Genomic DNA, 67834 nt, shown 5'->3' with positions numbered 1-67834 from the left:
AGGTCCACGTCAGTTATTTTAGGCAGGAAGCCCTGGGTTGCTGTTGCTACAATGTTGACAGCCGGCTACCTATAAAAGCAGGCCGGCTGAGCTGCTTGCTGTTCAGTTCTGTCCAGCTTACAAATAAAGAGCTGCTCTGGAGAAATCGCTGTGTCGTCTGCTATGTTCGCCCATAACTTAACAGGAACGATGCTTGTGATCTCTGTGGCTGTGATCTCTTGGGTGACACAGACACCGTTAGGCAGTTGAATGCACATGTATACTCTGTCCATTTCCCTGCCACCCACCCACCCCTCCATGTTGCCTCGGGCACTGACAACCCATGCTACACCACTGCCCATCCTGTTTTGGTGGTGGAGTGGGAAAGTTCATTAACACCTTACAGAAACCATTCAGCAGAGATCAGCAGAACAGTGTGAGCTCTGATCACCAACACATGATGGTATAAAAGATCATGTACACACTATACCTTTAAAACACATTTAAAGCATATTCTTTCCCTCAAAGAATTCTGGGCACTGTAGGTTACCCCTCACAGAGTTACAATTCCCAGCAAGCCTTAACAAACTACAGCATCCAGAATTCTTTGAGGGGGGAAATGTGCTTTAAAGTTATGATACATATAAAGCCCAAGATAGAAGTGAAAAGGAAAGAACTTTAGACTGGGAAAAGAGCAAACCTAGCAATCTCACTCTAAGTTTACTAAATTCATAGGTCAGGAAATGTTTCCAGCATCTTTTGCACCTGGCTGATTCAGGAACTTCGTAACATGTATTTTAACTTTTTAGGAGGTGTTTATTCTAATGATGTTGCCTACAGGAACATCAACCAATCGTATCTGAAAATACATTTTTGAGGCTTGTTGTTTTTGGGAAGAGCCTGGCTTCTTTGTGGGTGGGTGATTCTCTGAACCACCCCCTCAGAACGAGTCTCAGCATCTGTGGAAATACCCAAGAGCAGGTTCCTTTTCCTCCCAGACAAGGTGGGGCCACAAAAGCAGTCGCTGCATATTGCTCAATGGACACCGAGCATTCAAAATATTCCAACCATTTTCCAGAGGTTAAGCAAACAAGGATTAAACCTGAGCCCAGCCTATGCCAGCACCAGCCTTTATTTAATAGAGGCAAAATAGCAGAGTATCCAGAGAATGTTCTCTTAACTGTGAGCAGAGCACAGAGCAGGCAAAAGATGGAGAGGAGATGAGGAGGGACAGCAAAAATATTGGTGAAGGACAGCTTCCCAGACCTGAGGGCGGTTGACAAATATATAGGAAAAGCAACCAGCCTCATCCTGTGCATTCCCATGAACATCTGGAAACATAAATTGTTGTTAACAAAAGGTACAGTTAGTCACCTGTCTGCTAGTGGATGGGAACTGGAGTCCAACAGCTTCTGGAATAGTTGTATTATCAGCAGTCTCACAGCTGATTTAAACTAGTTGAGTCAAAGGTAACTGAGATGATTCAGAGACACTACTGAGGTGTCTCTCTCGCTGCTTGTTTTGCATATGTGCCACACCATATATTCACTAGATTATCATAGCAAGCTAATAATAACCTTCCATTAAGAAAAACCCATTGGCATCTTTGCCTTTTCGTGGAATAGATGTTGCCACATACATTATAAAGATAAGCTCTGTTTCATTAATGAAATATGTGCAGAAGGCGAGAGGCTTTTAATTATGGATGTCTTCCCCCCACCCCACCCCACCAAGTCTCCTACATGTGGGCGGCAAAGGAAAGAGGGTTATTTCCAGCACATCTCTTGCAATGACTCTACCAAACTTTTCCATCCAGATGGAGACTTATGCACCAACATAGGCTTTTTAGACAAGCACAAATAATTCGAAATTTCTAACCTGACCTCAATGAGGTCCCAAAAGCATATACCTTCAACTCAAACATCTGAAAATCCAGTTTATAAAAAACACTGGATGCTGATAGCTGATCTCCCAGAACTGATATCAAGTGTGTTTTCTTGGCAATTTGCTACAAAGCCATAGTCAAGACCAGGATATTCCTTGCAGACACAGCAACCCCAGACTCTTGTAAGCTACGTATATAAGGGAGGGACCTTTCTCATAGCCCTAAAAATAGGGTAAGAGACTCTCCACCTCAGCAAAGACCGACTAACAGCTTCCATCTGTGGGAAAGGCATGGTTAGGCCTGGAATGACTTGTATAGCAACTTGGCTCTGGGCAAAGAGGGGCTGACTAATTTTCTTTGTGTAACAAGTAGAGTTGGCACCTTCCCCCCATCCCGACAGAGATTTAACAGTTGCATCACAGACAGAAATCTAAAAAGTATTACTTTCCCATCACTGCAGCTCCAAGCCTGGAAAGGTTGTGCAAGTTGTATTTCTGACTTCTATACAGACAATAAAGGCACACTTTCTGTGGTGGAAAACAAAGGTGCAAAACCAACGACACCCATACTGTTCTATATTGTTGCATGCCACCCCAATCTCCGAGCGGTGAGAGACTCCAAGGGCTCCCCCAGGGTTTGTGTTTCCTTCGGAACGGCATGTAGCTGAGCCTGTGGTGTCTTCATATCAAATACATTTTATTTATACATATATACAACCTGAGCCTAAATAAATCTGCCTGACATATATACACCAGCTTTAACCAGTCCCTCTGTGGAAGTGGACTTTTAAAGAAAGATAGATGAGCACAAACTGGGAGGAATCTAGTATTCCCTGCTGCCCTGCACAGATCTTTCCTGGCAAATCTTTCCTGGAATTTCAGTTCTGACATAACTTTTCCACACGTACTTCTCTACTTGAGTATTTCCAAAACTGCTGGCTGTAGGGTGATCATAGATGCAGCAGAGGCCCAAGGCGCTCTCTATCTTAGTAAAGGTAAAGGGACCCCTGACCATTAGGTCCAGTTGTGACCGACCGACTCTGGGGTTGTGGCGCTCATCTCGCTTTATTGGCTGAGGGAGCTGGCGTACAGCTTCTGGGTCATGTGGCCAGCATGACTAAGCTGCTTCTGGTGAACCAGAGCAGCGCACGGAAACGCTGTTTACCTTCCCGCTGGAGCGGTACCTATTTATCTACTTGCACTTTGACGTGCTTTTGAACCGCTAGGTTGGCAGGAGCAGGGACCGAGCAACAGGAGCTCACCCCATCGCGGGGATTCGAAGCGCCAACCTTCTGATCGGCAAGTCCTAGGCTCTGTGGTTTAACCCACAGTGCCACCCGCGTCCCTTCCTGTAACTTAGTACATAGTAGCAATTGTTTAAAAGAGGGCATTTTGGGGCACAGGAGGTTGATCCTGTTTCTCTTTTGTGTCTGGTTGCTCCCCAAAAGCCAATACCTATCTTCAGGATATGCATACTTGACCTGGGTAAAATTACCCAGAGGAGCCGCCTGTATCTTTGAGAGATGCATAGGAGAGAAGATTCCTTTCCTCCAGATATGCGTCTCTTGTCACTCAAGCACTTTGCTGAGAAAAGCGGCACTACGTGAAATTCTCCCTGGCGCACAGCTCACACAGGCGCTCTGGGAGCTTGCCCCTGGCAATGAACCACCAGTGTGCGCAAGCAGCAGGGTGGATCATGGGAGCACATGCTCTGGGAAGAGTATTCGCCAGTTCTGACTCATCACAGCTTGCATGCCGCATCTTGAATATACCTGCCCTTCATGCAGAGCTGGGAAGCAGTGTAAGCCTACACACAAAATGCACCAGGCTACATCACTTAAGTCTACATATCTCTGCTTGGGTGGGAAGCGGGTGCGTTCTAAATTCCATTCATACTAGGGTTGCTGGTTTTCCCACCAGCCAGCATAGCTGCACCTTGGTCCACAGACATTAGCAGGTGCTGTTGTTTTTCTTTAGAGAATCATAGAATTGTACAGTTGGAAGGGATCCCGAGGATCATCTACTCCAACCCTCTGCAATGCGTGAATCTCAGCTAAAGCACCTGGGACAGATGGCCTTACAACCTCTGCTTAAAAAACTCCAAGTAGCCTTTGAGTAAACTCTGTAAATAATATATATGAAGGAAAAAGACAGAAATCGTAAATATTGTGTTATTAAATAACTAGACAAATTTATGCAATATGCTTATCAAAATGAAAGTGGGGGGCGGGAAGTCAGGTGTTTGTGAAAAAAGTTTATTGTTGGAAAATGTATGTATTTTTGGTGACTTTTGATGTTTTTGATTGATAACAATGATTATGTTTACATTGTACAAATGTGATTACGAACAATAAAGCATTAAAAAAACCTCCAAGGAAGGAGAGTCCACATTCTCCCAAGAAAAACCCACTCTCTGGGTTGGACACATAAAGCTGTTGTTAAAGGCACATTAGCCATAGCTCATTTTCTTGCTCACTTGATAACTTTTACTTTTTTTTAAAAAAAGAACACATAGCCTGGCTTATATGCCAGTCATACTATTGGGAGTTAGCACAGTTTTGCGGCTAAGAGACTGAACCTCTTTTCCATTTTTGCCTCTGCTACAAAAGCACTGGGAGGTTTTAGCCAAACATGCTGCATTCTCTGCTCTCCCATCTGTGGTGTGCCACTTCTGCAGGTTGGGGTGTTGGGAGCAGGGTCGGAAGAAAAGGTAGCAACTCAGCTTCAATGTGCCACAGCACAAGCTAATCCATTTCTGTATGCATGAACAGTCAGACAGCAGTTTGCGATGCTCAGTACATCTTGCCATGCTAAAATGATGATATGAATTGACCCCTGGTCGCCTGCAGAAGGAGCCTACAGCTGAACAACTCACAATAAATCATGAGTAGAGTCTGGGGGTTTCCCCCCAGCCCACTCCCCTTCTCAGGAATGCCTGCAAATAGCTTTCAAAAGTAGCCCACCATTATTTTTATTACATGTTAAGCTTATCTCATCAGCGGCTAGCATCTGCAAATATTTGCTGCACCAGCTAGTTCTAACTAGCTGCTGGATTAAACGGCATGGAATTGTTTCTTTTTTGTGTGTATTTATTTAGCACAAGCACTTTTTGGTGTGAATACTTGCATACACATACCGCTAGAGGTGGAATTTGAATTCTAGAGACAATTGAACTCAAAGAGATACGGGAAACTGCTGCTCATTGTATTTCAGTACTATTTGCCCTGCCCTGTTAAGAAGGCATGTCTGCCTGGAGCCTGCAAACATGGCTTGGAGGTGGTTCATATACTCACTCGCTTTGCACATTGTCCAACCAGTTAGACCAGACGTGGCATCTCAGAAATGCTCGTCAGTGTCTGCTGCTGGCATACCAAGGTTAAACTGGGTGGACCGAGTCTCCCAAAAAAAGAGCAGGTTCCCCAGCAAAATTTAATCCAGCCACACTGACTCCAACACACATCGTCAAAAGCTTTTCTCATCTGGGGAATAGGATGACACCACAGCAAGCATTTGGTTTTAATAGCATATGAATAAGAACCATTTTATGTAGGCTGATTCCATGCACACTCACTTAAGAGCAAGTCCCATTGAACCTAATGGGGCTTACATTTGAAAAAAAAAAACTACGTGTATATGATTTCACTGCAATGTGTCATTATGGGCATCTGGTGCACATAAATATGGGTGTTTGTTTAAGGGGTTGGAGAATGTTGGTTAAGTTATTACTGTTCACTGTATTGATCTCATCAGAAACTAGAGCTGGTACTGGGGAAACCGGCAAGGTCCCCCCCCCCCCCCAGTATTGGGTGCCTCCAGATTGTCCCTATTATTTTGTGAGAAGGATTCAAGCTCATACTCGAACTTTAGGCTTTTCAAGCACTCTGTGGCCCTAGCACAATAATATTACACTTTTTAAAAAGATAGTTTTTTGTGTGGATAGGAAAGTGACCGGGAAATGCACTGGGAAGTGTGAGATGAAGGAGCGGTCAACTGAAAGATGTGTAAACACCCAGCCCTTAGTAGGTCCTCTCAAGGAGTTTGGTGGAATTTATTTCTAAGTAGGTATGATTGTAGGAGGGCGGCCAACATTGCATATTGCAGCTCTTCTGTACGGGACTCACCTGCTACCTGCATGCAGACTGTTGTACAATTATCCTTAATGTATATACATTTCTGCATGCACACATACTTAGTGGTTATTGCATAAGCTGGTCTACACATCTTTGCAGGGAGACATTCATTTCCACACAGAAAGAACTCTGGAATGTATAGCAAGCCCTTTAAGCAGTGGGATACAGTGGTACCTCAGCTTACATAAGCTTCAGGTTACAGACTCACTAACCCAGAAATATTACCTTGGGTTAAGAACTTTGCTTCAGGATGAGAACAGAAATCATGCAGCGGCGGTGCAGCAGCAGCAGCAGGAGGCCCCAATAGCTAAAGTGGTGCTTCAGGTTAAGAACAGACCTCCAGAACGAATTAAGTTCTTAACCCGAGGAACCACTGTATCTTAAAGCAGCAGCAATGCTACGAATCTAACAGGCGAAATGGAGGAAGAAGGTTTCTGCCTTGCCTTGCCCCAAGGTTGCGGAGTTGGTGGGAAAGAAAGATTGAAGGAGCCGACTCAAAAACAGCTCGCTCTCATTCTCTCTGATTTCTTTTTTCTTTTTTGGCCTTTTTAGAATTCTGGGAAGAGAGAAAATAGCCACAGTTATTCCAAGCATGTCAGGATAATAACAGGCTGTTTACTGTTTATACGCGAGGAATGTCAGGCAGGCAGTACAGTGCAGGCAAGGAGGAGGGGAGATTTGGCAGGCTTGTTCAGACATACAAGATCTTCTGCTTATTCAAGCAAATGGAGAGAGACGCGTAGATCCTGGCTTTGTTCTATCTGGGACGCACAGAGCACCAAACGCTCTTGATATTTAGGTCATATACATTCCTATATGCTGTGATTCAGCCCCATCGGATTTGGAAGCGACGTGATGACACGTCAGGCAAAGCGTTGCCAAACCCTCAGAGAAAAGGAGCCCGTTCATAAGTCTTTGTGAGGTGACGAACCTGTGGCTTGCAGCTGATCCTCTGTGCTTTTGTCCTCACGGCCCACCCTGACCTGGTGGCAGCTTACACACCTCTGCCATCTTGCTCCTTTCCCCGAGGTCAGATACCGTTTCTTCTTCACCATTTCCTGGTGAGCCATCACATCATGACGGGTCCAAGGAATTTGTTTCCTTGCACGTCCTCATATTTCAAACACTAGCCTAAAGAAGCCTGCTATCACTATTGTGTCAACTTTTAACCTCAACAGCAAGTCCGCCTGGTGGTTGTGAAGAAGGATGGATATATATCTAGATACTACTGTGTCTATATCTAGATACAACACTTTGTGTCTACGCACATGCCCTGATATTTATTCTATCGTGTTCTTACTATGGCTGCCTTTTAAAATAAATAAATAAATAAATAAATAAATAAATAAATAAATAAATAAATAAATAAAATAAAATAAAATAAAATAAAATAAAATAAAATAATAAAATAAAATAAAATAAAATAAAATAAAATAAAATAAAATAATCTGCTACTCTGGTCTGAATACTTTTGAATATGCGCAGGAATCCCCTTACCTTTGTAAAATAATCTAGCTTCTATTTTTTTTTAAAATGGGTCTAAGCAGTGGGCAAAAGGCCTCTGAATGGTTTGGATTCATACTTGGACATGTTTAGAGTAGACCCGCTGAAATGAATGGGATTTAAGTTAGTCATAACTGAGTTAACTTGCACTTGTTGTAACCGATCTACTCTAAGCATGGCTGAGTCTGGCTCAGTGGCGTAATGTGGGGGGTGCAGGGGGGGCCGGCCGCACCGGGCGCAACATCTGGGGGGGCGCGCTCGCAGCCCTCTGCCCCTACTAAAATCCACGGGTTAGGGGGCGCAAATTACTTGCCTTGCCCCGGGTGCTGACCACCCACGCTATGCCACTGGTCTGGCTCCAATCCTATATGTGCAAAATGCCTCTTTCCTCTGATAGGAAGCCTTCCCCCTTTATATCAAACTAAGGACATAATCCATCTGAGCCTATGCAATGGCGGAGTCTCTTCTGTAGCTTGCAAAAAAAAAGTCCCCTGCTTGTGTTAGCCAACATGTCCGGTGGTGGAGCTTTATGCTCCAGCACCGGGGTGTGTATGGTGAAGAGCAGGCGGGGGCGGGGCTGGCACTGGTCCTGGGGGCGTGGCGCACTGCCTGTGGGGGCGTGGTGCCCAGTACGGGTGGGGGGGCAGCCACGATGGCACCCTGCCGGGATCGTGCTGCTGGGGGCGGTGCGCTCCCCCCCCCACTCTTCTTCCTCCGCCAGCGCATATGTCCAAGGACAAGAGTGAGGAACCTGTGGTCCTCCAGGCCTTGTTGAACTCCCATCAGCCCCTGTCAGCATGGCCATTGGTTGAGATAATGGGAATTGTAGTCCAACAGCACGTGGACTGGAGAGCTATATAGTCCCCAGTGCTGTCTAAATAAGAAGAATTTCCATATTTCTAATAAAATAAAAGTAGAATAAAACAGGTAATGAAGTGCTATTAAAGTACAATAACACAGGTAATAAATATAGAATTATAAAGGTAATGTTAAAAAAAAGCTTCTGTACTTCTAATAAATATGTAAAAGAGGGAATTTTGGCAGGTGCAGCTTGTGGTGCATGAATGGGAAAAGTTGCAACTGCTAAGATTCCCTCTTGTGTATTTCTATTAAAGACACAATTCACTTGCCCTGCCCTGCTCTTCTTTGCATCTGGGTTCCCAGATGTTGTTGGACTACATTCCCATCATCCCTGACCACTGGCCATGCTGATCAGGAATGATGGGAATTGTAGTCCAACAGCATCTGGGAACCCAAGGTTGAGAAAGGCTGGGTGGGCATTTAGTGGTACAACTGCAATTGTGGGGAGCTGTCATCCACAAAGAGCCTTCAAAGACATTCAGGGGTGGATTCTGAGATAGAACTCCCTTGCGGCTGGACTATCTTGGAGTCACATTCAGATGGTAGCTTCCTATGTTCCCAGGTGGGAATTCAGTCAGAAAGTGTCCCCCCAAAAGGCAGGCACCTTTTCCTTTAAGATAATGAGAAACTGTGGAAAATACTTTATTTGTTTTTCTAACGTTATCTTCTGAGGTCAGGAGAGTACATGATGAACCTACGTGCTGCTCAAACAGTGTAGCCTTGACCTGTAGTTGCATGTGGTCTACCCACTAAAATGCAAACTATGAAGCAGCACAATGGAGTGAGGACACTCGGTGTTTTCGCCCTGGTAAAACTAAGCAAGACTCACCCTAAGGCAAAGTGAGGTATCTGTTGTTAAAGGCAGCAGAGGGGGAGACAGGTTTGACCCTAGTGGATCTATCAGAAGTCCCATCGAAAGTACTGTCCTTTTGGACAGTTTCCATTTCTTTCCATTATGCTTGTGTGAAAAGTGCACACCCTCTGGTGTAATGTGGCCATGGAGGGTAACGATTTGGGTACCAAAATATATTTGGTTGGCTCTGCAGACAAACAACAAAATGTGTGTGATTTATGACCTTTCCAACTGTTCTCCAAGAAGCTCAAGGTGGAATACGTGGCTCTTCTCCCATTTCATTCTCACAACAATCCTGTGAGGTAGATTGAGGTGAGAGATATTGACTAGCCCCAAGTCACCCTGTTGCCAACAAAGATCTGTATAGTAAAAGCTATGGTTTTCCCAGTAGTGATGTATGGAAGTGAGAGCTGGACCATAAAGAAGGCTGATCGCCGAAGAATTGATGCTTTTGAATTATGGTGCTGGAGGAGACTCTTGAGAGTCCCATGGATTGCAAGAAGATCAAACGTATCCATTCTTAAGGAAATCAGCCCTGAGTCCTCACTGAAGGGACAGATTGTGAAGCTGAGGCTCCAATACTTTGGCCACCTCATGAGAAGAGAAGGCTCCCTGGAAAAGACCCTGATGTTGGGAAAGATGGAGGGCACAAGGAGAAGAGGACGACAGAGGACGAGATGGTTGGATACTGTTCTCGAAGCTACCAGCATGAGTTTGACCAAACTGCGGGAGGCAGTGGAAGACAGAAGTGCCTGGCGTGCTCTGGTCCATGGGGTCACAAAGAGTCGGACACGACTAAACGACTAAACAAGAACAAGTCACACTGTTAGCATCGTGGCTGAGTAAAGACTTGAACCTGGGACTCTCCAGTCCTAGTCCAACACTCTAAACCTTAAAGCTCACAGTGTCTGTATAGCATAAGCATACCTATTTTAAAGCATAAGGCAATATGATTTTGATTTCATTTCATTTATTGCATCAGTATCCTGCCTTTCCTCCTTCTGTCAAGGAACACAAGGCAGCATCCCAGGTCTTCTCAACCCAGCACTGACCTTTGACCTTCATTTCTCAAGAGTAGGATGAGTTCCTTGACTTAGGATAAGGTAATAGAAAGGATGGATGTACAAATGTCCCATCTCTGTATTCATTTGTCATAACCTACCAATCATTCCATTCTCTTGCAATTCTGCTTCTGCCCTATTGTGTGCTATCCATTTCATCACCACTGATGCAGAATTGCACTTTAAAACAACAACAACAACACCGTGAAGAATGCTGATTTCATTCGCTTCGAAGAATTATGTTTCTGGTCACTGAGCGAACAGGCAGACAGAGGGGATTTCTGCATCGGCAGCCACTTACAGCACAATCCTCCGCCATCACTAAAAGAGAATAAGATTCTGAATTTGGTCACCCTTCCTCCAGCTTGTAGCAAGTGATACATGGAGGATTACATAAGTCAGTCAAATTCACCATGTCTTTTAATCTTTTAATCTTGAAAGGTGCAATCTTTTTTTTTAAAGTGGACCTTAGGGGTCGCTCACAACTGGCAAATTACAAATGAATTAATAAAAACTAAGCAACACTGGGATGCAGGTGGCGCTATGGGTTAAACCACAGAGCCTAGGGCTTGCCAATCAGAAGATCAGCGGTTTGAATCCCCGCGACGGGGTGAGCTCCCGTTGCTCGGTCCCTGCTCCTGCCAACCTAGCAGTTCGAAAGCACATCAATGTGCAAGTAGATAAATAGGTAGCACTCTGGTGGGAAGGTAAAGGGCGTTTCTGTACGCTGCTCTGGTTTGCCAGAAGCAGCTTAGTCATGCTGGGCACATGACCCAGAAGCTGTACGCCAGCTCCCTTGGCCAATAAAGTGAGATGAGCGCCGCAACCCCAGAGTCGGTCACGACTGGACCTGATGGTCAGAGGTCCCTTTACCTTTAAGAAACACTGTCATGATAGAAAATTACATCCCAAAAGTGGGCAGTCATGGTTTGGGAGAGCTGCGGGGGACCATGAAGGAAGACCTCATGGCAAGAATAAAATGCCCTCTCTCCACCCTTCATTTCACATACAGAAAGCAGCTGGACAGGCAGCTGAATCTCATGTCATCATTTCTGATGGGGCATCGTATCCCACCACATCTGAGAGCAACAGACTTACATAAGGGACACAGAGCAGCCCATTTGACATTCGCAGTTCTGTCCTCCAACATCTCACCATCGGGAACAGTAGAAGGTAGGCAGAGGGACTGAGGGGGAAAGAGATACCTCTCCCCCTCCCCCGGGTTTCTACTGACAGAGCTGTAAAATAATCACCAGGTGAATTATTTTTTATTTTATTTTGTAAATACCACACTGTTGTGTCACAACTAACGAAGCCAGCCAGTTTTCTACAGCACATCGAGAGAGAAACGTGCCTCAGAAGCTCGGTGGAATTGTTTTTGCATTTCACAAATAACTAAACAGTGACTACGGAGGCCACAGATTTCATTGTCCCCGTGGGGATCCTGGCTCAGATAAGGGGGGTGGGGGGAAAGAGGACAAGATTAAAAGTGATTCCAGTCTACCCGCCCCCGCTCCCTGCCTCAACTTTGTCTCCATACACACACCCTAAACGTATGGAGAAATTTAATGGGTTGCTGTGTAAATCTTTTCTGCATTCTCTTCATACCGCTCTGTCTCCCAGTTCTTTGGGAGTTGAAACAATCAATCTGTGTAGCAGGCTGAACATTCCAAACCTTATATAACAGAGATAATGAACACTCATCTGTAGCACAGCAAGACTCTCATTCCAACAGGGATTTTGGAGTCATTGTATTACTGCGTCTTCCCTGGTCCTGCATGTCCTCTGATATACATCAATGGATGATAGAATCAGAGGGCTGAAAGAAACAGAAATCTTCAAGGCCAGTTCTCCCTGCCCTAAGCATAGATTCTCCACCCAGGGAAAATGCCGTAGACTAAGATGACTACTGGTGGGTCTTCACTGAAGCCTGAAACAGCTACAAATGTGTTTATAGGACAATAAGGAGTCACACTCTCACATGCCGCAAAAATGCATTATTGGGGCTGCATTCCCGATTAAAGAGCAATTCCTGTTCTAGAACTGTGCAATAAAATGTGTTTTCCCCTACCAATCATTGGGTGGGTGGGAGCAAAATGAAACTTTCCTGGAATCCGTGGGGTGGCAAAGATAAATTTACCTAGAATTGTCAGGAGAGGGTTGCTGCTTGTGTTAACTAACCTTAGGAAGTGGCCAATGAGTTTCTTTTTATTATTATTTCTTCCTTGACTTTGAAGAAAAGCCCCATGCCACTCAGTGGTGCAAGGTGAACCACCAGTCAATCTTTCTTGAGAGTAACGCCACATTATATTGCATCACTTTCAAGGCATTCTGGGAAGTGTGGCTGGTGGAAAGGGGCACAAAGCTCTCTCTCCACAGCTTTCCACAGGCCACACTTCCTGGTGAGACCCACGAAGGGCTCATCCATCCTGTACCTACATTAATTATCTTCTGTCCATATGATAAAGGTAAAGGTAAAGGTACCCCTGCCCGTACGGGCCAGTCTTGACAGACTCTGGGGTTGTGCGCCCATCTCACTCAAGAGGCCAGGGGCCAGCGCTGTCCGGACACACTTCCGGGTCACGTGGCCAGCGTGACATCGCTGCTCTGGCGAGCCAGAGCCACACACGGAAATGCCGTTTACCTTCCCGCTGGTAAGCGGTCCCTATTTATCTACTTGCACCCGGAGGTGCTTTCGAACTACTAGGTTGGCAGGCGCTGGGACCGAGCAGCGGGAGCGCACCCCGCCACAGGGATTCGAACCGCCGACCTTTCGATCGGCAAGTCCTAGGCGCTGAGGCTTTAACCCACAGCGCCACCATATGATATTCCCCTCTAAATCACTGCTTTCCCACACTTTCCCCTCCCTCAGTCTGGATTTTCTTACGCCCTCTCCCTTTCAGAGTATCCCCTTTATGAGAAAACCTGGACTGAAGGAGGGGAAAGTATAGGAAGGTAATAATTTGGAGAACATCATATGGCAACCGAGAAGTAACAGAGATACAGGACTTTTACTATCCATGTTAAATGACAGTGTGGGTGAGCTCAATGGTAAATTAGCAACAACCTCCTCCCTCCCACAATATTTTTGAAAATATATCCCCTCATTCAGGAAAGCAGTAGAAAATTGTGCCCCCCCCAAAAAAAACCCAGGGGGAGAATAAATGGGCAGGGCTTTTTAAGCCGGAACTTGGTGGAACTCAGTTCTAGCACCTCTTAGGTAGGTTCTGGCCCCTCTCAGGTGGGCGCCATTGCCATGCTAAGAGAACAAAGTGAGTTCCAGCACCTCTTTTTATAGACAAATAACACCGCTTATGGGAAACGGGGGTGGAGAATTTTGGCTACGCCTGGCATTTGAACTCCGAAAGACTTCCTTCCAAGCCTTTCCTGGGCAGCAACAGCAGAGGGATGATGTCCCTAAGCTTCCTTTGCAGTTGGAATATCTTACACGTATATAATGGGTTGAGTCCCTCTTTACGCTCTAAGATTAATGGCTTCTTCCTTGCACGTCTACTTAGAAATGGAGCTTCAACGTTCCACCCTTTGATACTCTGCTGGCCTTGGAAAGCCATAATCTGAGGCCTTGAAATTATGCTTGGAATTCAGTCAGTCAATGAAGCAATTGGGATGAGTGCATTTACAAGAATTTCAAAACCATCTGATAGGGCGAAATAAATAGAGATACTAGGGCAGGATCTCAACAAAGGCCAAGATCTCAGGGTGTTAACTAATGGGAGAAAAATGCTTCTGTATGTATCAAAGGCATCTTTCTTGTGGAAAGAGAGTCACAGCCTCTTGCCCAAGAAAGCAGATTTCCAAATAACTTGGCACAACTGCCTGTGTGTCTGTGTCTCTCTGTGTATGTGTTTGCATGTGGGTGCAGGGATTTGTGGGTGTGTCATTTGTCTGTGAGACGGTAGGAAAGTTTCTGAATCACCTTTATTTTCATCGCAGACCAGTTTGACAAAATCCCCACGGAACTCCCTGCCCTGGGCCAGAAAGGAAGCTCTCCAGACCCTCTTCTGTTTTCATGCACAAGGGAAAATGGGTGAACTGAATAAGCATATGAGTCCAGTCTGTGAAATAAACAGCTCATAGCTATGCGCATGGGGCATGGCAAGAAAGACTCATTCCTGACAGCTTCGGCAACGTGTTGGTACATGTGGTATTGCACTCCAGTTGGAAAAGCCGATGGAGCACAGGGCAAAGGCAACTATTCCCCCCCCCCCCATGTGTGGGAACAACAAGCACACTCTCCTTAAGATAGCACGGCACACATGACTTGATTAATATGCCACCAGTGTGGCAGGGCTGAGGCTGTGGGCAGTTGATCTAGAATACAATATTGGGATTGGTATGCGGGAGGAGTGAAAGTAACAGGCAAGATCTACTGGGCACATGATGTCCACCAAGGTATCTTGGGAGTTGCAGTCTACACACAGAGCTACAATTCCCAGCCTTAACCTTAACATACTGCAGTTCCCAGGATTCTGTGGGGAGAAGTAATACACTTCAAATGTGCTTTAAATGCCTGCTGTGTATGCAGCCTGAGGCTATGGATCTACAATATATCGCAGATCTCCAGTCCATGATTGCCTCATTCAACCTTATGCTTTCACACCAGGGCCCAGGCTGATAGCGGCACTCCTACAATGCATCTTAGGGTTATCTGGGGCAGCCCTACCATTAGGCAAAGTGAGGTGACTGCCTCAGGTGGCAGATTCTAGGAAGTAGCAGAAGTCTCTCCCAGCTGGTCCTCCGAAACTACTGTGCCCACATGGCCTATCCCAGGCCCTCTAATCTGGCCTGCCACCTATGGTGCAGGACATTATCCCATCACCAGTGCTGAAGTTAGATTCAACTAGCTGGCTTCTGAAAGTGGAACAAGGAACAGGCAAGATATTGTCTTTCACCTCTGACAGTAAAATATCTTGGGCCGACATTTTGTGGTGATTTAATATGGATTTGCTGGGATAGACAGTATGGTTGAAGACAGCATGGTAGAATGGTGGTAGAAAACCAGTGGAGCTCCAAGATTTTTGGACTGTAACTCCCATCGCCCCTGACTAATGGCTATGCTGGAAGGGGCTGATGCGAGTTGAAGTTCAACAACAACTGGAGGGCACCAGCTTCCTCACTTCAGCTGTAGCGCTTATAGTCCTTGCTCACCTCCTCTCCCGCAGGAATACTATCCATGCCTCCATAGTTCTCACCAACTGGATTCATCTGACTATTCCAACATAGTTTCCTTGCATTTTTTAAGCCTTCCCCTACAAATTCTGCTCTTCCTGTTCTGGATGAGGTTGCCCTCCTCACGAAAAAGCAGGTACACAGTTTGTTGGGTACTTGATCTTGTTCTGTTGCTGGAAGCTCAGTTGGCCTTGGTGGTCAACTGACCACCTGACATAACCTGATTCACCAACTGTGGCCATTCCTGCATTGTGATAGCTTAGCTAAGGTGATCATTGCTGTGGTAACTTTGCAGCTGGAGTACCGTAATGTGTTATAAGTACGTCTGCCTTGACGATGTGTTAAATGTAAGTGTACTCAGAAGTGTCAATTAGTTCTGAGCTCAGCTACATGAATTCTGTCTGATGTGGGTAGGTCAAGCCATATTACACCAAATCTTCAAGAATTACAGTTCTTCAAGAAATACAGGGAGGAGTGCTCTTTCAGGTAGGCCTATGCAATAACGTCAATGGAGGCAGTTCTTTGAGTGCCATCAATGCTGAAGTGCATTGTGCTTGCATGAAGGAGGGGGCCCTTTCTCTGATGTCCCATTGGCTTTGGAATATGTTCCCTTGAGAGTCTAGATTAGTGTTGCCCTCCTAATCTTCTCAGCAACAGGTTAAAACTTCCTTATTTACCCAAACATTTTAAGTGGGTTACATTTGTCTCTGGTTTACATTTGGGCTAGTCGCCACTCTTTTAGTTTTTTAAAAAATAAATATTGTTTTGTTTTTATTGTGCTGTTGCGGTTGTATCCCACCCTGCAACCTACTGGGATGAAGAGTGGTGTGAAAAACTCCATTTCTGATAAGATCACTCATAGCCTATTTACCATCTCCCAGAGAGAGTTAAATGCTGTATACTCCAGCTTAGAGTTTGCCTTTGGGAAGGCTAACTCATCCCAGAGGTCCAAGCTTTCACTACGCCTGTGAAATAAAGCTGCCCCTTAGCTGCATAACCTCCCCTGCCATCCTCAGAAAGCAAAGCTTCGCCTTGGTCTTCATTACACACAAGCATCCAGCTCTTCCTCTTTGTGGCCTCTTTCTCCCCTTCCTACCTCCTCCGTATTGTTTTTATAGCAGCCACCAGGGCTTGGGTACACGACTCATGCCTGGCATCTTTCCCACAGCCGTTTCTGGAACAGCAATATCATAGTCTTGTGGAACAACACGGGGGCCAAGCCTCCAGCCCTGCCCAATCCCTCACAGGCATTTCAGGGGTGGGAGAATTAAAACATATAAATGAAATGCAATCATTTGCCTTAATCTCAGTGATTGGTCCAGTCTTTTCTGCAGTTCGGAAGCAAAAAATCAATATTTTCATTTTCATTTAATCTACCTGAGTTGTAGACATTGGCTTTCCAGTAGGAGGTGGACTGGTGGTGCAAATCATAACAGAGCGTGTTTTGGGTGGGGGCTACGACAAGAGAGGAGCTGGTGGGACGAAAGTAAATAAGCTGCCACTCCACGAGATGCAAGCTATGTCTGGAATGCAATAAAGCACTTTGCTGGCGACTGCCTTGAAATTTACAGCAAGGAGTGTACAATTTTTCCAGGAAGCCTCATGCCTTGGAGCTCACAGCAGGGCTGCTTATGGGATACTGCTGCTGTGTCCTCACAACATTTGGTGTGGTCTTCATCATTGTCATGAGCTGAGTCCCCTGGTGCAACATTCTCCTCTTTGCCTTGGCTGTGTACGCACTCCTGTTTCCTTTGCATTCAGTACACTCCCACTGCTAGTTTGGGAAGTAGCGCATGAACATTGTTAGCCACAATCCGTATCTATCCTATCTCTATCCTGATGTTTCTTGTGGAATATTGCAAGTGTTTCCCTGCAAACCGGCTTCAATCCAAAATGAGGAAAGGAACAACCTAGCTGCTTTTTAAGATGATGGTGTGTACAGCCTCTCTAGACTCCAGTGGGAGTAAGGAAAGTGCCTCAATATCCTGGGGTATCGAGTAGTATGGACTGGTGGCATTGTCCGTTTCAGGGTCAGGGCTAGTATCTCCCTGGAATATGTAAATAACAATGGAATTTCCCCAGTGACAAAGAGGAGGTTGTGGGTGACAGGAAAAGGCTCTGCCTGGGACCTTGGAGAGCCATTGACCATCAGTCAATAATGGATGAGATGGGCAAAGTGTTTGACCTGGAAGAAGGCAGCTCTTTCTGTTCTTTAGAAATTATCTATTGTCTGGACTCAAAATACACCACCATCTTTTTATCTGCCTCCCATAAAAAGATTAATCCCAAAGAGACTTTTTGTTAGGAATGGGAAAGAAATGTGGTTTGGTGCACGTTCCCAATCTGTACTTCCTGAAGTAATATGCCAAGCAAAACACAGCTATCCTTCAAAATTCACACTTCTCTGAATTTTGTGGTGCGGTTCTCCAACAAAAAGATGTGTGTGCCAAAACGCGCCTATCGGGATGAAAATATGCACAATCGCATATAGAAATGTGGGTTGTTATGAGAAATGAACAATAAAATACAGATGAATTTTCATGAGGAAACGCATCACAGACCGATTCAGAAATGTGGCAAACTGACTTAAAGCTAGAAGAATGAGAAACTGATATTGTAATGGCTTGGTCCCAATGCCCCACTGAAACTAAGCTGAAGTAAAGAAATGATGACTCTTTCATTCCCTGCTTATTCCTCTGTCTCTTTCCTCCCCTTCCTCTGTTGTTTCTCTTGCATCTGTTTTTAGATTGTGAGTCCACTGGCGTAGGGACTTCTCAACCCCATTCTTTGTAAAGCACCATGTATATACATTGAGTTATTTTAACAGCAACAATAAAGAGGCATTTCTGAACAATCAACCAGCAAAGGGTGGTATCCAACCAAGTAGTTCTGTTGGCAAAAAGATCTCTGGCTGTGCAATGGGATTTTCTCTCTGGCTCCCGGTACCTCCACACCTTCCGCTAATCTGCTCCAGAGGATTGGGAGGGGGGGGGGGAATCCAGAACACATGGGGATGCGCAGGGAAGGGCAAGGGAGGGGAGTTCCACTATGTGCCCAGAAGTCCTTGCACTAACACAGTGTTTCACAAAGTGGGTGATACTGTCCCCTGGGGGGGGGCACTGGAATGATCCGGGTGGTAGTAGCCTTGGGTGCAATTGGGGGGCATTGAATAAAAATAAGGGGGTCGTGGAAGCATAAAGAAAGAAGAAAATTTTGAATAACCTTTTGTACATGTTTTGTCTGTTGTATAATGATGCTTACTGATGTAACATACAGTCGTAGCGACGACTTTCTTTTCCATACATAAAAGAACACAAATTTGTCACCGCACCTTTCTGTTTGTTTGCTTAAAGGTGGTAGATTTCCAGGGAGTGCTGAGTATTTATTTATTTATTTTCTGAAAAAGGGGTAGTAGGCCAAGTTTAAGAACCTCTGGACTAACAGAACTACCTACCTCATTGAATACAGCCCTTAGTGTCTGGTGATAGTGACAGGGCCTTCATGTGATCGCTCCGTATCTTTGAGATTTCCTTCCCAGAGTGGTTCACCTGAAGCCATCTTTACATTTCTTGATGCCAAACAAAAACCAATCCATTTTGCTCAGGACTTTTAGGATTTTGCTTGCAGATTTTTAGCCGAATAATTATTGCCTGTTGCAATTGGTTGTACATGCACTTACTTTATTGAATTTAAACGTTTTGTCTCTGGGAGCCATGGCTGAGAAGCAGCTAACAACTGCTTTTTAAAGTATTGTGTCCATTGGATTATGAGCCTGCGGGAAAAGACTGTTTTATCCTTTAATTACTGTGCAGTGTTTAGAAAATTTTAGGTGCCTTGTACATAGGTGGTGATGGCAGTGAGAACTACTCCAACTGCCTGTTGCCCTGGGACTGAACAGCTGAAGGGAGACACACTCTGACCACTGGCCAGGACACCAAGGGACCCTGGGAAGTTGCACTCCCTGCCTCCCAGGGAGAAGATTATGGCAAGGAAGACACCACCATGGCTCCTTCCATCAGTCAGTAAAGATGCAGCTGCTCTCATGCTTGCTTTCCTCTTTCCTCCCAACTCCTGTTTCCTTTTGTGTTGTGTCTATGAGGGTTATGACGATGTAATGAAATCAGACATATTTTCAAAATTAATATTTATATAAAAATAATAATAATAATAAGATTGTACTGCACTTTAGCATGTTATGGGAATGAATATTAACTAATACAATTACAGCTATCACTATGAAACATATACAGTGGCACCTTGGTTCTCAAACACCTTGGTACTCAAACAACTTGGAACCCAAACACTGCAAACCTGGAAGTAAGTGTTCCGGTTTGCAAACTGTTTTTGGAAAACGAATGTGCTCCGTTTTGAGTGTTACACTTCTGTTTTGAATGCCACACTTCTGTTTTTAGTATTATGCTTCCGTTTTGAGTGTTACGCTGAGGGCTGTTTTTGCTATTTATTTTGTGGTGGTTGTTTTTTGCGGCTTTTCTGTTTTGTTTCTGTGACTGTGTGGAACCCAGTTCAGCTACTGATTGATTGATTGATTGATTGATTGACTGACTGATTGATTGATTGATTGATTGATTGACTGATTGATTGTGTGACTGCAGTACATTGCTTATTGCTTTCATGTTATGGATCAATGGTCTCATTAGATGGTAAAATTCATGTTAAATTCCTTTTTTTAGGGGTTGTTTTTAAAAGTCTAGAATGGATTAATCCATTTTGCATTACTTTCTGTGGGAAAGCGTGCCTTGGTTTTGGAATGCTTTGGTTTTGGAACAGACTTCCGGAACGGATTAAGTTTGAGAACCAAGGTATCACTATACACAACTAATGAATAACTAATATGCTGCTTTGGGGTCTGTCCTGGAGCCCTAGGGCTGACTGGGATTCCTCTTCCTTTCTGAGCTTGTGCAATAATGTTTCTGCCATGGGAGATGGTCTTCCTAGGCTGGCACATTTCTTAATGTCTGGGTGGTTATTTTTAACGCAGGTTTATGCAGGGAAACCAGGCATGCTCTTTAGAGAAAGCATCCATGTGTCCCAAGGCACATCTGCCTCATTCTTGGAAACAGGGTCAGATTCCTCGGCTCTCTGAAGGGTGATGGCCATCGCTTGAAATACATGTCTAGTTGCTATAAGCGGCTTCAAGATCATGTACACACAGACGACTTTCTATTTTCTACAAGATCATCTCCACTCCTTGACTCGGGGACATGTTTACAGCCCCTCCTTGTAGGGACATGTAATGGCACGTACCTTACTGATGGGGAAGCCCAGAGAGAAAAGGAATGGGTGGGTATCACACGGAAAGATTTGTTGGCAGATAAATTGACCTGGTTTTCTTGCTTGCCCCACTTTGAATCTTTATTCTCACAGAGATGATGTTGGTAATGAATCATAGATCTGAAAGAGATCCAGTGCTTTCATTAGTCTAAACCCCCACCTGCAGTGTACAGTAGCCAAGGGCATGGGTAGGCAAACTAAGGCCCGGGGGCCAGACCCAGCCCAAGAGCCTTCTAAATCTGGCCCACGGACGGTCCGGGAATCAGCGTGTTTTTACACGAGTAGAATGTGTCCTTTTATTTAAAATGCATCTCTGGGTTATTTGTGGGGCATAGGAATTCGTTCATTATTATTTTTTCAAAATATAGTCCAGCCCCTCCACAAGGTCTGAGGGACAGTGGTCTGGCCGCCTGCTGAAAAAGTTTGCTGACCCCTGGCCAAGGGTTTTAGCTGTGAATCAGCATGTCCTCAGTTCAAGTCTTACCTTAGCTGTGAATTTCTTAGGCAGCCTGAGGCCGGAGGTGGGCAGATGTTAGAAAATGATCTACTGTATTAGTATCTCTCTGGGTGATTTGCAGCAGATCAAGAAAGTTTTCTGGCTCTCAATAACACTAGCAATAACAAAAAGGCTGCTAAAATAGAGATAAATGGGAAAACCATTTGTGTGTAAAAGGACTGTGAGCTAAGTTCTGCTATCATAAACAACTTCCTGTGTTAAATGCCCTGTTACTTAATTCTAAGTCACTATTGTGCATTTTGACCACCTAGTGATTTGCTCCTAATAAAGTGTTGAGCAACACTTGACTTTCCCCATAAGAATTAGTGGCAGCTGACAACTTAACTCCTGGTCCAGTGCATACATATGGCTCAGGGGAACTAGTAAGGCTCCTGCTCTCCCAGCCTCAGTTGCTCATCCATAGAATGGGAACATTAGGAATCAGGGTGAGGTTCTGGAATTTCCACCAAAGGGAAGCTCACTTGGCCTCCTTTGTTTAATGACTTCTGGTCTCACAGTAAAAAGCTTCCTTTTCAGGAAGCTTTCAGGGTCAAGGGGCTTTAATTCTGCAGGAAACTGTTTAAATGGGTGGTGTTTTTTTAAAAAGAGAAGTGTTCAGTGCTGCTTTAGATTTTGCCTTCTGCATTTAGTTTTTCCATTTGTATGATCACAAATAGATGGTTTTTATGGGTCTTTTGTTGTTGATGTATGTAAGCCATTTTAGACTCTTTTTTGAGGATGAGTAGGATATATATATATTAACCAATTGGGTTACCCCCACTTTTTCTTCTTCTTCTTGTGTGGCTCCTGCACTTTGAATTGCCAGGAATTCAGCAAGTGAAACTGTTTCATCAGTGCATGGCAGCAAAAGCTTTGCCCACTGAATTCCTATTTGTCATGTGGTGGCGAAATGCACGAGACGAGCCCTGCCAGAGAGGTGGGGGAAGCGGCAACACCTTCTTTGACCCACTTCACAGGGTTGTTGCGCATAACAACATAATAAGGGCTGTCAATGCCTCTGCAAGTTACAAATGTTATATAACAATAAGTCATAGCTATGGGAGCCGGTTGCTTCTCGTAGGTTTTCCTCTTCGCACTAGGCGGTTGCTTGCAACACACCCTGGTTTGCAAGTTGAGAATAGAAAGCTTTCCTTCCCTTCGAGGAGAGTCTCTCTGCCATCATCATCGTGGATCCTGCCAGCTCTTCTGCTCCTGCTTTGAACTTCTGGAGGTTGGAACCTTACATTCCAAACTACCGGTAAGCCTGGAATCAGCCATCAGTGAGATGGTGCTGATAAGAGCTTGCATTCGGAGAGATAAGGAACTTAGTAAGGCATGGGTGTGAATTCTGATTCACACAGTTAGGAAATCTTTGAATGATCCAGAAGAACTAATGAAGTTGGACTGGCGAGACCTTACTTACTTACTTACTTACTTACCTACCTACCTACTTATTTAATATACTTCCCTATACCTGGAAGTTTCAGGGCAGTTCACAGAACAAAATCAGAACATAAAACCACAAAATAAAACCACCCTACATAATTGATCACAAGACGCAACACACACAAACATCATTTGAATGGCAATGCCCATCAACTTTGGGCTCCCTCAGCCCCCTCAGATTTTTTATGGGTGGGCAAAAGGACCTCGGCCCCTAGCAGTTGGCTCCTATGGTGGGTGGGTGGGTGTGAATGGGAGGGGGAGAGAGAGAAAGGGAGAGAAAGAAAGAAGACTTCAAGATCTTGCAAATGTCTGGTTAACTTTCCAATGGAGTCTCTTGAGTCACCGTGATATGACTGCTTCATCATTCATTGAAGGCTAGGGCGGCGTGGAGATCATTTGTGGTCAGTGATGCAAAGCACAGTGAAGCACCAACAAAATATGTGCTACACACTCAAACCTCCTTCCCATACCACTCTTTAGACTACAGGGTAGCGTTGTGCTGTGTACTTGTTGGCCCTGACCCAGCACGGAATGCACACGGGAAAAGGTATGCACATGTGATTAACTGTGTCGAGAATGTGGATGGGATTTTCTATCTCATCAAGAGCAATGCGGTGTAGCTGGACAGAACCTGCACTCAGATGCTTATTCACACTGCATAATACCCACCATTCCTCACCAGTGAGTGACACTTCCACAAACAAGCCTTCCTTACCAGATCAAGGCACTTGTCTTTTTCAACTGTGTGAATGTTCTGAAGAATATGATTTATTACAGTTCCCTCTTTGCTTGACAATTCCTGCCAATTTTATTAAGGGGAACTACTAAAAATTAACCTGGACCTCCCTTACTAGCCTATGTTTGTCGAAGAGACCAGTTACGGCATTGGCCCTACCATTAGGTAGAGTTAGACAACTGCTCCAGGTGACAGGTGCTTCAGTGGTGGCAGTGAGATGCTGGAGAAGAGAGCTGTGTATCCTACAGATCCTGCCATGCACCAAGTTAGCTGGCTATCCTCAAATGTGATGGAGGAGGCTGTGTTATGATCAGTGTTGAAGTAATAGCTGCCTCTCTCATCAGTTTCTGCATGTAGACTAGGCAGTGACATTTTGGCCTATGCCCCAGCAGCTAAATGTCTTTGGCTGCCCATGACCAGTTACTTTTGAAAAACAGGAGTATATTGTCACAGGCTACATGCACCCAAACTTTCACATGTACATGGAAACAAGGAAGGAAATGTGAGTTGCTATTCTCCATAAACGTGATTTATGCATTTAGACTTATGACCATTTGTTGTTCTCTTTCTCTCTCTTTTTAACTACCAAAAAAAGATGGGTGACCCAGATTTCAGGATAGGAGGATCTGTTGCAACAGAGCTCAAGACTGTTGTATCTTTATCAGCTACATAGAAGAGTCAGGTGGCCATATCATATTGCAGTACCTGCCCAAATTCATCTCCCTAACCATTAGAGGCCGTTCCTCTATTATATATGATCACCCTTGGTGTTGGACCACTTACAATCATTTATTGGGCATTCCCAGAGCTACCAAGTAATCTAAAGATTCCAAAGGTCCATCTCTGAGGTAAGCAGGCTGTGGCCCAGCCAATATCTAGAGAATAAGCCACCTGAGACACCCAGGTAGTTTAAGGGGGAAAAGACAGGATACCAATGCAACAAACAGATAAACAATGTCCCCATTGCCTTTAAGAAATAGGCGAGGGCCTCCATCCCTTATTTTTATATCCAAAGGGCCAATCTTTTACACCAGGGAGGGGGAACCTGTGACCCTCTGGATGTTGTTGGACCCCAGCTGCCATCAGCCTCAGCCAGCATGGCCAATGGTGAGGGGTGATGGGAGTTGTAGTCCATCAACAATAGTGGGAGCATAGGTTCCCCATCTTTGATGTAGGTACTTATCTGGAAATAAATCCCATTGAACTCTAGAAGACTAACTTCTGAGTAGACATAGATAGTCTAGTGAAACCTAGACCTGAGCATCTTTAGTGATTATATACATTCAGAGAAACTGGCTTTTAGGACCTAGGATTAAAACATGGGCATGGGGAAGAATAGGGCTTTATAACTGGTGGGAATGATCCAGTTGCCCATTCTATCCTCCTTTCCTCTTCCCATGCATGATGCTTCTTGTGCAGGAGATTCTTGATAACAACTTCCTTTTCCGGTTGGCAGTCATCCCACAAGTGGAGAGCTGTACTCTTGGGAGGACTATGCGATAGCATTTTTCCCAGAAGATGCACGGCTTAGCAATACAATACATGTAAATGAAACCATAGGGTGACTCATGGCTTCTTCAGACCATTTCATATGAGACTCAGTAGTGAGAGGCTCAAATATGAATGAGTCTGTGCTTACTATACATGGATTAAAACTTGTAGAGCTGCTCAATAGCTGTTCCTGCTGTTACAGAAACAGTGGAGGAAGGCATTGCTTGTTTATTTCATGAAATTTATGCACCGGTTGATTGTAAACAAAAAACCCTCAAAGTGGGTCAAACATTGAAAACAACCATTAAACAATTTAAAACAACTATATAAAGCATTCCAAAAAAAATAAAATCCAATCAAAGACTATTAAAACATATCTCAACTTTCTACATGCCTGGGTAGGCTTCCCTAAGCAAAAATGTTTTTATCAGGCACTCCCTTCCATTGGCTCCCAAGACAGACAGATGTGTCAACCAATAAATGTTGTTACCGTATAAGCTTTCATGGTTTGCCCCAGAGTCCTGGGAAATGGGATTTTCCAGGGGCCATGTGTGTTAACTGTGCTTTAAGGGTATGATGTGGATGTGAACACAAAGGGTATCTCACGTTTAACAGCAGAAGAGGTGCAAAGGTGTCAGAAGCCCGGGTCTTTCAGCTGCCTTCATTTGCAAATGAGCCTCAACCTCTTACCTTAATCTGAATACCTAGTCACTTGTCACTTAATGTTCTGCTTGGCTGATGGCACATTGCTCATTTGCTTGAGCATCATGTGACAAATCTTTTATTTATTTATTTTAAAAGAAATACCGTAGATATTTCTACACACATATGCTTACATTTCATCTATATGTGGAGCACAATCAGTTTTTTAAAAGCTTTGTTTGGAGAGAGATCACTAACAGTCACAATCGGTGTCGATCAGTGTTCACCTTGGTGAAAGGTGAATGCATCAATATCACTTTGCTTGGGTCTTAAAATAGCTAATCTTTTTTTATTATTACAATAAATAAGGTTGTCCAGCTTATCACTGTTTATTTCGGAGAAGGAAAGGGCAGAAAGATTGTTTAAGCATTGTTTTCCTCTCTTCAATAACCCTGTTGGCTCCTTACTTGAATTCTTCAGGTTAATCACAGCACATACCAGGGCCAAATGCATTGTTAATAGTTACAGATTAACCACCAAGGTCAGTGTCTGCAGGATACAAACTGCTATGGCAGAGCAGAAAATGTCAGTGGACCTTAACAGGACATTTTGGACGTGTACCCTTCCCTGCAGTGGAATGCAACTGTAAACTCTATGTCTGTTTGCGCATATCGCTGAGGGCACAGCGGTTACTATCTCCACCAACTTGGTGGAATCCGCCTAACACACATATAGTGTTTCCACAGCCACACAGATTGTCCCCTTGTTATATTTATTGTGTTAACACTTAGGAGCCCAACCAGAAACTAGGCCCTCGGGACATGAAACGAAAAGGCAGCCAGTGTCTTAGCTGAATTATAGGAAGGGACGGCAACCTTTTCAGGCCTATGGACACATTTGCCATGGGCGCCAGTCACTATCTGTTTGCTGTGCACGTTTCGTAGCATAAAATGGCAGCTGCAAGGGTGTGGCATAATCAAAGATGGCTGCTGCTTCTAAAAGAGCAGAAAAAGAGACAGGAACAAAAGCTAGTACGGGCATTGTCAGGGACTGGCTGGATGACAAGGAGTGGTGGAAGGCACCAGCCAGGGAATGCCCATGGGAGATCCCGCAGGAGGAAGGCTCAGAGCTCGGGGATTGGTGGTGGGACACTGAGGAGAGGTCGGGGGAGCAGTTTGGGAGGAGGTGCTGGATACCGATGGGACAACAGGTTTAGTGAACAGGAGGAATCTGTGAGAGGGAGCAGTTCAGACTCCAAGGCTGAAGCAAAGGAGGAGGGTTAAGATATTGAATAATCTCTGGGGTCCCCTCTCCTGTTGTGACAAGCTCCCCTCCCCTCTGGTCTCCAAGAACGTGCAGGATCATGAGGAGAGCAGAACAGAAGCCAGAGGTGTGCAGACACAGTTTGAGACTGCTTGGGAGAGGAGGAACCTTAGCAGGAGTGGAAGGCAGGGACCTCCAGTCCTGGCAACTACTCTATAGGAGCAAGACCTACTGGGAAGTGTTGCTGAGCTATTATGCAGTTTACTTGAATAAAGAGCTAACTTCAGTGTCAACTGACTCTGCTGCTTCTTGCTGACCAGCATCTGACTCCAGCCCTGACAAGCATGCACCTTCATGAATGAAAGAAAGGCACTTACACCAGCCCCTGCCACACTCACTCTGAGAGTCTCCTCCACTGTTTGGATGGAAGGTGGGTGTCCAATCCCTGGAATGAAATGAAATATGGGAATGTTTCAATGTAGGGAAGGCCAAGCCAACACAAACAAGAGATGAGCAGGAAAAGCAAATCAGCTATTGTGTATCACGCTTTTTTAAAGGATATTTACTGAGACTTCACATGGGTCATAGCAAGTACTAGTGGGCAGACTGGTACCTGCAGCTGCTGGTCTGGTAACTGGATACAGCAGACTATCAAGGCACAACAGATGGTACTGGACAGCATCAACATCCCAACTGCTCAGCCACCCAGCGTTTCCAGTGCTGTTAAAGTTGCTGATGACATCCAGCATATCTTATCTATACATATAATAAAATGTAAGAGTGTTGTCACGCTGCAGTTCACTTGGTGGCAGATGGATGGTACTGCAAACTACAGCATGTTGAGGGGTTGTGGGTGGGGGACCGAGGTGGGAGACAGCCAAAAGAGGCCATGGCTCTGCTCCCCTGGCTCCTCTGCTTGCTAGGGGTCCCAGGATCCAGACCCCCAGGCTGACTGGCTCTGCTGCCGGCCACCTTCTTCCTCCTTGGTCAGCTTGGGGAGCCACTGCTGCTGCTGCTGCCAATTTGGATGAAGAATTGGGCTTGCAGAAGGAGCAGTGCAAGGAGGAGGAAGCATGGCTTGGGGGTGAAGATTCAGTGTGGATAAGGCAGTGGTAGATTTACAGGCCAGCCAGCTGGCCACCACTTCTGGCTTCCGTCCTGAGTTTCAATGGTACTACTGTCAGGAGGACTAACGCTGTGTGAAAAATGGACTCGACACATTTTTCACAGGCGTGTTATAGTGCTTTTTTATTTTGTTTAAAATATCAAAATTACAAATGCAAAGTATAATTTGGTTATGATTTCCTATACATAGTTTGTGACTTTCTATAGTTTTTATTTTTAGTGAATAAAGAGATTTACTTTCATTATATTTTGTATAAAATAGTTTATATTACAGTATTACAAGAGGGAGGTATCACATGCTTGGGGGAACCTGGAGATTTGCAGAAGTACTAAACCACCAACCCAACCCAACCTTACAGGAATCAATCTCACAAAGGCCGCTCATCATCTTGCAAGTCTTCGCATTTTAGCTGTGCTCTCCCATCACCTAGTCCTGTGCAGATCTTGTCTGGCTGCTCATCTGCCTTTTGGCAGGAAGTGCTAAACTAATGAGTGCCAAGGAATTTTCCAGTGCTGTCTCTAAAAACTTCCAGTGAGTAAGACTGCCCAACCAGGTTGTTCCACCAATTTCTCAGACAGGAAGCTTCTTCTCATGCCCAAGTCGAATCCATCTTCCCTGCACTTCAGCTCATTGTTCTGTGATTTTTGTTACATTTCCTAAGTGGTGTTATAGGAAGGACAGAGAACCTGCAAAGACCAAAGGCTATGGTCAAATCAGAGATGAGGGACCCTTGACATAGTGAAATTGGGTAGGCTCAGTTCTTCATTAGCTCCACCTTATCTAGTGCAGGTTTAGTGCAACAGCAGGCAACAAGGAAACCATCATTTAAACTTTCCCACTACCCAAGTCAGGTACAGTGATGGTGTGATATATAAATTTGAAGTCTTAATCCAGAATTTCATGGTTAATGAGCCAAGGGATTCCCTTCTCCCCAAACATTTAATTGAATGTATTAATTCTGGCCCACTAAAGCCTACCCTAAAAAAGGTAGTGAAAACAAGACCACGGTTCCAAAAGACCCACAAGCAGACTGGGGTGAGCAAGGGCAATTCTATAATTGTGGAGCTGCCAACAAGAATAACTTTTTATGCATGCCTGCAGTCTGAATATGTTGCTTGAGTAATGTTACCAACATGCTCACAGTGCATTCCAAAGAGCAAATGTAGCAAGCTGATTAGCGTGTTGGACCTGGAGACATAAATCTTTGGTGACCTTGGGGCAGTCACCTTCTCTCAGCGAAGCCTACTTCACAGGGATGTTGTGAGGGGGGGAAATGTGGAGGAGACGTATGCATAGATGCCACTGAAGTCCTTGGGCTAAGGAAGTAGGTTATGGAGTAAATCAAATCCTATACATGTCTATTCAGAAGTACAATTAAATTCAATGGAGGTTAATTCCAGGATAGTGTATAGGCTACAAGTCCATACACTTACCTGGAACTGAATTCCATTGAACACAGCACAGACTTGCTTCAGAATAGAAATGTATATGATTAGGACTGCATTATGAACCACAGAGAGAGAAAGAGGAAGTAGCTTCTCAGGTAAATTCCACCCCCAAGCTGTTTATAGAGTTTTTATGAAGGAAGTTGTGGATTGCACCCAGAAGACAACAGGGAAGCACGACAAGTGTTACAATGTGTGGATTTATTGCCCTTCCCCATCACAATGGCATAGAAAAGACAGTCTCGCAGTTTATTAGACAATATTTATTTATTATTAAAATATTGTTATACCAAGTGGAATGCTACAGCAATCTCGGTATAGGGCGGCATAATAAAACGGTCAGGTTTACGTTTAAATACTTAAGATAACTTAAAATGCACCCAAAATAAAGGGGAAAAAACACCCCTCACTGTCTTTGGCAGAAAAAAGTTCACAGCACAAAAATACTTAAAACAGGAATACCAATATTAATGCAAAATATATTAAGCTGTGTATCTTTCTCTCATAACTTTTTTTTTTTTTTTTTACTTTGTAAACAATGCACAATAACTGAACACCTTTTTACATACTTATATGAAGGGGGATTTTTTTTATTAAAAAAAAATGCAGTTGTCCAGCAAATGCACACGTTTAGCAGAGACAAAGGTGTGTGAAGGCAGACTCAAGCAAGCACCAAGGTTTGGTGAATATTGCAACTGACTACTGCCAGAAGCCAGCTGTCAGTAGGCAGGGGAGTGTAAAAGGCTCCTGCGTTGTACTGCAGATTCTGGAGTGGTTCTCGAGAAATGATATACCAGTAATCAGTCCTTGTCCAGAACCTTTTCTGAAAGGCACATTCGTGACACAAAGAATCTGCATATTCACTCGCATCATTCCCACAAATGCCCTTTTTCTCTTTTAGAAAACTACTACTAGCTGCTGGCCACATTCTCCACTTCATAAACACACAAGGCTCCAAGCACAAACCCCCACACACATACCGCACCATACTTCCCTCGCTCTCTTGAAATAGTTCCAATTCATGTCTAAATGATTTTCACCTGCAAATCAGCATCGCTCAGATCAGTGAGAGGCCCAAACCATGATCCTGCTTTCAACCACATGGCATTCTCTGCTGATGGGAATGGCCCTGGGGATCAGGGCCATTCATCCCAATACAGCTGTGCTGATCTATACCACATGGGATGCCTCTGCCTTAAAAAGAAGACAACAGCTTGGAAACAGCAATCCAGGAACAGAAGCACTTGGCTTGTGGCTGCTGTTCAAACAAAGAGCAGGGAAATTCCAGTCTGAAGCATCATGGGAAATTGCTTCAAAGGAAATGGAATCTGAAGGACTCTGAAGGCGGATATTTAACTCCGGACAAACAGGATATGAAATGGAGGAAAAGAAAAAGCAAACACTGAAGAAATTCTGAAAACAAAACAAGGAGTGGGGGGAAAACTTGTTTAAGTGATGTGGAGCAAAGAGATCAAGCAGATCCACTGCAGATATCATAAAGGGGACAGGAAGAGCCAAACAGAGGGGCGGTGGCTGAAATGTTGATTACTATTTGGGCTTGTTCTTATATAAGTTATTTACAAAAATAAAGACAGAGATGGGACCCATCTCCTCTATTCCTCTTTCCCCAGTACCTGTGACAGGCCATGTGCTATCCCCCAGGCAATGGGAACACACTGCTAGCAATCCCCAGTATCGGCAGCAGTCTTTCTGCCTGGGAGCTGAAAAGTGGACGGGGTGGGGGGAGTGGGGAGGGGAGAAGGTGCAAGGAATTCGTTCTAGCCACACCAAGCACCAGACAAACACTCTTTGCTTACAACAGCTTACACTTCAGGTCCAGGTACCTGCCAGGAGCCCAGTGATTCAGGAGTATCAACCCGTTTGGTGCCAAACCCCAGCATGGCCCCATCCCCCACCCCGCTGCTGCCCTGCACTCTGTTGGGCCATATCCAGGCAGCACGAGAGTCCCACCTGGCTTCGCCGTTTGCCTTCCCATCTCTTGGGAACGCCAGTGGCTAAGAAAGTCATGGAGCAGTTGCTTCCGTGCAAGGACTGGCCTCAGTTGATGGTGCTGCAGCTGCTGCTACTCAGTCCACTGGTGGAAGGGAGAGACCTGCCTGGGCAACCGTGAAGGCTCACAACCCAAACAGAGAGGCATGCTGCCGCCACAGCTTTATGCCTGAAAAAATCAAGGGATCGGCGTGAGGTTTTCCTTCAAGTCCTTCTTGAAAAGTCTTTGCCCTGCACGCCACACGCCATCCTAATTCTCTGAAGGCTTCCTTCGGTCCTTGCTCTCTTGGTTTGTTACCGTCCCCTGATAAGGCAGCAATCTGCTAAGGAGTGGCAAGATCTGGTCTTGTGCTTGGAGGATTCCCACTCCTCAGTTCCTCAGATGAGAATCTCCACCATGTCTGACAAGTCCACGGCTTTAGCAGCTGGCAAAATCTCTGCGAGGAAAAAGAAATACAGCCCATGTTATAACGTAAAGTGCTTTGCGGAGGAGTGCAAAGCTTTGCAAGGCAGCAGTGCAAACCATCAGTGACCTCAGTGTGTCTTCTGCAGTCGAACCTTTTATCCTAATGACAGAAACTAAGGGGGTGAGGGAGGCTCAAGAGACATCTATTGAAAAATAACTTGGCAAACAGGCAGCCCGCTGGGGGAAAAAACTTGATGGGCCAAGGCACTAAAACCTGCAGCTCTTGCCTCATGCTAATGAAACACATGTCACATTGACCTAACCATGGGCATCTGTCATTCATTCAACCCACATGTTGGAGGAGGCTGATTAAAACCAGCTCCTAGTATGAAGCTGATGCATGCCTAGGCATCTTCTCTTTGTAGGTTCAAGGCAGGGGATAAATATCTTGGGTTCACAGCTCTGGGTGTGGAAAGAGCCCCCCAACAGGTAGAGGTAAGTACCATCATCTCTGGAGTGTGGGATGGGTGGAGAGTAGGAGAAGGAAGACACTTAAGATTTCGCCTTCCTGTCTTGAATCCTCCTTCAGAACTTTTCCTCTCTGCGCCAAGCTATTTCAACAATGGGAAGTTGGGGACATTATTGTGGAAAAGGGTCTCTAAGAGACTACTAAGGAATTTAGGGAGCTTTAATCAATGGAGCCTTTCCGCATAAGCCTTTGTTTAATCTCCCCTCTCTCTCCCCTCCAAACACACTGCCCCCCACCACTTTCTGCTCCACCTGCTCCTAGAGGATAATCCTGTACCGCATTGCACGAAACTCATGATTAGTCACTATGGCAGGAATCTGGATCCTGGCATTTAGCCTGCTGAAAGCAGCTCTGTGTTCACCTCTTAGTTATGTGAACCTTGCCTGGCATCCCTGGTGGGGGGTGGGGAGGCAGTTCACAGGGTTTACTGCAAGCACAGCTATTAGCAGAGCCCATTAGGAGATTGGCAGGCACTAGGGTAGCCTCACAGCCGCACTCTGTAGGTTAGAGCAACCGCTGGCACTCACCTAGGGAATTTGCTGCACTGCCACTGCTGGCGCTGCTTTCAGGCTGGGGTTCATCACACTGAGTCCCCTCGGGTAAGCCTTCTGTCTGCGTACTCCCATCTTTGCTGCCGTGTTTGGCATGGAAGGCATGAGGGACACAAGCTGATGTGGTGGCTGCTTCTGCTGAGGCTTTGGGTGCTGGAGGAAGGAGACAAGGAGCCCCATTTAGATGAGCAAACACAATAGAAGTGAGAAGAGGTTCACAAAAGTTGAGGAGCTTTCCAAGAACAAGCCCTTGTGTGTGGTTTTTTGGGAGGGGGGGGGTCCTAGAACAGCGTGCTAATACCCTCTTCTGCATTTTATCCAGAACATGAGCATGAGCAAGTGCCCAAGCTTTGCTTCCTGAAACGGACTCCTAAGCAGCACAATAACAAGTGGGTGCTAAAGAATGCCGATTCCATATAAAATATAGCTACCATCAAGTGTTTCATGGGAAGCTTAACAGGAGCTAGTAAAAAAAACACCCTTGTATACATTCTAGATATAGACTCCCTCCCTCCGTCTAGCATCAAGCAAAGCCTCTATTACCTGGACTCCCTCGGGAACCACTTTCGCTGACAGAGGCACCTGGCCAATACTGGGTACCAGAAGCGGCAAAGATGGCAGGCACAGATTTGGCAGGCCGCAGGGAGCCCTGGTTAGCCTTGCTAGGGTCCTTGCGAGAGCGCTGCTGTAAGACTTTGATGACAGCATCTTTCTCGAGTATTTGCGCATGAAGTACTTTTAACCTGGGAAGTGAGAGGGGGGGGGAAACACAATGTGAGGAAAAAGGCGGGATGACATCAGAATATGCTTCTTTCTGAAGAATCTGAAGATGAACCCTGTGGGATCAGACCAAAGGAAGCCAATCTATTTCAGCATTCTGGTCCATCCTGAGGCCTATCCAGAAAGTAGCATGCAGCCATTAGCACTCCTAACAATGGAGAAGAACATAAAAAGATCTCTCCTGGATCAGACCAGAAGCCTTTCGGACTCTAGTTCTTCTGCAGCTCAATGGAGATTTCCCTCCAAGCCCTGTCTCTGTTTTTCCTGCTGTTGACTAGTTAAGGGACTTCTCAAAGGCACCAGGAGCACAAGCTTCCCTCTGGCATGTTTTTTTCAGAATGTAAGCAAAGAAGCCATTTTTTCAAGGCATGCAGTGCACCAAGGGGACCAATCATTCCCTTTGCATTGGGACCAGAGCAGTGGACGAGTAACCCTGTATGCCATCTCACGTAGGACTAACCTGTTCTCCATCTCCTGATGTTTGTGGTTTGCCAGCAGCAGGTCCTCATCAAAGCTGCTGTTGGGCGAGTGGCGCGGGGAGTGGTTGATGATGGTGGTGTCCCGCTGTGCGGCCGCCGTGGCAGCGGCATCCATGGCAAACTGCCTCATGGTGCACTCTTCCAGGTACTTTTGCTCCCACTTGGTCATATCAGCCTCCAGGGCCAAGATCTTCTCTTCCCTTTCTCTCAGCTGCTCAGAGAGCACGTGGGGGTTCAGCTCGGGTGATGCTCCACTAGGGGCTCCCATCTGTCTCTAGATCATCAGTGAGGAAGAGAGGCCCAAGTGAGTCTGCATTCTGGGCTACTGGTGGAAACAGCCTATCAACACACCTACAGTAATGAGTTTGGTGTTGGGAATGACCCTGAATTAACAGTGCAAACCCAAATGTGTCCACTCAGAAGTTAAGTTCCATTCACGCCACTGGGATTTATTTCCAGGTTATTGTGTATACAACCGTAACCCAAACAACTTTTGAGAATTTGGGCACTTTTAGTTTTAAAGCAATCCACATCTATTAATCGTATTATTTGTAATATTAATCTCTTCGGGATGTGGCTCCAAATTTGCCACCTGAGGCTTCAGGACCCCCAATGTTATTGGGTTGGAGATGCCACTGTTCTAATATTTTATAAGCATTTCCTTTCAAGTTACGGAAAAGTGAAATTGATGGGCATCTTTCAAGAGGAAGAAATAGGATTGCAACTCTTCAGAAATGACTAAATAGCCCCAGTTTAGAAGCACAGGGTTGCGCGGCCTTCCTTCTCACCTGCTGAGCCCGCAGCATCTTCAGCTCCTGCTCCAACCGGGTGCGGAGACGCAGTTCCAGCTGCTCGCGTTTTTCGCAGGCAGCTTGGAGCTGGCCCAGTGCCTGCTGCAGCCTCTCCACTTTTTCCACATAGGCCCGTTTCTTCCTCAGCTCATCCTCTGTTTTGGCGGCCCGAGCCTGGGCACTGCTCAGAGCCTGTTCCAGCAGCTCTGCCCGCCGGCGTTGGTCATCGTTCGCGCTGTGCAACCGTGCAACCTCCTGCTCTAGCTTCTCCCTTTCCTGCTGGTGCTCATAATCTGGGAGAGAACATGAGGAAAAGGCAAGGTCGTTACAACCAATCCATGGACATCATTGGGGGATGGGGGGAGGCAACACAGCCAAAAACCAACCACACAGTATCAACCAATACCTTTTAGCCACCACAAACTAAACCAGCCATTCAACAAGTCAAGAGAAATGGGTGTTTCCTCCATTCTTAGTAGCCATTGACCTTTAACTTGTTTAATTATTCCATGGGGTTGTGGGGGGGGGGAGGTTACATTGGACCTGTGCCCAGGAAGCTGACTGACACCATGGGGCATGGGAGTGTACCAATTTGTGCCAAGATGCTCTCTCTTATACTATGGATCCTAGGTATTAATGCCCTGATTTAGGTGTTCCCACACTGTTCGTTTTCCATGATATGATCATGATGGGGGCACCATGCACATTTCCCACAATGAACAAAAAGAAAAACCTGTGGGAACTTGGCACAGTCATCTGAAAAGCTTCAGTTATTGTGATAATTAACTGTATTTGTAGTCGCTTTCCTCACAAAAGCGAATTGCACGAAAACCAATGTATATACATGCCTAAAATAAATACTACTTAAGTGTTTGCAGTTTTATACCATGCATGTCTGGACTGGCTACAGAGCTGCCTCCCTCATACCTTACCAGGAACCAGGAGGAAAAGAGCTCTGGCAGTTCCTGCATCGGTTCTGGAGATCCCTTCCCCTCACTCTCATAACTCTGAGCAAGGGAGTGTCTTCCCAGACCACAAGAAGTGGGGTCGATATAAAGCTGAATCGATACAAGCGAAGGACTGGGGCTTGGGTCCATAATTTAGTTTCAACAATGAAGAGCCACTAACAAAGAGGCCATTGGGGTATATCCCTTTTAACTGCAGCCCTAACAAACTTATGAGGGAGTAAGTTATTTCTGAGTCATTGTGCACAGGGGATCTTGCTTAAGAATATCAGTTTTGCATTTACAAGGCCAGGAAGAAAGATCTGCTTCTGAGAGGGAGCAGGAGAAATCTTCAAGGGCTGAAGGCATTTCCTTAAGTTGGATACTGAAAACTTAAGAACAAGTATTATCCCCATCCCTTGGCAACTATCTCTCCTTTTTCAAAAAATTCAGAACAATAGCAGGAGAGAAGGAGAGAATGAACAAGTTGGGCCCAGGATTCTCAACAGAGGGAGTGTAGCTTGTGTGCTGGAACAGCCGTAACAGCCCCTGGAATGCAAAGAATCCAGGTCACACTGATGGCTGTGGTGATTAATGCCTGTAGTTTAAGTGCCAAGAACAGCTTAGCGCTCTCTGGGGAATGGCAAAAAGCTTCCAAGAGAGGATACGCCTCCTCTTCAATCTTAAAGGAACCTTTACTTTTCCTCCCTTCCCAACCCATTCACAGGAAAGCATCAGGAATAAGGACCACACTGTTAAAAAACAAACAAACCCAGCCCAACTAGGTTAGAGCTATAATCACAACAGCAGAAGCCTTTTGAAGAGACTTACTTTGCGCAATAAGTTTTGCCATAGTCCCTTGGTTCCCTTCTTGGTTTTCTTGTGCCCGGCTGGCCAGCTGCTTGTTTGCAGATTCCAACCTCTCTGTGGCAAATTGAAAGAAAATAAATAAATCAGGATTTAATTTATTTCATACAGAGGTTCGTGGAGTAATAGAAAGGAGTGGTATAACCTGTCAAGTGATGGCAGTCTGCTACCAATATGTGGTCCTCCAGATGTTGTTGGACTCCAACTCCTATTAGTCCCAGGAAACATAGCCAATGGTCAGGAAATATGGGAATTGTAGTCCAACAGCAATCTGAAAGGCCACAAGTTTCCCATTCCTGTTGCAGATGGTAATGGCAGGGTTGCTGTAGAACCAGCAACACTTTGAGTTCAAAGCCTTGGAACACTCTTACCACATTTTTTGCTTTGTTGGGTTTCTTTAGTGCCAAGGTATAGAAACTTAGGGGGAGATATCCAACATTCATTATACTAAGAGCATGCCCACAGAAATATATTGATAAGTAATGCAAGTCCATTTATTTCAGGGGGTCTACTCCCAAGCATGAATAATGTCTGATATTACCCAGGGTATTTAATTTTTTTTTTATCATGTGGCTTCCAGGGTCTACCAAGCTAAACAATGCAGGCTGGAAAGTTTTCCAAACAATGGTTTGGAGGACTGGATAAGCCATGGGCTTGCACGCTCTTCTGCTCTCATGTGCACAGCTTCCCTCTTTATTGTCAGCTCATAGCTAAACAGATTCCCATAGGCATACACACTGCAAAATCACAACTGGAAGCCCCACAATTTAACAGACAAGATAGAGAAGTCACATGCAAGAGGAGGAGGAAATGCATTAAGTCTGTAGCTCATTCACAATTATATGAATAGAGTCAGGGCCTCTTGAGAGCAGACATGCAATTCGACTACCTGCCTAAGGAGTTTGTTTTAAAGCAGGAGTGGCTAAACTGTGACACTCCAGATATTGGCAGACTCTGAGGTTTTATCAGTCTCAGTGAGAATGGGCAATGGACAGGCATGATGCGAGTTGTAGTACAACACCTGAAGGTCCACAGATTCCCCCATCTCTATTTTAAAGGTATACAGGATTGGAAGCTTCAGTCATGCATGCATCTTTCTTATAACAAAAATTTCCTCTACACAGATATTGGGACCAAGGTATACTAGGCCATCTCTGTCATCTTACCTTTCAGATCTCGGTTGAAGTCCTGCAACCGCCGCATCTCTCCATCCTTCTTGTTCCTCATTGCCTTCTCCAATGCCTCTCTCTTAGAAGATGCCTTCATTAGGTTTTCATAGTCTTCTGAAATTCGCTGAATCTCTGTTTCCAGCTAAAGAAGACAGCAAAGAGACTTTAGTTAAAATGAATAGTCTGTATGAGAAGATATATGAATGCCCCTTAGTGATAACTGCTAAAGATATGTACTTTGCACACTGAATGGGAATATAGGCAACCATCTCTTAATAACTGGAACTTGGGTTCTGAATATGGATTTGAATTTTGTAGGCTGCTTTGATTCATGAAACAAATAGGCTCAGGAAGGCGAAGCACAGGAAAAGCATGAAAAAATAGCAAGGCATGAATAAAATGTAAGATGCAATATACAGGGAGACGTTGCTTACTATGTACCTGTCCCAAGATGCTTTCTGAGCAAAATCTTGTCCTTTTGTTGCCAGATTGGTTGTTAATAATACTGCTCCATTACAGCAGTATTTTGCATGTGAATGTTACAAGCAATTAATGGAAAAATATTTACTTTTAAAAAGTTGAGACTTTTGAATTTGGAGTAAATGGACACCCTCACTAAATACAAATTCCAGGAATTAATGAGACAACTCAAGGCCATTAAAGGGTTTCAAAGCAGTTTAAAGTTTGTATGGGACACTTAATTTCATGTATGATACATACACACACACACACACACACACACACACACACTCTTGCCTTCTCACCCAGATATGCAACTAAAATACCAGCCCCAAAAGCTCTCAATGTTTCTGGATTCCACTCCAAGATAAATCAAACAAGCCAGTGTGCAATTCGGATTTCCTAAAACACTTGCGCCCCATGCTCTGCTGCTTTGCTCAGCTATCTAGCATAAGCTGGGGCTTGAGCTCTCAGCAGTTAACAGGGCTTGGCGCTTATTTTGAAAACAAGCAATAAAATTCATCCCCATCACCCTCCCTCTGTTTCTCCCAGAGAGGCTATCAGTGCTAGACAAATCCAAATGGTGCTTGTATATTCTGCACTCTTTCCTTTCCTTTCCTTTTCTCTTCCCTCACCCCTACCCCAGTACCAGCTGGCAGGGTCCTGACATCCAATTATGTGTTCCATTTTTACCCCTTTCCTTTGCAGGCTTGGCAAATTCCCTCTGCATCCCCACCTCTGTAGCCCTGGCACGTGCCCCTTACAGTCCCCAAATAACTAGCTAGTTCAAAAGGGAGCAGTCTCACCCTTGGCTGAAGCTGGGACACAACAGGCCTCTCCTTGTGCGCCTTTGCACAAAAGGCTTTCTGTGACTCGCCTTAGTGCAGACCCCAACAGGGAGGGCTTGATAGGGAGAGGGCACAACTGCTAATAGAGGTGGTGAATGGACTCTTTTCTATGCACTCAACAACTGCTGCAGCTTAAGACCTGTTGTGTGCTGTGGTGCTTGTGCTCCACAGCTGCTTAATGGGGAGGGGGGGTGTGATTAAACAAAATTAAGGGAGATGTATTTTCACGACAGCTGTTCTGGGGGACAAAAGACAAGAGTCAAAGGATTTCAGGAAATGCTCCTGAAGACAAGGCTGGGGTTGTGAGGCATTTTCTAGGGAGCATCAGGACTGCTCCCAGCCACAATGTCTGGTTCATAATGGCCTGGATGTACACTTTCACTACAGCATACCCTCCAACATTTCTCTGATGAAAATAGGGATGTCCCATTCCATAATAATTTTACTATTTATACCCCAGACACTCTTACTGGGTTGCTTTCAACATATATAAAAACAACAAAAGATTAAAAAAAACCTTCCCTATGCAGGATTGCCTTCAGACAGCAATGAAAATAAGGACATCCTACCATACCCTCCAACATTTCTCCAATGAAAATAGGGACGTTCTAAGGAAAAGCAGGACATTCTTGGATCAAATCAGAAACCAGAACGGCTTCTTTAAATCAGGGACATCCCTGGAAAACAGGGACACCTGGAGGGTCTGCTACATCAAGGGGACCAGTTTGAGGCCCATACTCCCTTTTAGGAAACCTCTTGAGAGCCGCATGCCTTTGACGGCAGGACCAGGGTCAAAATTGGGCTAAGCAACAAATGTAAATTTTAGCTTTGTACAGTAGACTAGAAACACACCCATGGTTCTATCCTGCATCCATGCAAGCAAGTAAGTAAGCAGGATGCATTATCAGAGTTCCAAGTAACATTCCAACCAAGCAAAAACACCTGGGGGGCGTGTAGAGCAGGACTAGTAAAGTGTATAAACAGGGAGAGTTCCAAGGGCCACATGTGGCCCCCCCCGGCCCACACTTATGGGCCAGAGCTTGTTGACATGACTACCTTCCTTAAAAACTGAGCCAGTTCTCTGCAGCTAGTCCTAAAATCATACTGGGAGATACAAGCTAGCTCTCTAGCCCTATTGGAGAGGAGAAACACTAAGAAAAAATTCCAACTTTAACATTCCTAGTTCTTTCAACACAGTATGCAAAGAAAGCAACTTTAGCTGTGAACCTTTCCTACAGTTTAAAAGCAACCCTCCTGCCATAGCTCTCCTACAAAAACTGGTGCCCTCCAGACCTTCTTTGCTTCAATTTTGCATACTGAATATGTATGTTGAGGATATAAAATTATTCCATTGATTTTAGGCTTCAAAGAAATTACATTTGTCTGTTTTAATTGTGGACGAAAACCTATGTGCTTATGCTCTGTAATTTTATGTGATATATTGTCCCCTTTCCTATAGCTCCTGCTTGGATTTTTAAATAAATAAAATATCCAGCATCCTGAGTTGCTTCTTCTCTCTTTTTTTTCTGGTTTGCTACAGTTCCCAGCATCCTCAGCCAGCATGGCTGATGGTAATAGATGCTGCACCTCTGGGAGGAGTCATGGTGGGGAAGGCATGTTTGCAGTCTTGCTACCAGCTATGTCAACTTAGAAGAGAGGCAGTCAAGAAGTGGCTTTAAGGAATCCATTTCTTATGCCAAACAATGGATTTAACCTCTAGAGCAGCAGCTGCGACTCTTTCTCAGTCCATCATGGGCAACCTCCCAGAGGTTACAGGTCGGTGGTGAGTGGGGCCAGAGACAATAGTAGGTGGAGCAAAGAATGCAATTGTTACCTTTGTATAGTGGGCTACATTCCACTCATACAAGACCAGAGGCTTCCACAAACACCCCCATCCTCCTCTCCACCCTCCATCCATCCAGACAAGCAAGCAGCAGCATCACCACTCAAGGCTACATTCCAGCTAAGCAAATATACCAGATGAGAGAGCACCACAGACCCGGTGAACAGTACAGCCAGACAACACTTGGAAGACCAAGATGGCTGCATCAGACCCTGCCCCTTGGGCTGGACGTTCCTCACCCCAGCTCTTGCACCTTGAGGAGCAATTGTCAGGCGTGGAGTATCTTGCCTGGAATAGATGCAACCCATAAGGGGGTCTGCATCTCTTGCAAGTGCTTTGGGTCGAGTGAGCTCCTCAGAAAACGACAGCTACTATGCCTGCTCTTTTACCTTCTGTATGCAGCTGGCTTTTTCGCCGTAGTTTTCCACTTCCCTCCGCAGCATCTCGTTTTCCCTGCGGAGCTTCTCGTTCTCTCTCAGCAACGTCTCGTTGTCCATCAACACGGCTTTCATTTGGGACAAGTGGCTACTGGCAGAAGCAGCCTGGGCTGACATAAGAGCCTCCATCCCAGCAGGAGTGAGAGACCCCAGGGGACTATGGCACAGGGCAGCCTGTTGGTGGGGCAGGTAGGCTTGGGACATCTGGGCCTGCATCACTCTATAAAGAAAGCAGAGATGAAGGAATTAAAGGCAAGCACACCTTGGGCAAGAAGGCCTGAGCACTGATTTTTGCAGCAGTACTGTGCAAACCCTAGTTCCAAGCAGGTACCTGATGCACTCAAATGAACACCCCAAAATACTAGGCCTCAAGGATACGGCTACTTGAACTTATTGCTTTAAAACCTAATGGTACAGGGACTTTTCACATTGACTTTTCACTAACAGTATAATCCTATACATGTTCAGTCAGCGAAAAATCCATGAGGCTTACTCCCAAGCTCAGCAATTCAACTAAATTCTTGCTAACACAATGGGATTTCCACCCGCCTTCCTGTGTGCACCCTGAACCATCATCCTGCCTGCACCCTGGAGGAGAACTTTCCAATTCACAAGGAGAAATGTCACAATACCGCTACAATGAATACCACTCCAAGCGTCTGGGGAAGCAAGCCAGATTGTTTTAGACTCCTATTGTATTCCCTCATAAATTACTCTTCCCACTTCCCCACCCAGGGTTATAGGAGGCACATCAGCGAATTATTATAGGCAGAAAAGATTCTTGAAGACCTCCCAATTTATTTTTTGAGAAAGACACAGCCCCTATTTCATAAGACATGGACTCTATGGCATCAGTCAGTGCCAACCACTGATTTAAAAAATGTAAATTTTCACTGGCCAAGTTTGACTGTGAAGGAAAGTGAGGGTCAATCAGAATAGTTAAGAGGAGGATAAGAACCGGGGTAAAGAGGAGTCCATGTTTAAAGCCATAATATTTTCACAACCATTGCATCCTTACAAGCTATTCCTTCCCAGACTCCCTGTGTTTGTAGAGCAAACATGATCTCACTCATCATTTGGCACATGTTTAAAACACAGAGGAGTACAGAATTGTGTTGAAAGAAGCAGCCGCTCACCACAAACTTTTACAGCTCCTGGCATTAAAGAAACCAGTATTTTGATTCACAATGGAATATATATTGCACAATCCATAAAGGAGAATGTGCCAGTTTGAAAAATTTGTATACATTAAGATTAATTTATTATTCTGCAGATTTGATTGATAATTCTGTGGCAGCTAAGATTACTACTGAAGTTACTTGTAACTGGATGCTAAATGCATTTACTTAGGCTACAATCCTAAACACGTTAGAGGAAAACCCACTGAACACAGTAAATATGCATAATATCATGTTGTCAGAGAAGTAAGCTAATTTATGTCAATGGGTGAGCGTCAATTGTGACGGTATATACCTATGGTTACTCAAAAGCAAGCCCCATTGAGTCCAATAGGGCTTACCCTGATTAAGCTACAGTCCTCTCCATAATTATTTTGAAGTATGGGGAGGACTGCAGCTTAATCTGAGTATGTTCAAATGGTCAATAAAAACAAATTTTGTGAACTTGTTTAAATGCTCATTATCTGGGTGCAATAATCAAGTATGGCCTGAGAATATGAAATGGGCAATTTAGTAAATCTAGAAGAATCCATGATATGCACAAGCCTGACTTTTTTTTTTAAAGGGGTTGCTCACAACTCAAACATCTGCAGAATGACAGCTTGAAATTCTTAGAATTCAAATGGCCACTTTCCTGGGGCCTGAATGGGAAGGTGTTGTCCAAGAATATATGATTTCATCTGACTGAGGCTTATTCAGACATTCTTGTGAAGTGATCTTGGAGCAAGCAAGAATAAATGCACCTTCCTCTCAGCATGTAGCCACCACCCTCTCCTTTTGTTCCCCTGGAAAGAGGCTTATTTCCTGTCTCCAACATTATCTCTTCCTGTCAGCATTCACTACCATTTGCCTCACAGAAAGCAAGCCATGGTTCTGTTCCCAGTCCCCACCCCATGCTTCTATAAAGGGGCTGCCTTTAGCCAGCAAGTCACAAACTGTGGCAGGCAGCTGTGAAGCCAGCTATAAATGTCCTAAGACATCAGTAGAAATAGAATATTCCTGAGCAAGTAAGTCTTTCATAAGACCACTTCAGAATGATGTACAATGCCGAAGATCAATCTTCAGCATACTCATATAGTATGGCAGTGCAACTCACAATCTTGGAAGGGCAATGGCATGTTAATGAGATAGGATAAGTCCCCCATTTTCATTTTTGTTCAATTTTTTTTATTGTTTTTATAAAATATTTTTTAAACAGATAAACAAACATAAATCTCAACCATATTTAAACCAAACTTAGTAACATTGTTAAGTGACTTCCTCGTATCCCCCTGGTTGAATTTCAGTGTATATCATTTTAACGGTTTTCCAAAACTAGTCCCCCATTTTCAAGGCAGGGCAGACTTTAGTCACCTCGGTTCCACCTCTGAAAACACTCATCACTTACCACCCTCTAACCAGAAAAGGTTTTGCAAAGAACCACATGCAGTTTCTGCTAAGCAGAACATGGTTGTATTTAAAAACCCTTAATAAATATTTTATATAAAAAAAAAGAACATGGTTGCTCTCCTTTCCCACCTTGCTTACATGTGTCCTAGATTTAATCTCGCATATACCATCTTCCTAAATATGAAGCTGTACACGGTACAGGAAGAAAAGCAACTCTTTGACTCCTCCCCATCATTTTGTGCATGATTTGATTGGCTAATGGTGAAGCCCTGACCCGCCCTATCCCAAAACAAAGCCATGTGAACTTTGAGCCTTTTCACTTAGTTACTTCATAGCTGAGGCTAAAAGTCAATGAAGCAACCCTCTTCTCTTTTGTAGGGTGCTTCGCTCCTTCAAATATTTCTATAACCTGCAGCTTCTTTGCTTCCCTGGGACAATGGGCATCTTTAGGCAAATGTCCATCTCTTTTGCTTTGCTACCTTTGTGGGCAATGAAGGTGGTTCCCATATCACTCAACATTCACTAGTACCTCCTTCCAAAGTAAAGGGTATAGGGTAGTATATAAATTCAAATCAATCAATCAATCAATATCAATCAATCAGAACCAAACATTCAAGCCCACAATTAAAAGTAAATATGGAAAAACAACAGCACTGGAAGCTAGTTTATACCTCTCAAGCTGTTCAGGTACACAAATTTTTGAGTCTGTTATCTCCCATCTACCACATCCCACTTCTATTCATTCCATTTCAAAATCACTTCCATTCTTGGAAAAAGGGAAGGTACTTTCCAACCAAAGGAACCGGAACAACCATGCAAAGCAACTTATCAGTTCTCTTCAAGCACCTTCCGAACACTTGCCAATCATGAATTTCCACCCTTGTGTCAACTGCATGACTAACCCAGTCCACCACCTAAGTCTTTGTGGAATCATCCCATCTTTCACCAACATCTGAAACACACGAGGGTGTGTAAAGAGCAACAGTGTGATTGGTTACCTGATTTCAGGATGCTGAAATGCTGGGCCTTCTCTGAAGTGATGCCTGGGGTCTGGGAGGTAACCCCCTGGTGCCTCCTGCGAAGGGATGACATAGGGGTATTCTGGAGGAGGCCCTCGAGATTCTGCTGCCTCAGAGGGCTTCCCTCTAGGGACAGAGAGATGGTGGTGCCTAGAGAGCTGAGGGTAGCTGTGAGAGGAGCTCATGTGGTTCTGAGCTTTGGCTCCGTTCCTCTCAAGTGACATCTGCAGGAGCCGTTCACTGAGCGACCTCACATGTCCATGCTTCAGCTCCTTCAGCGACTCATCCTGGTGTGGGCTGCTGGCGTCCGAGGTGTAGGCCCTGCGTTGCCCGCCTTCAGCGTGCGCCCCGAGCGCGGCAACCCCAACCTGCTGGCCTCGTTGCGAGGCGTAATACTGAGAATGCGCTTTCGCCTCCTCGTAGGTGGGTAGCTCCTCTCCCTTGTGCTGAGGCTGGTAGAGGTGGTACATATTGTTCTCCAGGTAGAAGTGGTCGCCATGGTGCTCCTGGCCCTGTGGCTCCTGCCGTGTGGACTGCTGAACCATCTGGCTCTCCTCCTGGGTGAGGCTCTCAAGGGAAGACCGTGGGCTGCCACCGCTTCCTCCTCCACGCAGGGCCTGCTGCTGTATTGCCAGGAGAGTGCGGTTCTCTGTGAGGTTGCCATACCTCAGCTGCTCCTGGATGAGGCGGTGAAGGACAGTCCCAGAGGAATCCTCAGCTGTCCTCATTCTCAGCTAAATTGGCTGCCCACAAGCGCTTTTCAAAGGTACAGAAGATACTATCCCCGGAATCTAACAGTGACGGCCCAGCCAAATGATCCTAAAAGTGAAGAGAACAAGAGTCAGTAGGGATAGAAAGCACTGCTCATTTGAGTCTGCAGGAAGAAATCCTTCCAGTTTTCCATCTTGAGATTTAAGGGACTAGGACCTGGTTTTTAAAAAGGTCACATGCCCCTCATGAAGGCCACCTAAGCTAACAGGGTTGTTGTGAGGATGAAATCACATATCATTACATGTTTCTTGGAGAAAAGCTGGGATGACAGCATGATAAACATTAACTAGTTGTTTGTTTTAATTGCTCATTTATATCTGATGTGTGTCTTTCAGAATTCTTGGGGTAAATGCCATAAATAAATGTGTCTCAAATAGGGCTTTCTTCCATCTGTTCTTGGGCTTTGTAGGACAGCAATCTATTGAAGATCCTGTGCATCTCCATTCAGAAGAAAGTCTGGTTTCAATGGGACTTTCTCCCAAGTAAGGATGCAGAGTATCACAGCTAAACTGTGGGGTATGAACAAAGTGATGTGCTCTTTTCAAATCTAGTTTTTCCTAACAACAACCTTGTTAAGCAGGCCAGGAGCAAAGAAGCATGATTGACTCAGTAAACATCAGCCAACAAGTTACAATAGTAATCTAGAAGTTGCAGGCTGCATTGGTTCTATAACAGTTCTCAAGGTCATATTTCAGAATGGCAAAGAAGGTCAAGTATCATGTATAAGGTGTTCCCAGAAGGCTCATTCCCATTTAGGCAAGTCTGTTACCTGTTTAACAATCATCCTACCATTAGCAATATCCTAAAAAGAGACCATCTACTAAACTGTCTGCAGAAAATCTTTCATCGGTGAGGAGTCACAAGTCACTCAACCGACACACAAATATTTTACTCAATGCCAGAATGAAAATCAGAGCATGAAAATGGTCTCTGGGTAAATTCCAGTTAAACATTTGTTTCCTTTAAATGAGAACAGAAACCTCACAAAGAAGGTATTGTCGGTGCTGCAGAGCGGCCAGTAGTTGCAGTTGCTACAGGGTGGCTCCACAGCTGGAAACCAATCCATGTCCTCTAACTTACCTTCTGATGCACAGAGACTGACTCCGGCCAAGGAAAGGCACTCTGCACATGACCAAAGGCATTAGCGTAAGCAATATTTTAAAACTGCATGGTGCCAATGGCTCAACTACCAGGGTCACAGAAAGGGCAAAGCCAATTCCAATGAAAGCATGCTCTAGTTTACCTTAGTAAGCTATTTGGGAAACAAGGTCCTGTAAGGGAAGTGGGGAGACGGAAAACGAACAGGAGATGGCTAATTCTGTTCACCCACCCTTCCATCCTGTAATGCCATTCTGCAATGCTATATTAAGTCCTTGTACTGTAAAGAGTTGAGATTAATTGCATAGGTGAAACCTATCCCAAGTTAATAACCAAATGGAGAAAAAGAGGGGGTATTAACAAGTAATTTTTGCAGATTAATTGAATTGCAAAATTTTAACAACCAGACATTATTGGGTATTTCTGTAGCACATTGAATAGGACAAGCTGCTTCATGGTTTTTAATTGCACTCATTTTATGAGCTCCATAACTATTTTCCAGGCAAGGGGGCTTAACGAAGGGAATAAATATTTCTACTGAACTTTGCAGTGTATAAAGTCTGAGACACCATTATCTTGATGCTAAATTCCAGAAAGGGTCAAACATGCCAGAAGTACTTTTTTTTTGCAGCAAATGTTAGCTTATTTCTTTTTAAGGAGAGTTCACTCCTTAAAAGGTGAAGAATAAACGACGGAGCAATCCAGGCATGTCCATCGGAAGTTAAGACTCACCGAGCTCAATGGAGCTTAGTCCTAGGAATGGGCGCACAGCTTTTAGCCTCAGGCTGCAATCCTATGCACGCTTCCCCGGCACTGCTTTGCTAGGCTGCTCGTCTTTAAATGCCACCAGCCTCTGAGTGCTTCCTTATCTTAACTATCTGCGACAAATTCTACGCTCCTCTCCCGTGGAAAAAATGCAAAAAGTCTCCCTAAGCAGCGGCAGCCAAGGCCAGGATCCCGCCGCGCCCTCACCCGTCGCCGTCCTTCCAGCCCAAATGCATGTAATGGAGAGCGATCGCCCGAAGCGCACTCAGCAGATTGCCATCTGCGCAGTATTTCGAGTTTCCCCTGCCTCGCTGCCCGCTCTTTGTTTTCCAAATAGTTCTGCCCTGACATCATCGGGGTTTGGATTGCAATTAACATTCCTGCGAAGTGAGAGCGAGAGCTCCGGGCTCCGGGAAGCAGCGGCCAGCGGCAGGCCAGACAAAGCCAAGGCGGCCGCGCGCGAGAGGGATGCCCCTAGCAGCACCTGCCCGCCCAGCCCACGCGCGCCCCCCAGCCCCAAGCAGCAGCACCCTGGTCCCACCCACGCCTGGAAACGTTACCTGCCCGCGCAAGAGAGATTCGGGCAAGGCGAACCGAGAATGAAAACAACCTAGGAAAAGTCTGGGGAGATTTTTTTCTCTCTTTTTTTGGTGGGGGGAGAGGACACCAGAAGGAGGCAAGGAGCTGAAGGGAGACGCACCTCCAGATCAAAATTTAGGAGGGAAAGCCAGAAAATTTGTCCAAGGCAAAGCAAACAGGGTAATCGCTTTGGAGGTGTCTCCCCCCCCCCCCGTTTTATAGCAAGAGTTCGGGTTTTGGATGGTTTGATCTCCCACCAGTGTGTCACCAGACAGTCGCCACGGTGAGAGCCGACTCCAAATGCGGGGGAAGTTGGCCGCTGCTGCTTGGCGGTCTCCAGCTATGCCGAAGGACATATGTCACACAGCCATTCTCGGTCTCTCTCTCTCTCTCTCTCTCTCTCTCTCTCTCTCGCGCGCGCTCCCCTTACTTGCAGTCGCTCCCGCGTGGCGCGGAACTTACCGGACCATCGCAGCCCCACAATGGCTTCGGGCTAAACTGCGGGCTCGGTTCGGACCCGCTCTTAGCGCCGGGCAGGAAGCGGGGGCTCAACCCCAGCAAATGTCCGGCTCCGCGGCTTGCGCGCTCCTCCTGGCTTCAGCGCCTGAGTGAGCCGAGGGGGTGCATGTAAAGCCCCGCGCAGCGCCTGCCTGCGTCCGCCCCTGCTGGAAGGAAGGCAAACTGAGCGCACAGCCTGCCTCCGCCAGCTGTAATGAGAGCCGGGGAGGCTGGGCCGCGCGAAGAGGCTGCTGCTGCTGCTATGCCAGGAATGCGAGAGCGCCAGGTCCGCCTCCCCCCACTCCGCGATCAAAAGCTGCTCGCTGCAAAGAGAGGCTTGTCGAGGCGGCTCGGCAGCCTGTTCGCTCCTGCGGTTGCGATTAACGCCGGAGCCCGGGAGGGGGCGCGACGCTGCGTCCCCACTAGCCGTGCAGCTCAGTCGGCGCGCGCCGCGGAATAATAGCCTGACGCCTCGCTGTGCGCAGGAAGGAGGCCGCGAATGCGCTGGGAATGTTCATTTGCTATCTATTCTAAATTGGCTGAGGGGCGCGCAGATATTAGGTCGGACTCCAGAGTGTAAAACTCGCCTAACTTCCCCAGTGCCTCCCATTGCTTAAGCCTCTCTCCCCCCCACTCCAACTCAGCTACGTTTTCTTCTAAAAGAGGGGTAGGGGGGCTTGTTTTGTGAGGAGTTCCCAAAAATAAATTAGTTGCTCCTGGCCGTTTCTAATACATCTTCCAGACAGCGGAGTTCCCCCGCAGCCAGTTTATTTAAGACCATTACTGTACAGTTTAATAGAGGAAATATATTTAAAGCAATACGCAGCAAGTTTTTAAAAATGCACCAATGACAAAAATATGCAATGAAACCTTCAACACAAACTGCCAATAAAGTATCAGTACTGTAATTGAGTACTGATAGTAACCGCCTCTCACTGACCACACCACTCAGCCTCTTACCAGACCACAAACTCACCAACTATTGCATGAACAAAGCTGAACTGGTCCCCTGAACTGGCTGAGGGTAGAGTTTGCTTTTATGAGATTTGTCAGGCTGCCCACAGCTATGTCCTATTCAATCAATAAGCTGCTCTTCACACACCCAGCTTAGGGGGTTGAAAGGGGTGGAGTTGCACAAATGCAAAAAGATAGCAAATATGACTCCTTCCACTCACAGTTCTTCCTCAACTTTCTACACTCTCCTCTTCCAGCTGTTTTGGAGAGGATCCCAAATTTTGGGGTTCCTGCTGTTTCCCTGTCCTTTGGCAAGGCTGCTTACTTTTCTGGGCAGGCCTCAAGATCTGATGGCAAGGCCTCAGGCTTACTACAGTTGTGCCCCATTCAGCAATCCATCAGCTGCTGAAAACATCCAATTCCAGACTTAGCAGAGAGGGAAGATACTCCATGCAAAAAAGTACCCACCAATGTAGAGCTTTGTGACAGCAACTTTTAGACTCTAGTGTGCTGCTTAGGCTAGCAAGGATTGGCCCCGTTTCCCCTGTGGCTTGAGTACATTGTCAGGCATCCTGAATCAGCATATCTGACCCTTGAAGATATCTGGATGTACCCCAACAGTAATGGCATCTCTAAGGGCGACACTAGTAAGCGGATAAAGAAGGTTGTAAAGAAACAACGGAGCCAGTAGAGGGGGATGTGTGTAACCAGCTTTGCCACACTTGCCCTTGCATTAATATTTGCTTCTGATTTTGGTATATAAAGCATATAGAGCTGAGTCTACCACCACATGCTTGAGATGGCAGATTAATTTGTCTACCTGGATTCCTCCATAACCAGCTGCCTCTCCATTGACGCTGAGCTGGACAAGTGTATTGGCAAGGCAGCTACGGCATTGGCTTGCCTCTCCAAAAGGGAGAATGTGATGCTAACGTCCAATACCAAGGTGAAGGTCTACCAGGCTTGTGTGTTGTTTATGGTAGTGAGTCATGGGCAACTTACACCTGCCAGGAGCAACATTTCAATGCCTTCCATATGCACTGCATCAGGAAGATTTTGAGCATCACATGGCAGGACAGATGTGCTCTCCCAAGCCCATATTCCCAGCATTTTCACACACCTGTCTCAAATATGTCTATGCTGGTTGGGTCATTTCCACAGAATGGAAGATGGTGGGACCATCTTGCTGTTTTTGGTCTCCAGCTGTCTTCAGACTACAATTCCCATTATCCCTGACCACTGGTCTTGCTAGCTAGGGATGATGGGAGTTGTGGTTCAAAAACAGCTGGAGATCCAAGGTTGGCAAACACAGGGAGCTGGCTTCAGGCACCAGGTCTGTGTTACATAGATGTCTGCAAAAGTGGCATGAATGTTGGCAACATTAACCCTGCTGTTTAGGAATCCCTTGTAGACAACCACAAATCCTGGGGGAAATCAGACTGGTCACATATCCACAACAGTGACCAGAGGAGGAATGACTGCCGGAAGGAACACAAAGAGAAGAAACACTATGGCAGAGGTGGATTTAGGGGAGTGTGACTTGTTCAGCCATACTGGACACTGAGCTGAGAGGACACCGCAGAGGACACTGCAACAGTGATGAACAATGGAAGGCAAGAAGCGGCAGGGGGGAAGGTGATGAAGTTTGGCAGCGCACAAGGTGCTGCTGAAATTTTAAAGCCCAAAGTCGGCCACTGGCCATGGTGCATCTGTAGCAGCACAACCGGACGCCTTCATGTGCCCCCTCAGCAATAAAACATGTCTCTCTTGTATTGGTCTCTACAGTCACAGCAGGTACTGTAACCTTTCACTCCCAAAATGCACACTCCTCCTTTCTCTTCCCACGAAGCTACCCTGTTATATTAGTCATTGTTCACTGCTCTCACAGTGCAGGAAGAAATCTAACTGGTCTGCTTGGAAAATTTTTTTGGGATGCTTCTTGCTGGATTCCTGGGGTACAGTCCCAGAATAGTTTTTCTCTCTCTCCATACCAGGGCATATGGGACGCGGGTGGCGCTGTGGGTTAAACCACAGAGGCTAGGACTTGCCGATCAGAAGGTTGGCGGTTCAAATCCCCGAGACGGGGTGAGCTCCCGTTGCTCGGTCCCTGCTCCTGCCAACCTAGCAGTTCGAAAGCACGTCAAAGTGCAAGTAGATAAATAGGTAATGCTCCGGCGGGAAGGTAAACGGCGTTTCCGTGTGCTGCTCTGGTTCACCAGAAGCGGCTTAGTCATGCTAGCCACATGACCCAGAAGCTGTCTGCGGACAAACACCGGCTCCCTCGGAATACAGAGTGAGATGAGCGCTGTAACCCCAGAGTCGGTCATGACTGGACCTAATGGTCAGGGGTACCTTTACCTTTACCTTACCAGGGCATAAATCTCCCAAAGCATTTCTTTTATTTTTTAAAATGCCTGTTGCTTTTCAGCCAAAGCAGTCTGCAAAGCTGTCAAACATTGCAAGGTGTCTTAAACCTTCAGGCTGACTTGAGAAGAGGCGAGATAATACACAGGAGTGTAGGGGGCACAGAATGATTTGCTCTCTCTGCTGGGTAGCTACTGCCAGCCTCAAGGACACTGGGGGTCATGGGACCAAAACTCCATGCCACAAGTCACAGAACCATGCCAGACTTGAGCCTGCTTAATCGTAAGTGCTTATTATTATTATTATTATTGAAATATTTTCCCCTCTGCCTTTCCATCCAGTTATGGGATGCTCGAGACAGCTACTATAAGAAGTGTGATTTCATAAATACAAAAACAAAAGCACAACAGTACTCTGTGTTTGCCCTGAAGATTGCATGCTAAGAAGGGGAGAGGTCTCAGCATCTTTCAGAAGGGGACCTAGCCCCTTTTCTGTTTAATCTCCCAACAAAGAAGAAAAAGTACAAGGGCTTATTATGTGTACTATATGGGGAAGAGTCCTTAGTCTACGTTTTCTGGGCAATTTGGTTGTGGATTCAGGGAGTTCATTCTTGGAAATTCTGTTCATGTATTTGTGTGTCTGTATGAGGCGAGTGCAGGCAGCTTGTTGTTAGAGGAGGGGTATTTATTGACTGGGGATAAGCATTCTGCCTGCCAGCTGCCTGTGGAAATAAATCTTATTTAATCAAAGCTGTGAGAGGATCTGTTGTCTTTAATGCCAAAGAAGGCTGATTAAAAAAGAAAGAACCTGCCTTTACCATCTGCTCCTCTCACTGCACACCCCACAATGAAGCTTCTCTTCCCCCCATCTGCCCCCATTTGACAGGTGATGGCTGTTTGCAACTAACAAAAAGGCACAATATCCTTTGACTTGCAGGAACATTCCAGGGGGTGGCTTGGGAATTCCTCTCCCCTTTCCTGCTCTTCCCTCAAGATGGCAAGTTTCCAAATATTTCCTGCTTTACTCTGAGGACAGACAGCCAAGGAGATGGAATAGATTTTGATTTTGTGACTGAGGATTAGACTGAAGGCTGAAGACAACACCGGATTAGAATATAGGTGCAGAAGCTTTAGAAGAAACAGGAGGGCAGGCATAAAGGAGAAGATACTTTTGTTTATTACATGTTATCTCTGGCAGAACAAAGCCTCTAAGAAATTAGATCAAACCTAGAAAACAAAGCAGTAAAGTTTCCTAATATGTCACTGGTTTTTTTCCCCCTGCACCCTATGGGTGCAAATGATAACTTGCGTGGCTGATCACTAGCCATGTTGGAAAAAATATCTGATTATTGCTCACAGCAGTCGTGGACCCACATTTCATGTGGTGAGCATTATGATAATGGCTTTTTATGAAAGTGCTCTACTTTGATAAATAGAAAATACTGTGGCTTTGAGTGTTTGGCAGCAGAAATGCAGACAACAGAAGCACAACCATGAGGAAAGTCATGAGGTGTAGGTGCGACAAATGAGGAACAGAAGTGCATTTATGGTACAATGAGCTGATTGTGCGGAAGAGCCCAAGGCACGAAGCTGGCAATATCCCTTTGAAAAGAAATATTTAACAAAGACATATAAACATACAATAAGTATATCTCCAGCCTAGTCCTAGTCATTGGAAACTTGGTTATTTTTAGTGTTACATAACTTCTGGGCAGTGGCGTAGCGTGGGTTGTCAGCACCCGGGGCAAGGCAAGTAATTTGTGCCCCCTAACCCGTGGATTTACGCCCCCTAACCCTAACCCCCAGATGTTGCGCCCGGTGCGGCCGGCCCCCCTGCACCCCCCACGCTACGCCACTGCTTCTGGGAAATGCTCAGACTTCAGCTTGCAGAACTGGGAAGGAGGCACAGAAAACACGTTTCTATATTTTCAGGATTCCGATTTAATCCATGGAGATCACTATCAAGTAAAAAACACATCTATCGGGAAGTAAAGTTAACTGATTTTAACAAAACTTGATTGCTTGTACTGTAAATGTGTTTAGGATTACAATGTAAGGAAGGGATTAATCCATGGGTAGGCAAACTAAGGCCCGGGGGCCGGATCCGGCCAAATTACCTTCTAAATCCAGCCTGTGGAAGGTCCGGGAATCAGCATATTTATACATGAGTAGAATGTGTCCTTTTATTTAAAATGCATCTCTGGGTTATTTGTGGGGCATAGGAATTTGTTCACCCCCCCAAAAAAAATATAGTCCAGCACCCCACAAGGTCTGAGGGACAGTGGACCGGCCCCCTGCTGAAAAAAATTGCTGACCCCTTTACATTCATCTTCAGTAATGGTGCACTGCCAATGTGTCTGTTCAATTTTCTGATGGGTCCGTACATTATATGGAGCTACTGGCCTAAATGACAGGTTTATTAGGGTTATCATGTCATTGCCTGGAGATGATAATGTACAAAGGCACTAAAAAAGGACATATTTTCTGTGCTTCACACAGAATATTCTCATCCAATAGGTTCTACTTTGGTGAGAAGGTAAACGGGCGTTTCCGTGTGCTGCTCTGCCTTTGCCAGAAGTGGTTTAGTTATGCTGGCCACATGACCTGGAAAAGCTGTCTGCAGAAGTGGACAAATGCTGGCTCCCTTGGCCTGCAAAGCGAGATGAGCACCACAACCCCAGAGGCGTTCGTGACTGCACTTAACTGTCAGGGGTCCCTTTACCTTTACCTTTAGTAGAGAAATGGGGCAGGATGTGCATGTTTAATAGATGTAAAGTATTGGCACTATCTGCTGGCAAGATCCTGGGAATCTTGACTGGACATGTACCACTTATGGCTTGGTGATGGTGATCCTTATAGGTGATCAAGAGATTGGTGTTCCACTTAAACATAAAACAACTTTGACTGACAGTCTCTTGGGACCTCAAGTACTAGCCACCCCAGTTTTGAAATTATGTCAACAGCACATTTTAAAATTAGGATTGCTACCTGCTCGTCATGCATAAACCACGTTAGGTTAATGTTTTCAGCATACCAGAGAGCTCTTTAAAAGGATGACCAGGTTTGTTGTGACGTGAACTTGTGTAATCAGTTACGGAATCATTTTTATTGTGCCATGCGCTTCAGTTAAATGACATGGGTTAAAGGAAGAGATGGCTGTGTAAATATATGGGCTGTAATCCAAGGGTGTTTCCACGGATGGAAGTCAATTATTTAAATTTCATATACTGCTGTGATGATGTCACAAACATCTGCATCATGAATATTCAGAATGATGCATTTTCTTGCTCCTACCAGTAACTTTGAGACTGAAAGATTATTCCCTAGTAAGACAGTTCCAGTGATACATTTTCAGTAATACTGCTAAGTAGCAAATGGGACCTGCAACAAAATGAATGTTTATGGACATTTCTTTTTAAAAACAGGAATGGAGCTATAAGAAAGGGGAAATCACAAAGGAGGCGTATACACAAGTAGTCAACAGTTGCAGGGTGAAGGCTGGCTAAAGCTCAGAATGAGCTCAGGCTTGCAAGAGAAGTTAAAAATAATTAAAAAGGTGTCTTTGGCTATGTCTGAAGTAAGTGGAAGAACAAGCAAGTGGTAGGTTCTCTGTGTGGGAGGAGAAAGGCTATTGTGTGACAGAGAGAAGGCAGAACTACTCAGCACCTACTTCTGGGGGGAGGGGCATCTTCTCCCAACCCGTTTACAGCCAGTGTGGTGTAGGATGACCTTGGGCTAGACTAGGCTTCCTCAACCTCAGCCCTCCAGATGTTTTTGGCCTACAACTCCCATGATCCCTAGCTAGCAGGACCAGTGGTTAGGGATGCTGGGAATTGTAGTCTCAAAACATCTGGAGGGCCATGGTTGAAGAAGCCTGGGCTAGACACTAGCTCTCAGCTTCACGTATTTCACAGACTTGTTGTGAGGATAAAGTAGGGGGATTCAGGTATGCCAACCCGAGTTCCTTGCATGAAAAGTGGGATAAAATGTACTAAAGAATAATAGTTGTTTGCACATGGAATCAGTTCCAACACATCAGTTTATTGGAGCAGAGATTCTGTTCCCTCATATCTTATTTGTTTGTTTAAAGATGTTCCTCATCTGCTCTTAATCATAGTCAATCCTAGAGTCCAATGCATAACACAAACATTCAGTTACAGAAAGTGAGTGTGGTGTAGTGGTTAGAGAGTCCTATTAGGACCTGGGAGACCAGAGTCCAAATCCCCATTCAGCCAAAAAAGCCCACTGGGAGACCTTGGTTAGTTACTATTTCTCAGCCTAACCTCCCTCTCGAGGTTGTTGTGGGGATAAAATGCGGAGCACCTTAAACTCCCTGGATATAAGGTGGGATGAACGTAGTAGCAGCAGCAACAGCAACAACAACAACATCACACAACCATTCATAATAAAGAATAACAGCACTTAAAAAACAAAGAAAGTACTACCAAACTATTAAAAACTGTGGGGTGGGTTACACATCCTCCATCAAAAGATGATATAATAAGTTGCATACGTCTGGGCAAATAAATGATACATCTCTTGACATCAAGTGTGCTTCCAGGTGATCTCTTCCACAGGTGATCAGGGCAACCATGAACTAACCCCTTTTAGCCACCGTCTTGTAGGAATAGCTATCTCCCTTTCTTCCTGTTGGGTCTCATGTCACCACACTCCCTCCATTTTCCTTTGATTTGCTTGGCCTTTGAAGAGGTTCACTGTGACAGAGTTTAAAACATGCATCGCTGCATGGATCCAGCAAATCCATTGCACAAGGCCAACTTAGAATGAATGAAAAATTCTGGGAGCAGAGGGTGGGAAATATCTTCAGCTTGGCATGGAATCATTCTTAGGTGGCTACAGCAAGCCTGAACGCTCCACTAAAACTACAGAAGTCACAGCCCAACACATCAAGAAGGTTGTAGGTTACTTTCCGGTTTGCTGATTAGGTAGTTTCAGGTTCTGTTTTGTTTTTGCATAATCACTGTGGCTAGAGCCAAGTCAAAGCCGCCTTGAAAATAAAGCACAGGACACAATAGAAATGAAACTAGAGTGCACTGCAGATGGTGGAAAGTGGAAAACTCATCTTTTGACCTTTGTACGATGGATGAGTTTCCAATTCTCTCTGTCCGCTTGGCCCTCCAGACCCAGAGGCAGCTGCAGATGTTTCAAAGACAATGTGCAATACTGATTTATAGGAGACAGCATGTTCCCTTATGTACTCCTGCCTCAGCACAATTATCTTTGAATAGTAAGAAGCCCAATTCACCTTCCAACTTTTCATTGTTCTTCATGGAAATGAGAGATGCCACTAAACAGATGCAATCTCTGGAGCACAACAGAAAAGACTTAGTTGAAGGGCTTTGGAATAGGCTGATAAGCACCAACCACTGAGTGATCCAAGCCTCTGCAATCCTTATCCACATTCTTGCTCATTTGTTGTTGCTCAACGTATTTGTTGTTGCTAAACATATTTAGCAGAAAAAGAGCAGATTTCATGTAGGCCTGGGATAAGCAACTTGGTACCCTCCAGGTGTTGTGAACTACAACTTTCACCAGTCCCAACCAGGATGGGCAATGGCCAGGGATGATGGGAGCTGCAGCCCACATCATCTGGAGCAGACTCACAACCATGGGTCCCCAGGTGTTGTTGGACTACAACTTCCATCATCCCTAACTAGCAGGACTGGTGGTTAGGGATGATGGAGGGTTGTAGTCCAATAACATTTGGGGACCCAAGGTTGAGAAAGGCTGATCTGGGGGGTACTATTTTGGCTACCCTGATGCTCCTACCTGTGCCTATAGTATGACATCAGGTGTGGTGTCAGTGGGTTTGAGGACTCATGATCTGAGATCAGACCCCTATTAGGCTTAACTGGGCTCACAGGCTGGAGATTCCCCACCAGTGGTCTAAAGGCATGTGATGCAGCAACTCTGACAGTGCTAAGCAGGTGAGCACTTGGTCATTTCCTGGATGAGAGCCTAATATATGCTGCTTCAAGTTCAATTGTGGGAAAATGTGGAGTATGATAGAAAGAAGCTTCTATCTGCATTCTAATCACACACTTTTTCTGAACACATTTATCGGCCTTATGCTTCAGTTGAAATGGGAAATTATTACTAAGACTTTTTTTGGTCACTTTGGGCTAGATTTGTACACAACAGGATCTCTCAGTTACATATGCTTTGAAAATATATATTCATATGCTATTGTTTTGTTTCTGAATAGGCCAAAACCTGTTTCCCCGGGTTCAGAAAACAATGTCTGCATTAAAGCCACTGTTCTTTGTAGGCTCTCTGCGGCATTCCCCAGCGTGCCTCCTGCACAGGTGGGCAGAATTATTTGCTCCCAGCCCAGAACAATTCTGCTTGCTGCTTTGTGAGCAGTGCAACATTTTGTCACACACTTTTGAAAATGTGTTTTTCGCATGACCCCAGTTGGTGAGGAGTAAACTTTGCCCCTAGATGCGTGTGATGCTGTAGTTTTAGTGTCAATATCAAGGTCATTTTTTTATGTTTAAGTGTAGCCTTCGTTTTATGTCAAAGCAAAATTATTTTTCTTAATAACGTGGGAGGGGCTCTGGGGAGGGAGACAGGCATCCCTTTGTCACACACACACTGCCTTCCTCCCCTCCCCCTCCCCTCCGCTGTTTACATTGACATGGTAATGTCTGGAATGCAGCTATTTCCTCTTCTGTTCCCAATACAATGCAAGGGGACAAAAGGCAGCAATTTGCTCACCTCAGGTCAAAGACTAACTCTCATGCCCTTCCCTGAACACCATGAGTCCCTGCTGTATATTCCTTCTCACTATCCCATTATCTCAGCAGGGGGGTGGAGAGAGCCATTCCTTCTCATCAGGAGACCTGCTCTAACATCAGTCCCTTTGGTATGAAAAAGCTTTTCTCTCACGCACCCCTTATGCCCTAATTTCCAACAGACCCTTCTGTTCGGACCCTTCTCTGCAGAGAGGTGGATTGTTGGAAGGTAAGGAGAGCTTTGGAAACTGAAAAGCTGGCCCTGGGGTTTATTACACCAAACCCACAGGGAAAAACATCCCTCAGACTCCTAGTCTGATGAGAGGACCATACAAGAGATTTTAGGGAAGCGTCTCTGAGTTTGGGAACCCACAAAACCTTCTCCCAGATTTGTCCTTGAAGTTGACCCTTCTGTTGGTGGATTTAGTAAAAAATAAATCCATATTAAAAGCCTCCCACCAGTCCTTTTAGATTAATATGTCCTTTAGATTATTCTTTTTGTAAGCCAGCATGAGAATATGGTTGAAGCATGTTATAAAAATACTTCTTTTGAAAAGTACTACAGCAACAGAAGGAACAAACCAAACAGAAAAACCTTCCAGATTCATATGTATGTAAAGACTGGTTCAAATATGTAGTACACCAATGGTCCAAAATTTGATGTAGGTTAAATGTTTCACATATAGTATATCCCATACCACCTATTTAAATGTGTGAATTTTCATCTAGGTTGTTTTGGAGACTGTTCGAATTATCCAGCCCCCACCAAAAGTTGCTGTAAACTACAGTCACACTAAGACACCACAGCAGTTTCCTTCACATGGCAAGTGGTTTCTGGATTCTACCTCAGCCCATGAATTTTCTTTGATTTTCATGTGACGTTTTCAGGGTAGCTTTCTTCTTCCTAGTAAAACTAACCTGAACCTGCCTGAATCTAAAATGTATCTCTCAGATTAATTTTCCTCTGATCATTTCCCTCCACTCATTTCCCCTCGAGTATCTAGTTTCTAAAAGTATAAGCCTGAGAGCAGGGTTTATCTAGATCTTAATTTTGCTGAACTATATAAACATTACATTAAATGCGGGGCTGGGCCTTGCACTTTTATTTTATCTTTAAATAGCTGCTGTACTTACCCCCAATCAGGATTGGGGCTGCAATGTGTCTGGAGGGTTTTTTGTTTTTGTTCTTTTAAAATGCCCTATATCTTCACTGTGGTACCCCAATGAAAATCGTCACGCACACTCACCCTTGAGCTGTATTTGTGTGCAGAGGGGAACTGTCATCAGCACTAGTGGCAACTTCCCTTCCAGTGCAGATCGAGCTTTCAATGGATGCAGGGGTAAAGGGTTTTAAAAAACCAACCCTCCACCAATGCAATGGCTCCAATCCTGTTTAAGACCTCTTGTGAATGCTATTAAGGGGGGCGGGAATAAACATGAAAGCCAAACCATGCATCATCATAATCTGCAGTTTGACTAATTCCTGCATATATTCTAGAAAGAACCACCACATAGAGATGGACACTCATTCATGGGAATATCTGCAGTTGAATGGCATATCTTGAAGGTAGCCAATAGGTTTCAAAGAGTAATAATAATAATAATTTAATATTTGTACCCCACCTATCTGGCTGGCTTTCCCCAGCCACTCTGGACGGCTTCCAACAAAGATTAAAAATACATTAAAATGTCACACATTAAAAACTTCCCTAAACAGGGCTGCCTTCAGATGTCTTCTAAATGTCAGGTAGTTGTTTATCTCTTTGACATCTAATGGGAGGGCGTTCCACAGCGTGGGTGCCACTACCGAGAAGGCCCTCTGCCTGGTTCCCTGTAGCTGGCAAGCTAGCAAATCTGCCTTAGGGGATATTTAACAATATCCTTCAACTATAAACTGCATGGACCACTCCAATTGACTTTTTTTTTTTTTTTTGCTTCAGAGGGTGTAGAGCCTGTGTGTGTATGTACCGTACATCTTACTCTGTTCCCTTTGCTCTAGAAGGTGCAACAGTGCTGTGTGGCTAAGCAGGTGAGTCCTTCTACAGTCTTTTTACAACCAAAGCACTATTAGAAGCATAGGAGCACAGGAAGCTGCCATATACTGAGCCACACCATTGGTCCATCTAGTTCACAGAATGGCAGTACCCTCCAGGCTTTTAGGCAGAGGACATTCCCAGCCCCACCTGGAAATGCTGGGAATTGAATCTGGGGCATTCTGCATGCAGACTGCAGAGCAGGGAAATAATGTGAATCTGTGCCTATGTGCCTAATACTCTGCCCAGGAAGGCTTGTCTGGTACCTTCATTCCATATCTTTTAGGTGCCAGACAAAAATGTTTCTATGTAACCAGGCCTTTGCAGCAAAACTGCTGCCAAACTTTGGAACAGATTTGGAGGGAATGTCGGGTTTTGGAGTGATAGCTAAGACCCTCCTTTTGAGTATCAACTACTCACTTTGTGGGGTGCTGTAAAATGTGTGGTTTCCGCTGCAAAACACAGCAAAACCATTGCCATTTTGGCACTGGTTTGAAGTGATTTGGACACTGTTGGATTTTTGGGTTTTTGCTGCAGAACAACTGCGAAACATTCACACAGATTTGGAGAGGATCCAATTTGTTGGGGTTCATAGTTAATTATCCTGGCCGATTAAACAATCAATGGCCTTTTACATGTGTTTGTGGGAGAGTGGTTATTTGTTTCTGTTGTTTGTATTTTGTGTTCTTATTTTGTATTTTTATGTTGTGAACCACCCTGCGATCTTAGGATGAAGGGTGGTACACAAATTTAATTAACAACAACAACAACAACAACAACAGATGATCAGTCATAGGCTCACCCACAAAATAAATCAGTGCACACATGGTAACAATTAATCTTAGAAATGAAGAAAATCTCCAAGGAGATAATCCAAGGTGTTCCATTCTTTTTTTTTAAAGAAAGTTCAATTTTCTGCAGTGCAAAAAGAGAGAGATAAGAAGCTTAGAAGAAACAACAGACACAGGGAAGTGTAGTGGTTAGAGTGTTGGACTAAGACCCAGAAGACAAGGATTCAAATCTCTACTCAGCCATGAAGCTCACTGGCTAAAAGACTTACCTACCTCACAGAGTTGTTGTGGGGATAAAATTTAGAAGGGGGGAGCCACCTTGAACTCTATGGAGGAAATGTAGGGTATAAATGTAATAATAAATACAAATGGGGAAGACAATGCATTTAAGAGGAAGCTTTGTAAATGCCCAGTGAAAATGGACAGTGGCTCTTAGACTGTCTTGCTAACAATATGGGAAAAGAAATCTATAGAGATCCCTGAGCACAATTCAAGTGAGGTAAAATGTCAGGGAAACCAAGGGCTTACAAAGTGCTAAGAGTCTGCACCATAAGTGGAAACAATCTTGTAGTAGACATATAACAAGTAGGCGAGAATGATAAAATACCAGTAAATGATGGCTTGGGTTGTATAATGGTGCTTCTGGTTTCTGTCAGACCAATTCTCAAGACTTTAGAACTGGAGGTGAAGAAAGGTCTCACACTAGGAAGCCATGCATTATCACCCAAAGCATCAAGAAGTGATTGTGGGACAAATCACAAGTCTGAGATCACCAATTCATTCGTGTTATCTCCTGTGCCTTTTCTTGGCTTCTGAACTCAGCCTTCTGGCAAGAGTATTACTGTTAGCCACTTGGAGTAGGATTTTGTTTCTTTAAAAACCTCTTCATGCCGATTCATTTCAGGAAAAAAACCAATCTGCATTTCTGATTAGAGTTTGAGGTAGGTGGGGGGTATTCAAGAGTAGCTTTTGCTTATAAATGGAGGAACAATTTACTTTCCAAATTGCTTGCAGCCTCAGCTGTTGCTGCCTTCTAGTCAGAACAATAATTAAAAGCTAGGTAAAAGGAATATGTTTTTAAGACTAACTACTAAATGGCTGGCTTTAAATAACAGTAATGATACATAATAAAATTCAATCCTACTGTTCTCCTCTCTTACATAAAACTACCTGAATGGACAGAAACCTTCTTAAACACTCCTCAGATATGTACATCTATACACACATATGGTTCCCCCAGGTGCTCAAACTTGGTAGAAATATCTACCAAGTGAATCATCTAAAATATTTGGCAAGGAAACCATGAATCAGCAAAACAACTGTGATCAACCTACAGATTTGTCTTGTTACTTTGAAAGCAATTGTCCCACAAACCTTCCCCATGCTCCTTCCTAGCATGCCTGAAAGTGCAACCTAAGCACATACTTTGGATGACACATTTTGGCACATGCCAAAAGCACAGGCCTCTTGCTGCCACTGTGGCTCTTCTAGCAGTCTAACCAGAAGCATTTCTACATTTGAAGTAGAAACAGGCAGTTATCTGCCTCGACAGACAGAACCTGTTGCAAGACAAAAGTCTTGTCTATAGGCAGCACCTACGAGGTTCATATGGCCCCTCCATGTGTTGAAAGAATGAATGGGGAGGTGGGTGTGCTGCCACCAATACACACAGAAGTCAGTCCTGCAGTCATTCCTGCATTCAGCTGGATTGTAAAGGGGCTTTGCTTACATGCTGATGTATTTACGGGACTGCCTCTCCTGGTATGCCCCGCAGAGGACCTTAAGGTCCATGAATAACCATAGTTTAGAGGTCCTGCGCCCTAAGGAAGTCAGACTATCCTCCACCAGGGCCAGGGCCTTCTCAGTGATGGCTCCGACCTGGTGGAATGCTCTGTCCCATGAGACTAGGGCCCTTCAGGATTTAACTTCCTTCCGCCAGGCCCGTAAGACAGAGCTATTACGCCTGGCCTTTAATTTGAATTCAGCCTGATCTTTTATTTCCCTTCTCTTCCCTCCCCCTCCCCTTTTATGAAGGTTACCTGATCTGAGACCCCACAGCTAATTCTCCCCTGGTCTCCTCACTGGCCCAAGTAGGACCAATTCAGCTAGCCCTGGGGATTATCTAATGCTTATTGGATGGATTTCCCCTAAATTGATTTCTGAACTTTGAATTTTATTTTTATTCATGTTTTTATACTGTATTTTATGCTGCTTTTACAATTAAGTGTTTTAAATTTGTTGTTAGCCACGCTGAGCCCGGTTTTTGAACTGGAAAGGGCGGTGTATAAATAAAAAAATATTATTATTATTATTATATGATGTGGGCCACATTAACCACGAACCCCAAACTTTGGGCTCCAAACGGGTGACAAGGTTTTGCAGGGGTTTTTTTTTTAAGCATTTTGCAGCGAAAACGCCACATTTTGCAGTGCCCGACAAACTGAGCAATTGATACATCAAACACAGGGCTCATATTTAATATTAACTATGAACCCCCAAATCTGGGATCCTCTCCAAACCAATATTAAGTACAAACTCCGAGTTTGATGTATCAGTTGCTCAGTTCATGGGGTGCTGCAAATCACTGCAAAACTTTGGCACAGGTTTGGAGAGCATCCCAATTTTAGAGGTTGTCGTTAATTTTCCTGCCAATGTGTATGAAGAGGGGCCCAGACTGGGACAAATTTCATGTTGCTATTCCAGAGAACTGGCAGAACAAAAGAATGAATATATGGGGGGCCCACTCTCACCAGCATTGTCATACAATATAGTCTAACTCTGCATCTATATTTGGGAGGGGTTGAATATTGATGTACAGGATGAAGAGTTAAGAAGTCTAGTCTGTTTCAGAGGAAAAACATAAGTAGCACAGCGCATTACAGACTACAAGGACAGAACATCATTTCTGATTACCTGTCAAAGGCTTCTTTGCACAAAAACAATGCACATGTGCACAAGATCACCTTCTCCCTCTTTAGTGATCTGTAGGATTAAAAAAACAAACAAACCAGAGCTCTAAAATGCCCACTTCAGAGTGTCTCTTAACAGAAAGAAGTACCTTATTTCTTGCATACTTATGGTAACAATATATACTGGAATTAACAGAAAATAGAAAATGAAACAGAAATACAGAAAATGTGGTTCCGAGATAACCCAAAGGCTTAAAGCCTAATGATTTGCTGATTCTGCATAACAAATAAGTTGCTACTGGACTGCTGTCACTAGAGCTGCATGTAAGACCCCCCCCAAATGATTTGAGAACACCCAAACACATGGAAGCTAGCTCCATCCATTTGCATTATTCCTATTTCACCACGTTTTCAGGACCAAGGTTTGAATTTTGGAAAGCTGCCTCCTTGTTTCTGAATGCCTGAGGATTGGCAAAATCGCCATGTGGAGCACTCCCTAGGACAAACAAAAGCTCCTGTATTTTGTGAATAGCTTACAGCCTAACAAAAGATGCCAAGAAACTCCTCAGATTACTTCTCAGGGCATTAAAAAAACAAAACAAAAAACCTCTGGGCACAGAGGAATGTAGCTGGCACTCGACCCTCCTGCTGTTTTCAAGGGCACTGACATCTGAATTTGAAATAAGCCTCTTCTTGTCTTTAAATTGTTTTCCCTGAGACACACATGGGCACAGAGCTGCCCAGACATATAGCTGCTGCCATCTGCAAGGACTCTGGAACAGCAGATGGTCAGAGGGATGACAGTGTGAGGCAGAGAGAAAGAAAGAAGGGGCAGGTGCAGGCAAAATTGCTAATTAGATATGGAACATTAAGTTTCCATTCAGCACCTTAAACAAAAAATAAAATAAAACTACCCACAGAGCTTAAATAAACCAAATTCTCTGGGAGAGATTGTAGCTCCCCAAGAAGAAAGGAGAGTTTTTATCTTGGGCAGGGAATAATTTTTAAAACTGAGAAAAGAATTTTATTGATTTACTCTGTATTTTGAGCTGCAGACAAAGGATTCAGGTAGACAGAAGCTTATGAATAGGAAAGACAACAGTCCTCAAAATACAAAGTCCAAAATTCATAGGAACAACTAATTCTCATTCCAATTATCTCTTTTAAACATGTTCCATCCTCTCCCAGTCATTTTATTGCATATTCTAACTGTACATTTCTTTTTCTTTCTTTTTTAAAAAAAACATTTAGAAATTCAAAGGTTTACAAATTTAATACACATTACATACTTTCTATTTAATATTCGTTTACCATTTTACTTCTCCTCCACCCCTCCATGGTTTCCTCATATTCTCTAATATTGCTGCATATTATTACTCTATGCTTTATTCTTTCCACTTATTCTCAGATACATATTTTACTGCAGTTCTTCATTCAAATCCTACTAGCACTTTAGATATTCTACAAATATCTTCCAATCCTCCTTAAAATCTTTCTCTTCTTGATCTCTAATTTTCATAGCTACATTTGCCAATTTGGCATATTCTGTCAATTTTAATTGCATCTCTTCTTTTGTAGGTACCACCTCCTCTCGCCATTTTTGTGCACATTGTACCTTTGCTGCCACTGTTGCATATAAAAATAAGTTCATCTGCCTTTTTGGAACATCTGCCCCAGTTATCCCTAAAATAAGTGCTTCTGGGGTGTTGTTTTTTTTTTGGAAGAGTCACTTTAAATATTTTATTTACCTCATTATAGACCAGGCATAGGCAACCTTCGGTTTCCACAATTTTCCCCACGACTCCATTTTGATATTATGTCCCACATCTCTAGCCCAGTGAATCAAAGCAGATTTAACCATTTCATCTTTGGTTTGCTATTCCAACAAAATCATATACGGTACATCCATGAGATTATTCCCCCCCCCCCCCATTTTCTGTTAGCTCCTTTTCAGACTGAGAGCTTTGGTTAATAAAACCACACTGCTTATCTTGTTATTCTGACTGTATGTTTCTGCCATTAACACAGAGGAAAAACATGCTGAATTAACGATAGCAATATAGAGTCAGCAGTATGATTCCTGCATCCTGCTTGTGGGAAACATCTCCTAAGGCAGTGAAATTTTACACGTGTGTGTGTGTGTAACTGTGTGTAACCTGGTGAATTTTGAATGGATGAAATGTAACTATGTAGCCTAAATGTACAAAGCAGAGCTGGCTTGGGACGTCTTGCTGCTTGAGGCGAAACAAAATGGCTTACTGCCACTAAAGCTGCCCCCAACAAAGTTGTCGCGGGAGAAAAAAGAAAGCTGGAGAGGAGTAGGCAGTGGCAACAGCAGAGGAGGAGGAGCAAGCAGTGGTGGTGGAAGAAGAAGAAGAGTTTGGATTTGATATCCCGCTTTATCACTACCCGAAGGAGTCTCCAAGCGGCTAACATTCTCCTTTCCCTTCCTCCCCCACAACAAACACTCTGCGATGTGAGTGAGGCTGAGAGACTTCAAAGAAGTGTGATTAGCCTAAGGTCACCCAGCAGCTGCATGTGGAGGAGCGGAGACGTGAACCCGGTTCACCAGATTATGAGTCTACCGCTCTTAATCACTACACCACACTGGCAGGCTCCTCAGATCTGCCACCTCTCTCGTTGTCTCCCAATCTGCCACCTGAGGCAACTGCCTCACAACAACTCCTCCCCACCCCCGTTTATTAAATTTGTATATTGCCCTTCATCCAAATACCTCAGGGCAGTTTACAGCATAAAAAAATACAAATTAAAAACATAAAATACACAATAAAAGCAAGAACATACCAAACCAATAAATGCCTCCTCTACCACATGGGTGGGCCGGCCCTGATACAAAGCCCTATCCATTGCTCCACTCGCTGCTTTCTCTCTCGCCCCACCCTCCAATGGAGTGTGGCTCTTGGTCTGAAGGAGGTTCCCCCATGCCAGACATATAGGATTCCTATGAAAGAGTGAACTCTTGGTTTGACTTGTGAATTCTAGTCTTTGTCCTTTCCAAATGCTTCAGTGCCCTTTGGGGTGCCATCTGTATCAACTTGTAAAATTATGGCATAATGAACAACAGCAGCATCAGGCAGGAAACTTGTATCCCCTCCTTCACCCCACTCCCAACACCCAGGCATGCAGAGGCTGAGAAAATTAGCCAATTGAGGTCACAAGAGACCTTGAATACTATAGTTGCTGCTTCTCCCTCTGAATAA

At 44.8% G+C, this 67834-nt stretch overlaps 1 protein-coding gene across 2 annotated transcripts; it reads right to left on the bottom strand.

The window, feature by feature from the left end:
- Positions 1-29646: 29646 nt before the first annotated feature.
- Positions 29647-49388, bottom strand: AMOTL2 (angiomotin like 2). 2 transcript variants are annotated; one of them, XM_083741826.1, is made up of 10 exons: positions 47699-49388; positions 45077-45916; positions 41464-41731; positions 37922-38066; positions 36720-36812; positions 34942-35237; positions 34135-34427; positions 33438-33637; positions 32871-33047; positions 29647-31845 (listed from the first exon to the last, which is right to left on the bottom strand). In XM_083741826.1, the coding sequence occupies exons 2-10, from the start codon at positions 45823-45825 to the stop codon at positions 31787-31789; spliced, it is 2280 nt and encodes a 759-aa protein (XP_083597952.1). In that variant the 5' UTR covers positions 45826-45916; positions 47699-49388; the 3' UTR covers positions 29647-31786. The 2 variants fall into 2 exon arrangements, with proteins under 2 accessions (XP_083597952.1, XP_083597951.1); XM_083741825.1 differs by having other exon boundaries at positions 48773-49344.
- Positions 49389-67834: the final 18446 nt, after the last annotated feature.

The sequence above is a fragment of the Podarcis gaigeae genome (assembly GCF_964106915.1).
Source record: "Podarcis gaigeae genome assembly, chromosome: 5".
NCBI classification, from domain to species: Eukaryota; Metazoa; Chordata; class Lepidosauria; order Squamata; family Lacertidae; genus Podarcis; species Podarcis gaigeae.
The sequence above is the reverse complement of the archived record's forward strand: the minus strand, read 5'-3'. Positions and strand labels throughout refer to the sequence as shown.

Excerpts from the sequence above, each read along its gene's own strand:
- AMOTL2 (XM_083741826.1), bottom strand. The coding sequence starts at position 45,825 with ATGAGGACAGCTGAGGATTCCTCTGGGACTGTCCTTCACCGCCTCATC. Across the intron at positions 35,238-36,719 it reads GGCAAAACTTATTGCGCAAA|ATTATGAGCACCAGCAGGAA; the intron begins GTAAGTCTCTTC and ends GTTCTCTCCCAG. Across the intron at positions 34,428-34,941 it reads AGATGCTGCGGGCTCAGCAG|AGACAGATGGGAGCCCCTAG; the intron begins GTGAGAAGGAAG and ends CTGATGATCTAG.